This window comes from Bombyx mandarina, chromosome 08, assembly GCF_030267445.1.
Source record: "Bombyx mandarina strain Sakado chromosome 08, ASM3026744v2".
In the NCBI taxonomy this organism is placed as follows: Eukaryota; Metazoa; Arthropoda; class Insecta; order Lepidoptera; family Bombycidae; genus Bombyx; species Bombyx mandarina.
The window spans coordinates 5,401,726-5,473,814 of NC_143215.1; the positions used below are offsets into that span (position 1 = coordinate 5,401,726).

General features: G+C 38.7%; 1 protein-coding gene across 4 annotated transcripts; it reads left to right on the top strand.

The window, feature by feature from the left end:
* The first annotated feature begins 35,705 nt into the window (after positions 1–35,705).
* Positions 35,706–59,238, top strand: gprs (speckle type BTB/POZ protein). Of its 4 annotated transcripts, none has more exons than XM_089729040.1 (9): positions 35,706–35,980; positions 44,329–44,522; positions 47,665–47,800; positions 48,552–48,590; positions 49,400–49,517; positions 53,033–53,190; positions 55,398–55,533; positions 56,049–56,227; positions 56,392–59,238. In XM_089729040.1, the coding sequence occupies exons 2-9, from the start codon at positions 44,335–44,337 to the stop codon at positions 56,554–56,556; spliced, it is 1,119 nt and encodes a 372-aa protein (XP_089585166.1). In that variant the 5' UTR covers positions 35,706–35,980; positions 44,329–44,334; the 3' UTR covers positions 56,557–59,238. The 4 variants fall into 4 exon arrangements, with proteins under 4 accessions (XP_089585166.1, XP_089585167.1, XP_089585164.1 ...); XM_089729041.1 differs by lacking the exon at positions 35,706–35,980 and adding an exon at positions 41,309–41,480 and having other exon boundaries at positions 56,396–56,547; XM_089729038.1 differs by lacking the exon at positions 35,706–35,980 and adding an exon at positions 41,325–41,480.
* Positions 59,239–72,089: the final 12,851 nt, after the last annotated feature.

Here is a 72,089-nt window from a genome sequence, read left to right on the forward strand (position 1 = left end):
CAGACCATATGGATTGCGTGTACGAGAGACGATGAAAGTTTGATAGGTCTGGAAGAGTCACTACTTCTAACTATATTACGAGTATTATCGTCGTTTCAATTTTACTGTTTTAGACGTATCTTACCAGTTTCGCGGTAAAAATGTATTTTTTATTGAAAATACACTCTCTCATCAATAATTACGCAAGATTTTATAAACCGATTTTATTCATTCATTACGAAAATCATACATTAACACGATTTTTGTACCTATTGATTGAAATATTGGGACCTATTAGTACATTTGCGTCACACTGCCCTAGTTGCCTTATATATTTGGCTATGAATACCCGTAATCTTTTCTGTTGTAAAAAAGTACTCAGTTAAAATTAAAATATAAACGTTCGTTAATTTCGTGGCATCCAATTTCTTAAAATTTCTACTCCTCGACTGATATTTTAAATGTTATTCTTTCATTCAGTGAGTGCCCTCCTTGGTAATTACGTCGTAACTGGCCATTTCAGAGGAGGGAAGAATCTCCGCAAAACAAATTACCGAGCAAGATTCTTTTCTTTTAAATAAATAAATACTGGCTAATTATCTCCGTGTAAATAAACTTTTCATTATTTTTCTTTCGGAATGATAACACACAATAAAGTCGGCACTGATCTTTTTTTTTATGATAAAAATAAATAATTGTTACAAGTGGCCATTTCATAAAAAAAAAATTGTTGGAGAAATTAACATTATGTCTTGTAAAATCTTCCAAATGTCGTAAAACCGGAAATGCTTAAAACTATAACTTATTGACAAACTAATAATAATATGTATTATCAGATTTTTTTATTGCTTAGATGGGTAAACGAGCTTACAGCCCACCCGGTGTTAAGTGGTTACTGGAGTACATAGACATCTACAACGTAAATGCGCCACATACCTTGAGATATAAGTTCTAAGGTCTCAAGTATAGTTACAACGGCTTCCCCGCCCTTCAAACCGAAACGCATTACTGCTTCACGGCACTGTTAAAGGCTGTATGTAATGCTACAAATAATTTCGGTTAGAGGGCCTTACAATAATAATATTTTATCCGCACTAGTTGACCAACTCTCCTCATCAATTACCTAATTTAAGTTTCTAATTTTACATGTAACAGGGCATATTATAAGCCCACACGGATAGTAAATCTACCCAACCAATTTTAGCCTATTTCGTGATCCTTAATTTAATTAAAGTAAATCCCGCCACCCACCTTGAGACATCAGTTCTAATTATTTTTTATAGTATAACAGCTGACCCACCTTTCGAACCAAAACGCATTAATGTTTCCTGGCAGAAATAGGCAGGGTGATAGTATCTACACGTGCGGGTTCACAGGACGCCCTACCACGCAAATTATATTTTTTGCGGGCTCGATTTATATTATACGAAGTCATTCTTTCGTGGAAGTCGTTCGTGGACGTTTGATAAGTAAGTATTTCATTACAAAAATTGGTACCTGTCTACGAGATTCGTACCGATTCGGTAGTACATTCACTGGAAAAGCAGCTGCCCTTGAGTTGTTAGATCTCTTTTGGAGGTGTTAGGGCAGCTGTGAGCAAATTCCATTCCCTCCTGGCTGAGACTTGGCTTACCCACTTTTTTCTGGTGAAATTGGAAAGGCCTCCGGGACACCAGTAATCCTTGAATCTTAAATAAAAAAGGAAGAGATGCTTGCACCGGCTCAGTCGCATCAGTTGATACGATGTTCCAGGTGTCTTAACTTTAGGCCACAATGACTTCCCTAGGCCACAAAAACTACTTAGGTACTGCAAGCTTGGGTGATCATTCATATGTAGTAGGCAAGATGATGTCGAAAATATTAGCAGAAAATACTCATTAACAAAATCCATCTTCGTAATGTTTTGAATGTAAATCAGTAGCGCTAACAACATAACTAAATTAATGTTTCAAACATTTCGCTTCAATATTGGTAAGGTACTTAAAATTCATACGCATCTCTAACCCAACGTAATCTAATAAGCAAAGTTCCAGACAGCTTTAATATAAACGGGGCACTGGCATTGCTTTTAGTGGCACATCTGTCATTTACTTCCCATTCTAACCCCATTTCTTGTACGGGAGTCCCTAAGTTTGATTAATATAAGGCTCAAAATCCCAAAACTTACGATAAACTAGTTCCAGTGAGTAAGAACAGAATATATTTTTAATTATTTTCACAAAGCATAAACACAATATACGCGAGTGATTAAAGAATTACATTGAGTGATTAAAGAAAAAAATGCTTAGTAATTTATATTATGTGCTCTTTTTAGTTCTTTATATCTTAGCACTGAAAGTAACATGTAATTTAGACCAAAAGAATTTTATAACGTATTTTGTCGAATATTCTGACAGAAAAACAAACTTATGCATATTGAAACAATACCGCGAATTCGAAACTCATTCCTAACAGAATGATTTGTTATTTTTAGAAGTTACTAACAAAACTCAGTTGTATTAAAAAAAAAAAATGTTGATTAGTTCTTACTTGTTTGTGTCAATTTTAATTTCGATTTTTTTTTTCGATTAGTTAACTAAGTCCTATTTTCCAGTTTTTTCAAACAAAATTTTTATAATGTCTCTGGGTGAGGTGAGTGCGTAACGTGTGTGTTACGTGTTTTTAATGTTCTGTCAAAGACTTAACATACGTTCCTAAGCCCCTTAATTTATTCACAATCGCGATAAAATACTCTTCAACTTCTATTGAAGTGTTAAAATACGATTAACTAATGTAATGGCTGTGTATGTTCATTTTCACAGCCAGAATTTCTAATGATTTAGTTGAATAAAACGAATCTATGGGAGTTTAGATGGCACCGTTGTTGTTCTCACATTAATGCTTTTATTTTATTTTATTTAGTAGCAGATGACGATGAATTTTAGTGTTTGAACAGATTTTAGGGTATTACAAAGCATAGTAATTTTTTGAAACGAAGTTCCTTATGGGACGATGCGTAGGGGTACCGGGAAAAAACGTCCGTAACGTAAGATTCTTATTAGTAATGCACACAGTGTACGACTTAACTTTGTAATAACGTATAAAAAATAACATTTTTTTTATCATTCGTTGACCACAATCTCAGAGCGTTCGTTTGCGCAATACACTAACTCTTATGCAAACAACCGTGAATAAAGTGTACCACAATAAGTTCGCGCGTTACCGAATGAGCGTGGGTTGATGCGAAACCTCCAGTTTTATTTTATTTATACCTCGAATAGAACTTAAAATTAATATTTTTATTTTAAGGAACTTCGTTCCTATCCGGTGTCACACGACACCACACATTCCTTTTTTTTATTCTAAATACATAGCGAACAAGAGTGTTCCAATCGTCGGTCATTCGTCAACGTGGCACATCGTTTTTCACTCGTATCGAAGCTAGGGACCGATCAGTTTACTGACACGATTAATTTATCATGTAACAACTGCTGCCCGGGTTTCCCAAATATCAAATTTATTACTCACTGTTTACGTGATGTTCGTGAACTTTAATTTGGAATGGCAGAATGTTTTTTTTTATTTTATTGCCTAGGTATGTGGACGACCTCACAGCCCACCTGGTGTCAAGTGGTTACTGGAACCCATCATCTACAACGTAAATGCGCCACACACCTTGAGATATATGTTCTAAGGTCTCAGTATAGTTACAACGGCTGCCCCACCCTTCAAACCGAAACGCATTACTGCTTCACGGCAGAAATAGCCGGGGCGGTGGTACCTACCCGTGCGGGTGAGCCAGAGGTCCTACCACCAGTGTATCGAAATTTTAGTTGCATAGGTATAGCAAGCATAGGATCGAATGGTCAGGCTCATAGCACGCCATGCTACCGGTTTTTCTATTTGATTTTATTTTATCCTCATTAATTTAACACAACATAACGCCGTCATTATTAGACGGTTATTAGACAAATTCAATTGATTTAATATTGTATTTTTAGTTGGACAGCAGCATTCACGCTGTGGTGGCTACAGGGTCGGGTGATCCCTTAAAATCATATAGGCCATAAATCTGCCCCTGTTAGCTAACAAAAATAACTTCCCGTTGCTATCATCCAAAAACCAGTGCGAAGCTTAGTTTCAAACTATCTCGACCGAGGTAAATCCACACGAATGCTAAGGAATCAGTGTAATTCAAAATAACATTTATAACAATACCAGTTTATCCGGCACCTAGGCCGCCGTTGTTACGATTTATTGTAACAAATGATAAGGGTTTCCTCTGCTACTGGATCAACTAGATACCGTATATCATGTGCTTTTGGAGTAACAAACAAACATATAAATTTGAGTGCTCAACACTTAATTTTGTTTATGTTTGGAAATTCACAAGGCCTGAATTTTGATGGAAGGGTATTATAATTTTTATGCATTCTGTATAAATGTGATGTTTTAGATTGAACTACTAAGTTAGATCAACTGGTGAACGATGTTAGTGAAACTATCTAGTTGTTTTATTTTTAATCTATATATATAAAAATGAATTGCTGTTCGTTAGTCTTGCTAAAATTCGAGAACGGCTGGACCGATTTGGCTAATTTTGATCTTGAATTATTTGTGGAAGTCCAGAGAAGGTTTAAAAGGTTATAAATATGTAAATTCTCGGAATGAAATAAAAATAACAATGTTGTTTTTCCTTTGATGTGTCCCCCGTCGGACGGATTCCTTTTGTCTGTTGTAAGTTTATTTTATACAAAAGTTTAGGTCTTTTATTTATCGATTGAGGCACTACGAAGTCTGCCGGGTCAGCTAGTATTTTATAAATTTCCGTGTTGTCACGTACAGCGATGAACAAAAAAAGCCTGCTGAATTTTAGTCTAATCGTGATTCCGATCCGGTTATAGATTCACTCGCAGACCAACTAAATTTCAGCTGTTAGGCCTTTAGAGGCACTGGGGCAGTTGTAAGAAAATCTCACCCTTCCTGACGGAGATCTTGCTCGTACACCCCGTCCCAAAAACTACTAATTATTATACCTAAAATATAATGAGTGTCCTTTACACTCGAGACTTGCTATTCGTTTTATTTCCTCCCGATCCACTAACAATGCTTTTAGGTCCCTCAAGCACCGATCACCGTTCTCGTCGAACCCGTCGCTTGCGACGAAGGGCTCGACGAGTAAATTAACCTTCAGACACAGCCCACTGAGTTTCTCGCCGGATCTTCTCAGTGGGTCGCGTTTCCGATCCGGTGGTCGATTCTGCGAAGCACGGCTCCTGCTCGGGTTCGTGTTAGCAACGTCGTCAGGCTTCAGCCCCGTGAGCTCACCTACTAGTTAAGGTTCCGCTGATATAGCCTTTCAAGGCAATCAGCTTAGGTAGGAAAAAAAAAACGTTTTATCTGCCATAAAACTATCAGAGATAAGTTGATGTTTCTTCACTTAATAATGCAAAAAAATGTAATGTTCTGTCCACATCTTTATTTGTTCTGATTTTTATTTACATACAAAAGCAGAAATCCGATTTGCTAGCATACCTCCAACCTATATTATGTCGTTTCTTTGTAATAAATAAAAGAAAAACGTATCCTCACTGCAGTGGGTTTTTAGTAGAACATTACGAACTATTATACTTAAATAAGCTAAAGATTAGTAATCTGAAGTAGCAATGGGACGGACATACGTGTCGCAGAACCGATGGCCGATGAAGCAGACGTGTTCTGGACTGGAGACCGCGTACCGGCAAACGCAGCGTTGGGCGTCCCCCTGCCCGTTGGACCGATGACTTGCGGCGATATGCTGGGAGAGATTGGATGCGGAAGGCGGAGGATCGTTCATTGTGGCGGACTATGGGAGAGGCCTACATCCAGCAGTGGAGAGATACAGGCTGATGATGATGATACTTAAATAAGGGCATACATATGTACCTTCCAAAATTTTGGAGAGCACCATTAAATAGCTTTTAGTTTTATCGGGCATTCCCTTGGCCAAAAAGTTAAGGATTATTTAACTTTAGCTTTGGTGAGCGGAATCGTAATTGCAGGTACAAAGGAATATTTTGCAACTCTTGGGGAAATCAGCAATTGCAAAAATAATTGTGTGTGCTATTTTTGCACTTGTACCGGCTACTATATGTTAAATTTGCACTAAAGTTGTTGACTGCATTTAAGTCTTGGCGACTTTTCGTTGTCACTAGTATACACAATAGAAAACGAGATAATATGACGCATGGTTTTATTAAAACCACTTAAAACTATTGAATTGGGAAATCTTATTGAACTAAATCGATCGCTTTCTGAAAATTGACCTAGGAATGCTCTATCAAAATTACAGAACATCTTGGTCTGAGCGTAGACGAATCTATCAATAAGCCAAGGCGTGTTATTTTGCGTGACATATTATCCATTCATTAAAAGTACTCAATGTTGAAACAAATTATCTAAGCTAAACGTAGATAGAGATTTTACTACCATATTGTCTCATTAATTTAAATAATAATAGAAAATAAAATAAAATAGCCCCTTAATAAACCTGACCAATCTAAGTTTGTCACGCTTACTAAGTTTCACCGTTATCTCGGAATTTTATACGCCTAACCGTGGTAAGTAGATGTAATCAGAATGACACGGCCAAAGTTAAATGGAAAAGTTTTTGCTGGGTCTGTTTTATGCATGCCCTTTAGGCCAGTATGAAGCCTTAATAAGTGTTGACTTTTCAAGTTACTTGTCGTAAAAAAGTTGCTGAATCCTTGGGAGGGTTAACGCAAGTCAACTTTGTTTTAAAGCAACCCAAATTAATAGGGTACTCTTGGGATGTTGCAGTCTTTACCGTATATAATAATTTTGGCATATTAGCCACAGATAATTCTATATATCCGTGATCTATATATTAATACGTGAAGCAGAAACTTTGTATCCCTTTTTACGAAAATTGCGCGGTCGGAGGAGTATGAAATTTCCCACACTTATAGAGAATATAGTGAAGAAGTGCACAATGCTAATATTTTTTTTTAAATTAGGTATTAAAAATACATTAATTCAATAAAGAAAACATTACACACACTACCGTGTATTTGACACAGCACATACGTATAAATATACTCTTTTTAAGTTGTCAATTGTGAAACTTTGGTTAGGTATTCTTCAAAGTCTTTGGTCAAATTGAGAATAGATTAATATTGTTTATCTTTAATACTATTTGTCTATAGTGTAGTTTCTCAAATATTAAGTGTATAATCTATGGTGCAGTCTTGGCGAAATCTGTGAATAAAGAAGTATAAGTAGTGTTTGACAATAGAAACAATAAGAATGTTCAAACTAATAATTTAATTAATTATAGTCGAATTTTTACTACTGCGGGGACCACTAGTAAAGATAATTTTATATTGGCTTCATGTGTGTCTGAGTTTGTTCAGAAACTTATCTATATAATTTTAGTTGTTTTTATTTGTTTAATTGTTACGAAAATGTACAAATAATATATTTTTTAATACGTTTGTACTGAAACATTTTTAACTTTTATGCAAGGCGGTGGTTTGTCTCTGCGTTTAGCATTGCTGAAGTCCATGGGCAACGGTAACCACTCACCATCAGGTGGGTCGTATGCGCGTCTGTCTACAAGGGCAATAAATAAAAATAATATCAACTCAACCTAGGTACTTTAAAATTTAATATTTAATACGTTACCCGATTTATCATTTAAAATATAATTGCAATTATACTTTATACCTTATCCAATAACCTTCCTTACTGATATGTTTGTTGTAATAATATGAAAATATTTCAATAACTACCATTCAAAAATATATCCTATCAAGTAAAATATTATCCGCCCAGAACCCAATTTCGGTTCCCTTATGACGTCCAGATTAATACGTACGGTCAGAATTGATTACTTGAATCACATTTGATCGGAAACTACTAAAGGGTGGTGGGAAAAGTGAAACAAGTTACATTCACGTGCTTTGATTGATTGAGAACCCGGTCACCTTTAGCTGTCGAATTGATTTGTGACGGTACTTTCATTTCGTTGGCATCAGGCTTCTGAGTTCTATTAAGTATTTTGAAAAATGAAGAAAAAATCGAGTAATATACGGTGTCCACGTGTACGTGTACTCTAACCTTAAATAGGCGTCGTTAATTCGTTAACCAAGCTAATGGTATCAACATTTACCCAAATGAAACTAAGTTTGAACTACATTTAGCAAAAATTTGCATTGCTTTTATAGCGGGATTTGAGCGCGGCGACCGAATCAAGAAATTATGTAACGAAAATAAAACCTAACACCCCCACTCCGCCTACCATGTAGCTCGCGTTCAATACATTCACACGATGCGCTTGTGTGGTATTTGTGAATAAACGTGCGGATGACGTCGCAATGCATGCGCATCATGAAAAGTTTTCCCATCTCTCTCTCGCGCGGTCTAGCTTATAAGTGTGAAGTTAATGTTTTGCTTTTGTTATTTTTTATAAATATAGCGTGGTCTTATTTTTTATGGTTTTAATATTAAATTATTATTGTATAATTATAATTGCATAAGTTGATAAAAAATGCTGTGCAATAGCTTTACCGCGGCAGTCCCCGAGTGCCACACGTGTCTTTTTTTATTGATTTGTGAATTCAATTACACCTTTAGTTCATTATGAATTTAATTTTGAATTTTCGGAATTCATTTATTTCGAATTTTATTCAAATGTAACAAACAGCGTCACATAATGTCTCAGGAATGGAAAAGAATGAGCAATTTGTTAAACGTTACAGAGGTTACACTACAATATCATTCACTGTCACCGAACCATTTCGGTCAGTCGGAGACCCTTACGTGAGTGAAATTACATATTCTCTCTTAGATTACGTGCGTGGGCCGAGCCCACGAAAACTTTGAGAGCTCGAAACTTTCAGGATGTCGTATCGAAACTTTGATTATTTGATTAATTATTAGGAAGTAATGTAGAAATATTTCAGGAACTCCTCTGTCATAAGTTTCTTGCGATCCACTTTGAGTTTCCTGAAGAATAGTAACTGTGTTTTGTTTGGAGATGAACTATTGTATAGAGACAGATAGATCACGATTTGATTATCGTACCTTAATCTTATCAAGATAACTATAAAGGCCCATTGATACAAAGAAACATAATTCAAAAATGCCTGTGGTGAAAGATTAAAGATTTACAGTTAAAATTCAATGTTTCAATAAATTCAAAATAGTTGTTTAACTTTAGGAAGCGTGTGACAGATAATTCACCATATTACAAAATTGGCACAATATAGTGTTGATTTACATCTAAATGTTGAGTGATATTATAGCGATATAGTGATAATATTATCGATTCTCGAGAGATCGTATTATATTATAAGAACGGATTTTCAAATTTTGTTAATTCCATAAGCAAACTAAGAGTCGCATATTTAATTAAAGTGAGATTTAGGTAGTATAATCGCATGGTTATGCTCGAATATATAGTTTTCTTGAAAGACTATGATTGATATTCGAAAACCAATGGGTAAATAGAACAAGCAAGATGGATAGAGAATTTTTTTTCTTTCAGTAATATATAGGAACAAGTCTACAGTTTAAGTTGTTGTTTTTGACTTACTTTTCTCACAGCGGGATCTCAGTTAATAAGTTTGGATGGATTCTTTCTGGAAACGAATAAAGTCAATTTTGTTTTTATAATATACCGTTCTATTTATAGTTCACAGACGACAGGTGAATTTAAAATACACACAGCCATTTTTAGTTTCCTATAAGCAAAATTTATTGTTCTTAAATAATTTTATTGAGTTTCTAAGCTTTAACGTTTGATTATTAGAATTGTTCACGTGTATTTTTTTTCTAATATGTTAAGTTTAACTTATTTTCGTTTTTGAGGAGGCAGGAAATACTATTGACCTGGAGGTCTTTCCACTTTCACCAGGATAAATGAGCGAGTACGGGCTTAGCCAGAGCGAATAGAATTTGCTGACAGTTGCGAAACGCCTCCGATTGAGACCTAATATCCCTATTACTCAACTTATTCACTTCAAGGGCAGCTGCTTCGCGAATGCAATTACTACCAAATCGGAGTCGCGAGTCTCTTGGAAGATCCGGCGAGAAACTTAGTGGGATGACGTATGGGTTAGGTTGCATGTCGAATTCTTCGACGAGTTGGACGAGTACGATTACCAGTGTCCATAAGTCTGCTTCTGGTACCAGATATGCAAGCGTCGAATAACAATGTTAGTAGATCGGATAGATCCATAAAGACAAGGACGTGTCTATAGCATGGACGGTGAAGTATTTAACACTTGATGTGACGAGGGCGTATATAAGTAGAGCATAATGTGAAAGACGCCAACACATAGAGATAAAATGTGAACAGGTCATTATGTGCAAACTGCTTTAGCGATAGTTACAGCGGAGCGTGGCCTGCATTTACTAGTGAGAATATAACAATGAACCCATTATACACATACCAAAATAGTTGAGAATTTTTTTTAAATGCACTCTCATAATTTACTTCCCAATGATGGCCAAAAAGAGTAAAACATGTTGATATATCTGTTGTAAATATAGCATCAGATTTTGTTTGTTTTATAAGCTATATAAGTCGTGATACTGTAATTTCGATTAGCTCCACTAATGGCCTGGTCTCACCGTTTGGTAGACTTGATCACCGATCTACGGAAATGTTCTGGATGTCAGAGTGCACCATGACCTAGAGTGTCTCATCTTCCAGTTGAGGGAGACAATGGCTGATTAGGTTATTTATTACCTGCGCCGTATCGCCGGAAGGTACAGAATCTGTCCCCGTTGTCCAAATAGGACCAGGTTCATCCCACTGGATAATCTTGGCTACGATGCTGCCAGCGATGAGTCCCGTGAAGCGATACATGACTTCTGCCAGTCCAAACATTTCACAGACCGAAGTAGCCGAGTGATGGGGAGGGTTTACACTTAGTTCCAGTTCATATAAGAGGCAGATTTCTTCTGCGATAAAGTTTGGAGCGATGGAGAAATTAAGGCCACCAAAACTGATGAGTAAGAGGAATACTTTGTTCCTATTTAAGGGCTCTTCATAGCTCCATAGCTCATCCTTGATCGTGATCTTAGCAATGAAGAAAAAGAATGGCCCTTTAAGCTATAAACGATTAGTTAGGGAAAATAAAATAGGCAGTTCGAGAAGTCTAGGCTCCTACATTTCTTTTTACTTTACATTTAATTTAGGAACATACGTAATTCAAAAAACACTTCAAGACAAAAAAATCGTATGTAATATGTCTCGCGGAACGTGTAGTATTTCTCCCGCAAAATTACTTTCCAACGCAATCGAGTTTACGAAACCAATTTACATCTGAAACACTTTGATCAGCATTTACAAGAAACAAGAAGGGATATTCTCTTTTTTTATTTTCATTTATTCGCCTCAAATTTCGTAACCTCTAAGCTGTAAGCAGAAAATTGAAGTTTCGATCTTCAAAGTGTTTTTTTGTAAATGAATTTTTCTCGACGCTGATTTCAATATTCCAGCGAAGCAATCATGTCAATCGGAAAATTCAATGAATATTACAATGTCTGAAATTACATGAGCTGTTTTTCTAATTAAATTCTAAATAATTTTTAATTTATTTATGTTAAGTAAAGAGAGAAGTAAGTAACATTAGATCATTTTTGAAATCAAATTAGATTAAATTAGATTTGCTGAGTAAAATTGCAAAGCAATAAATAACCAAAGTGATGGGGGGCAGATAATCAAAGACCAGAATATTTTCACCGGACATATTTTCTAATTACATAAATATATCCTAATAAAATATTTACTAAGATTAAAATACTCTGTAGTCAGGGTATTCGGTATAACGAATTAATTTATTCAGATTTAGACATCTTAAGATATTACACCAAAATCTCAGTGATATTATAGATATTACAAGTATCCCACTCTTCATACTGGCTAATCTAATGCATGACGGCTTCGCTTTTTTTTTTTTTTTTTTTTTTTTTCCCTACCTATGCTGATAGCCTTGAGAGGCTATTTCAGCTTCGCCCTAATGTTAGTAGGTGAGCTCGCGGGGCTCAACCGGAGAGTTGCTAACACTGACCCTAGCAAGAGCAGTGCTTCGCAGAATCTACCACCGGATCGGAAACGCGACCCACTGAGAAGATCCGGCGAGAAACTCAGTGGGCTGTGTCTATGGGTTAGTTCGCTCGTCGAACCCTTCGTCGCAAGCGACGGGTTCGACGAGGACGGTGACCGGTGCTTGTGGTGCCTAAAAGCACCGTTAATGGATCAGGAGGATCCGTAATGACGTGCTTTGGGCGACGTCGACGGTTTACCATTCGGTCTACTGGGTCGGGTATGTAATTTCCAGCGGCTACGATGAGAGGGTTCTCATGTCGTGCCGCCTTCTCAAAATGGCGCAGCGATGCCGACTGTAGATACTTACTAAGGGAGTCGAGCTCCAGGTCGTCGTGGAGATCCACATTCCTAAGGAACCAAGGCGCTCCGACGGCTATCCTGCAGAATCGTGATTGAATAACCTGAAGGGATTTCAAGTTGGTGCGGGCTGCGTGAGCGAACACTACGCTTGCATACGTCATGACGGGGCGTATAAAAGTTTTGTAGAGAGTTACCTTATTACGGAGGGACAGTTTGCTTCGACTACAAAGCATTGGATAGCGTCGTCCTAGAATAAACGCGGCGCGGTCGCGTACCGTTTTTATATGGGGACGGAATGTCATCCCTCTGTCGAGGGTGACGCCTAGATATTTGACCTTCGAGACCCACGGAATGGGCTGGCCAAAGAGAGTGATGGGACTAACGGCGGAGGTGTTTGCGCGCCTACTACGGAGTGGGATGCTCGAAGTGATGTTCGGAGGGCGACCCCTTTTGAAGAGCACCGCTGCGCTTTTCGTGGGGTTGATGTCTATTCGCCACTTCCGGAACCACTGTCCCAGGGTGGCTACTGCGATCTGGAGTCGCCGATGAAGCAGCGACATCTTCCTACACGAGTAGTAGATAGCCGTGTCATCGGCGAAGAGCGCTAGATGGGTCTCCGGAGACCGGGGTATATCATTGATATACAAACTAAATAATAACGGGGAGAGCGCGGAGCCTTGCGGGACTCCGGCGGTCAGTTGACGGGGACGAGAACGAGTTCCCTCTACTCGATATCGAAACGAACGGTTCGACAAGAAGTCTCGTATGATGAGCACGAGTCTGTCTGGCACTCCCATGTTGTACAGTTTATAAATTAAACCGTTGTGCCAGACTTTGTCGAACGCCTTCGCGATGTCGAAGAAGAGGGCGCCGGTCGGGATTTGTTTACGCCTATTTAGTCCTATCAGAATGTGCTCCGTGAGGCGGTGCACTTGTTGTACGCACGAGTGTTTTGAGCGGAATCCGAACTGTTCGTCAATGAGAATTTTGTTCGCGGTAACAAAATCCCAGAGGCGTTTCCTAAGGAGCCGTTCGTAAATTTTTCCTATCGTCGAGAGGAGACTAATCGGACGGTAACTAGAAGTTTCGTTTGTCGGTTTGCCCGGCTTATGTATACCGATAACGTCCGCTTCTTTCCACACCGCGGGAAAGATGCAGTGCGTCATAGCGGCATTTAAAATTGTAGCCAACATTGCTATCAGTTGGACTGGCAAAAATTTTAGCGCGCGGTTGTGGATGCCGTCGGAGCCGGGTGCCTTCCTAGGTTGGAGGTTGTGGATCGCGTCTCTAACTTCGTCAGTGGTAATGGGGGGTAACGCGTCCGAGGGCGGCAGGGAAGCTCTGCGCTCGACCTCCCTGTCGACTAACTCGGTGTGTTCGGGGTCCGCGTGTTGAGTGCTGGTGGTGCACTGCTCTTGCAGTGCATCGGCCAGCAGCTCAGCCTTGTCATCGTCATCGAATGCCGGTGGTTGGCCTGAAGGGCGTACGAGGGGAGGCATAGTAGCGGTAGTTTCGGATTTGAGAGTCCTAGCTAGTCGCCAGTATGCTTGGTGGGAGGGCGCGAGTTGTTCTAAATAACTATGCCAATTATCGTTACGCGCGTCGCTTAAGCGGGAGTGGACTTCGCGTTGTAGACGACGCATCCGAATCCGGTTTGAATGCGTGGGAAGACGATCGTAGGCCCGGATTGCCGCATTCCTAACTCTTAAGAGATTCCTAAGATCGGGGGACAGTCTGATGCGGTGGAAGCTGTCCTCCACATCGACTTCTTTAGAAGATCTAATGATCGCGGAAGATAAGTGATCGGTAATGATGTTTATGGATTCGACGGTGTTCTCGGGGGATAGATTCGAATCCGGGCCGTAAGGGAGGATTGACGGAGCGGTGTCGGCTAGGCACGTGCCCAGCTTATTCCAATCCACCATGGTCCTCGTAACAGTGACTGGGTTGTGGGGGCGACCGAGCTGCATAACGACAGGTCGGTGGTCTGAGTCGAGCTCTGACATTGCTTCGATGGAACGCAAGCGCAGAGTTACGTTCCTAAGCAATGCCAGGTCTATAGTGCTCGGACGGAGCGCGATGTTATACGGATAACATGTTGGAGTTGGGGGACCGACTATTTCAAAGGTGAGGTCGTCTATAAACGCGTCGAGACGCCTACCGTTAACGTTAGTACGATGGCAGTTCCACCTAGTGTGGTGGCAATTTAAATCGCCTGCCAGGATGACGGAGTCTCCCATGCCGAACAGTGACTCGATGTCACTGCTCAGAAGGGGCTTGTCCGGGGGAGATAAACGGATGCGATGACGATCGGCTGGTGTCCCGTCAGCGAGATACGGCACACTGACGCCTCGATATGTGAGAGCGAGGGAGTATCGAGAGGGACAACGTGCAGGGCCCGCCTATAGTAAATGGCAGTCCCGCCTTTGGAGGCGGTGAGTCTGTCATTCCTAACCATGACGTAATTCGCGACTTTCGGGTCGCGACGCGAGGGCTTCAGACAGGTTTCCTGCACTAATAGAATATCTACAAGATTATCGCGGAGGAATTCGAAAATTTGATCGCGTTGCCGCGCGAGTCCGTTAGCATTGTAGAATGCTAACGTAAGGGAATACGGTTTTTCTCTACCTTTTTGCGCCATTGGTTACCGGTAAAGATTTTATAACGTACGCGACACGGACTCGTAAACGTCCATGTGATCGAAAGCGGCCGCGAGCCGCTGTTCGGGGGTTACCGACCTACGGATAGCGTCAGCGAACGATCGCAGACGGTCGAAGTTGACCGCGGTGACGAAGTCACGCACGAGCGCGAAGTCGTTGGCGGCAGAGGGTTGCGGGGGACGGAACGCGGGCGCGGGGCGAGGTGCGAGCAGGGGCTGGGGCGCGGGGCGTGTCACGAGCGGGGGCGGGGGTGCGGTTTCCGTTCCCGCCTTCGTATACGGCAGCGGTTTTTTCCACGCCGACACCGTGGGAACTGCAGCCGGCACGAAGGCGGGTTTCGGCACTGAAGGCGCCGAAGTCTTTGGGCCGACGGTTCGGGGGGCTGGGTGGGTCGGACGTTTTCGCGGAGCCCTAGGACATCCACGGTAGTTCGCGGGGTGCCCTTGCTTAAGGCATAGGACACAGCTTGGAGGTTCGGTCGCGGTTTCCCTAACACGCGAGCAATCTAGTGTGGCGTGGTCGCCGAGGCACTTTACGCAGCGGGGGCGCGCGTGGCAATTACGAGCCGAGTGGCCGTAAAGCTGACATCGGTAGCACTGCCCGGGAGTGCCACGCTTATGGGGGGCTTCGATCGAGATCCCGGATAGGCCGCAAATTGTCGTGAGACATGCGATCTTCTTTTTGGCCTCCGGGGTGGGTTCTAACGCCACGAGTATCATATTATAGGGCTGTTTGCCCCGCCCGCTGTGCATCCGGTGCACACTAACTATCGGGAGGGCCTGAGCGGTCAGATCCTCCTTAACATAGTCTATGTCCAACTCCTTGGGGACTCCGCGTACTACTACGCGGAGCTCGCGGTCCTCCTGAAGAGCATAGGTGTGGAAACCTATGTTCTCCTTTCGGAGGTATGCTGAGAAGGCCCTATGGTCGCCCGGCGTTGCGACCTTAATCTGAATCCCATGCGCGACGTTACGCGCATGGGTGTAGTTAATTTTATTTGCCTGAAGGGCCTGGGACACGCGATTCCACGCTGTCTTCTCTTGAAGTATCAGCGGGGGCGGGGCAGCTACTTTGGGAGCGGGCGCGGGCTTGGGACGCGGCGGCGGGGTTACGCGGCGAGCGGAGTCCGACTCCGGTGTCACGACTACCTGCGGGCGGGAGGCGGTCGCGGATTTAGTTTGCTTCGTCGTGGAGCTCCGGGACTCCACGGCGCGAGTACGCTTTTTTCCGCGCGTTACGGTTTGGAACCCATCCGAAGTTCCAGGCTGAGGGCTTGACGCGGATTCGAAATCCATCTCCGATTCGGTATCGGAGCCTGAACTCGAAACGATCGAGGTCGCGACGGATGAAGCGCGCGATGACGTAAACGACGCGGGCGCGGGGGTGGGGGTAGCGTTAGGCGCTACGTGAGCCGCATCGTGGGAACGTGCGCTCGAACTTGACGCGGCGGCGGGGGGCGCGCGGCGTGCCTCCGAGGCACGTTTGAGATATGCGGCGACGGACGCGGGGGGGGAGGGATTGCCACGGGCGGCCCTAAACTCTAGGTACTCGGCCCTAATTGACGGGTACCTATCCCGGAGGAACCCGACAATATCACTAACGTCTTCTTTCTCCATTCTTCGGTCTTCTTGCCCGGGGGGGGGCGGCCCCGGGACTTTTGTTGAACTCGCCGAAAGGCGAGGCCCCGGATAGGATTTGTAACCCCCCTGTGCTGCAGGACAGCAAGGAGCAGGGGGGGGGGGAATGCCTATGCCGTGAAAACGGCAATCGGCGGGGAAAAGGAAAGGAACCCGCTCGGGCTGTATAGTGCTACAGCAGGCAGAATCGCGAGCGGGGGTCTAGTCTTGAAAAAGACTGTTGTTTTTGGGAAGGGTTAGGAAATCGCTAGCCTGTGAGTGCCACAGGAAGCTGAACGTAGCGATTGGTTTTGCCTTGAAAAAGGCAGTTGGTAAGGGTGGGTTCGCGGTTACAAAACTTTAGCGCACAAAAATGGACCTCGATACGCAGATCGCAAGCGACCAATGGATCGGCACGTCCGCACTACTGAATTGTACGCACGATGTATTCACGGTCACTACACTGTCGAGCACAACTGTGAGTTCAGAGACGCAGCTCGCAAGCGGGCCACGGATCGGAAAGCACGTCCGCGCACGACCGAGTCGTGAGCGAGAATGTACGGCTTCGCTGCAGAAATAGGCAACTTTATGCTATCCAACGGCCGTCTGGTGTAGTGGTAAGTGACATGGTCACTACACAAGGGGTCGCGGGTTCGAATCCCGCCAAGGGGAGATATTTGTATGATAAATATAAATGTCTTTTCCAGGGTTATGGATGTATATTAAATATATGTATGTGTATAATAAAAATCTTACATTTATTTCCGTTATCTGGTACCTGTAACACAAGCTCTTTACGAACTTATCACGGGACCAGTTAACGTGGCGTGATTGTTAGTAAATATTTATTTATTTATTTATTCATGCTGTGCAATTATTCGTGCTGTGCAATGCTGTGCAATTATTCATGCTGTGCAATCAAATTATTCATGCTGTGCAACCGGGCTACCTCAAAATACACCGAGAAAAAAACACTTCTTTATTTATTAATAATATTGTAGTTCTTTTCCTTCTGATTCCACCCGCGCAATTATCTGTTATACATGCTGGAATAATCGTCGATCTAACGACCAGCGTAGAATTTTGTCCACACACTATTTCGTAATAGCACAGTTCGTATTTTATAACGAGAATTTGTAAATCCGAAATGAGGCAGAATGGATCGTCTGTCGTGCTCATTTGACGTATTCACAAACGCATTGCCGAACGCAAATTGGTGCGGTGTGGTCGAACGCGCTCCCATTCACTGTAATCAACTGGTTATCTCGTTAGTTATGCCGTCCACGGGTAACCGATGAATTTATTTTACGAGTTAAAACATTTTCATTTGGAATTCGGATTAAATCGCTATCATTAATTACTAATATTTATAGCTATGTTAAAAGCACACAGATTAATATACACATATTATTTTAAATGAAACATCTATAATTTCACGGATTATTTTTTTATGTATGTAATTGAAAAATTTGAAAGTTTTAAATGTACAAATCAAACCATAAAAATGTTGTCAATTAAGAATTCCGTTTTGCACGAAATACAAAAAAAAATACTGCAATATTGAACAACAAAATTGAAAGATCGCTAGAACATCAAACTGAAGTGGAAACTTTGAGGTTGTTCGAAGTCCAACGTAACTTTTGGGATCTTTGATTCGCCGAAAAGGCAATTGGGTTCTTGTTTGACAGATTTATCTTTTATTATTCGATGTTTTTACAGTTGAATGTAATTTGTTCCGGATGAGGCCAATCGAAAATATCCTTTAGAAAGTTTGATTTGTCCAAAGTTATTGTTATTGGTTTATAATCTGGTATAGGGTTGTCAATAATGTGTATCATATGTTTTATGAGCTGCAGATTTGATTAAAATACTAAAAAGTTAAACAGATGTTGTCATGGAAGAGAGCTTGGTCTGTGGACCATTAGATCTTTAGTAGGCATAGCCTATTACAGCGGTAAATTTAAGCTGTTTTAGACCTTAGAGGATATAGGACCTCTAGAATGAGGACTACAATTATACCCTAAATGGCATATTACTGAACAAAAACAATTAACTATAGCGACCACAAAGCCAACGATGAACGAAAATGATGATTCTGGTTAAAAAACATTAAACCTTTTCCTTTTATATACATATGAATGATCCATCAAAGTTTAATAATATAAAATAGATTCTTCTTTCATAGATAAAATTTGATTACAGCTCAGTAACTCCCCACTTGAGAAATGATAACTTTTATACGGCCCCATATAAATGTAACGACAAATGAACTTACATATTTTTATTGCACGCTCATAAATTCCACGGATGATCCGCACGAAATTTTACTGTACAATTCAGCTCCGAAGCCATATTTAAACGCCCGTCTAACGCGTTACACGGATAATGTATTTTGTTCATTTCGAACAAGTACGTATAAGGAATATTACATCGTTTTTCTACAGTCGGAGTTGTCATATATCGATGGTAATAACGTAGATAACTTACCAATAATGTATAATATCCTCCTTCTTAATTCGCGTTCCTCATAACTGAGGGTCGTGACCATATCCTCCCATTATCCTTGCCTAGATGATGTTTCGCCATCTTCCTCTGTTCTAGGCGGTGTGTGTGGCCTCGTAGACAGTGGTATCCAGAGTGGTGCGGATTAGGTCGGACCATTAATATATGAACTTATTTATTTACAACAATAGTTTTAGGGGTGCTAACATGATTACTACCAGCTTTAATATATATTGGTAAATCCTATTGCTTGTTTAGTATAACATTATATATTATATCGACGCTTGAAAGGAAAACGTGACTAAGCGACAATGCGTAAACTTTACAGTAGACTAATTTAAAGTTGAAATACCTGAAAACAAAATTTATTTTAACGAATCTAGCTGTAGTAGAATCTAGCTAGCAGCTGTAGGATTGAAATGATTTTAATAGACCTAGAAATATATATTTTTTTGCGCATCGAATATGATTATTGCCTATCATTTATATACAAAGCAGTTATTGTCGCTTAGTCATGTTTGCCTTTCAAGCGTCGATATTATAAATCTATGTACAGCACTATACGGCAATGCGAGCCCGGTCATCTTTCGCACCAAATTCCATTTAGCCTGTTGATGGTAAGGTGTTCTCTCTACAATGGGCTACTCCTTTGAAAATTCTTCCCATCTCCTGCCTATATGTACCCTGCTTTCCATTCTTACTAATAGGCTATAGTAGTTTTACAATATTATTGGGATTTGAGAATTTACTTCACACAATTCCAATTTTAAGGTAAGTTTCAGCATTTAACTTTGCGTTATTTAAAACCAGATAATTAAATTTCGCAGATGCAAAAACTACGTGAAAAAAGTTCCCGAGAAAATGTTAATTGCGTAGCAATACGTAGGTATAATATGCGTAGTTATATATATTAAATGTTAAATTGCTACTAGTTCCATTAATTTGCGAGAGGATGGCAACACTGCCTGACACATTTGTCACGTAAACGTTATCCGTCTGTCTGTCACGTGGGTGATAGGGTAATAGCGTATGCTCTGTGGAATTTTAAGTGACCCATATCTATATTTTCACGTGAAAATGAGACAAGATACCGCAAATTCCTTAAGGCGAAATGCGTATTTAAAGCGTATTGAAATTAGTTTTAATTTAAAAGTTTTATTTTTCGGTACAATTTTTCCCGAGGCTTAATACGTATATATCTAAATCCAAGCAGGAGGCTAAAAATGTTTATGTCGAATCAAAATGTTTCTAAGGTTTTTTTTTTTTATTTTTTTTTATTGCGTAGATGGGTGGACGAGCTCACAGCCCACCTGATGTTAAGTGGTTACTGGAGCCCATAGACATCTACAACGTAGACGCGCCACCCACCTTGAGATACAAGTTCTAAAATCTCAGTATAGTTACAACGGCTACCCCACCCTTCAAACCGAAACGCATTACTGCTTCACGGCAGAAATAAGCAGGGCGGTGGTACCTATCCGCGCGGACTCACAAGAGGTCCTACCACCAGTAATAGGTAGGTAGGTGTTCAGGTACTGAAGATTGTATCAAATGTTGCTACAACATTGGGAACGTAATCCTATATAGCAAGTAACTATAGTGCAAATAAGAAGCTATAGGTATTATAATAATACAAACTTGTAGAATATACCAAAGAAAAACTATTCATTGGTTGTATTACGCAGGTATCTCCGACGTACCTGTTTCTTCTGTAAAGCATTGATAACAAGTGGGAGTGTCATTATACAAACTAAAGAAACCTCGGTTTTATTTCCCAGAGTGGGTGGCAGCAGTTGTGTTTGGTACTTTCCTTGGACCATGATATTTTTAGATACATTCTTTCACTTCAACACTTATATTTTCCAATGGCGCACTTTTACAAACTGTTCAACTGAAGCCGTAATCTAATAATGATATTATAACTCGAACAACACCTGAGAATGTTGGTCATTACGGGACGTCGTCGTCGCCACTGAAATTGTTAATTCTATGTTTAATTAAAAATAATTTCTCTTCGCCACCGAACACGTGGAATAATGAAATGATGGATCTGGCTTTTCTTGCAAAATAAAATAACGAATCTCAATTAATTTAAGAGGTTACCAATCTCGATCTTGAGGCATAAGTTTAAAATAATTGGTACAAAAGTCTGTTCTTTCTTTTAACTTTTCATATCAGAACGCATGCTCAATACTTATAAATTAGGAGGAGTTTGTACGAGTAAGTGGACCATATCCATTCACAATAAAGGTATTGACAGCTTTTACATTCTAAAAAAAATGAACTGTTTAGACAATTTTGAGGTAGTGATAGATTTCGTTTTTTTTTTTTGTTGTTATTTGCTTAAATAAATGGATCTTATATTTTTTCTATGTATAAATTTTATTTCATATCTAACAAAACCATTTCTAAAATTATGCCCATAAAATGATAATGTGCATACATTTATTTTAGTTTGAATGTATATTTTGTGACTTCCATTTTTGGATCCTTGGTGGCTACAATCTTCACAATCAATTGTTGTGGTTTGAAGGTGAGGCAGCCTTAAGCAATTTAGATTTTGACTCATATATTTAGCATTATCTGCTGAAGGTTTGGGACTCATTGGACAGAACACAAAATCAACGAATCCATTCTTCCCGAGCTCAAGATACCGCTGCGCCTCAGCACTATATACGCGCGGAGTAGTTTTGAGTTCTTTAGACGCATTGCCAGAATTACTGGTGGTAGGACCTCTTGTGAGTCTGCACGGGTAGGTACCACCACCCTGTCTATTTCTGCGGTGAAGCAGTAATGCGTTTCGGTTCGAAGGGTGGGGCAGCCGTTGTAACTATACTGAGACCTTAGAACTTATATCTCAAGGTTGTCTCAAGGTTTTACGTTGTAAATATCTATGGACTCCAGTAACCACTTAACACCAGGTGGGCCGTGAGCTCGTCCACCGATCTAAGCAATAAAAAAAAGGTGACAATTTAGGAAAGCCTCCGGTAACAGGCAATGTATGCGGAAGAAGGCTTAGAAGCAGAAGCCCTTATGGTCTTATATAGCAGTCTTAGAAGTCTTATAGTCCGTATAACTTTGCATAAGCTCGTTCACACTTCGTTTAACGTTACATAATACGAATTTCATGCTTTTCATGCATCTGAAACGTAAGTAATTAATGTAACGTGGTAACAAAGTAACCGTTTAAATGTAACCGGTGGTTTTAATTTCGCTTGAAATATCTCTGTGTCTTCGTTTTAAGGATAATTCTCTTTCCACTAATAAACGAGGGTGTTTCGGTATTTTATGTTGCTTTAATCCGACGAAATTATGATTTTATATGAAATGAAATATTTTTATAGACATCACAATATAAACACCGCCGAAGCATCTGCTGTTTTGTAAATCGAAGTCCGAGTTTTGACCCAAAATGTATTATTGCTTCACAGTAGACACAGTGTTTATTACAGTTACTAGCCATACTTGCCGCTTCGCTGGGCATTTAAAATTAACACTATTTATTGTCATTATTATTAGGGAGTCCAAAACTCATACAAATATTAGCCTATCCATTACATACATGTATTTTCTACACGGATACCAAGTTTCAAGTCAATCGGTTGCATGGTTCAATAGTTATAACGGAACATCCATAAAAACCACTGCAGATTTATATATTAGTATAGTTCAGTATAGATAGTAGGATAGTAATATCGTGCGCGCCCACACAACATTCCGTCACTAATAATTCCGCATTTTAAAATTAATAATTTACTAATTACCTATATTCCATATTCTGACACAATGTTATTCTTTTGTCGTGAAAGTTGTCCGTGAATACGATATCCACTTAAACGTATTCTTCACATCACAATCTCTAGATTGTCTATTACGATATCACCACATAAAATAAAAACAACTTGACAAAAAATCGAATTCATAAGATTCAAGATATGAAAATTAATTAACTCCACAATTGCTTATAGTAGTATTCTTTTAGTAAATCTAACAATTCAGAATTCACAGTTAAGGCGCTTGAAACTATAAATAACTCGACCGGACGAAAACCATCTCGAAATTAAATTAAAAGTCGTTTATTTCCGTGGAAATTTCATAAAGCACCCTTCTCGTGGCGCTCGGCGTGCTATCTCATTAAAGCTTTAGTGTCATAATCTATTACTTGATTCACAACCTGGATCGCTGAACTCGGTCTCAGTAAATTTGATGTTATTTACTGACACCAGACAGATTTGTTTTCTCGCTCCGATTCGTATGACCGTCTTACTTATTACTGCTAAGCAATCATGGCGTCTGTTTAGGAAAATAGGATCCGCTATACATAAAATTGACGCTTCCATTCTTGACTTGAAGTAAGTTGCGGTATTCGCGTTTTGATGTCTGTAGAGTCTAAGTTTTGACCTAATTGGAAAACAATATTCATATACTAATTTAATGTACTAATATAAACGTTAATAATAATAAAATACAGATCATAAAACGAGAAACAATAGAAGAAACAGCAACAGCATCTCCTATGGCACGTTACAATGGCTATAAGAAAATTAAAGCCAAAGAATATTGATGTCAAGAAGGTCGTAAAACTCATGCTAAATTCCTATGCAGCATGATAAAAGAACATATAGCATCGAGGAAAAAGAAGATGAATAACAATACAAAAATAAGTAAAGACAAAGCAATTCAGTGATTTTTCCTCCTTTGCTTGTCAACCGATTTTCTTAGCATTTGTTTTTTATTTAGTAGTTTTTTTGTTTAGTCCAATATTCCCAATTATTACCGCTATGAAAAAAAAATATAAACAGATTTTTCGTCAACTTTACAAGGAAAATGTTAATAATAAAAGAAAAGAGAAAATGTAATATATAAAATGAATTGAAACCTTGAGCTGTGATTGGGGTAAATTTTTGACCGGTGAGCGAACATTGTGTTAAGCTTAAAAATAATTCGTTTTAGTAACATGATATATCATCAACTCTTAATTTAAACTGAAGGAACTGACATACGCCAACGCGTTCATTGGATACTGTAAACCCAACGCTACAGTTGATTTTTATTACATTATTCGAAATACATTACTAAAAGTTCATTGTAGTGTTCTTAATTTATATTGTGTTATATAACACTGGTTTTAGTAACCGCCTTCATTTTAGGGACGCTTACAACAGATTGTATTGTATATATTACGTATATTGAACGCTTAATATACTCGTACAGCTAGTTGCAAAATTGCTTGGGCAGACAGAAAATGTTAGGAATCAACAGACAACGTTATATCCATCTGTTAGAAATAGGGTATTACTAATTAGTTGCAATATTAATTTAGTGGAGAGGTTCTGCTATTGTATTGTTATATTAGTTGTTATTTGTGTTGATTACTCTGATGTGCTGGCTAATGATATTTATAGATGCACGTCGTTGTGGGCTAAAGGATAAGACGTCCTGTGCATTCGTATCTAGCGATGCACCGGTGTTCGAATCCCGCAGGCGGGTACTAATTTTTCTAATTAAATACGTACTTAACCAATGTTCACGATTGACTTCCACGGTGAAGGAATCGTGTAATAAAAATCAAAACAGCAAAATTATAATTTGCGTAATTACTGGTAGTCGGACCTCTTGTGAGTCCGCACGGGTATGTACCTCACCCTGCCTATTTCTGCCGTGAAGCAGTAATGCGTTTCGGTTTGAAGGGTGGGGCAGCCGTTGTAACTATACTTTACTATGCTAAGGTGGGTGGCAGCATTTACGTTGTAAATTTCTATGGGCTCCAGTAACCACTTTACATCCGGTGGGTTATGAGCTCGTCCACCCATCTAAGCAATAAAAAAAAAGGTATTGTTCTAGAATATCACTATCTAATTACTTCCTGAGGATGTCGTAAAAGACGAACGTAAGGGAAATTTATAGGAAAACGGGCAGCTGTATTATTTGGGTACCTATTGTATGTACCAGCGATTAGCATCTACTGGCCTTAAGATTAGATCGATAGGTACCACCGTCCTTCATGTCTTCGCCACGAAGTAATCAAGAGTTCTGAATTGAAGCCTCGGAGAGTTTAACACCAAGTGGGCAGTGAGCTCGTCCACACATACAAGCAATAAAAAAAACGATTGAGTTAAGTCGACATTAGCCTGCCCCGCAGGGGGGGGGTGGCACCGTGTCCTCGTCGCAAAAATAGGAAACGACTTGTCGTTGCCGAGTGTTGTGGCATCGATGCTCGGTGACGACGAGTCGTGGAAGGCGATGCTCGACTTCTGCGAGTGCACCATCTCGCAGAAGGAGGCGGCGGGGCGCGTGAGAGACGCACAGGCCCGCCGCCGTCGAGCGGGAGCCAGGGAGGCGGACCTCGCCCAAGCCCTGGCCCTCTAAGTGTTTCGGGTCTCCCTCACATGTCGGCCTGGGGACCGGCGAAGGGGGCCCAAGAAGATGACGTGCAAGCTGCTCTGCACGCGTTTTATGCATGAGCATCCGGGTGATGGAAGGCCAGCTATCCTCAACCCACGCTAGTTCTGACCCAGTGGGGTATTCCGTAGGATAGGGGTAGGATAGGGTATTCCGCAGGTTGAGAGACAGGAGGTTTTAGTCGATTCGACTCCGACATGCCCCACCCTCCATCCCCAGTGAAGGGCGGAAGTCCGGCGATTTCCTCCTGACAAAAAAAAAAAAAAGTCGACATTAAGTTAAGACGTCGTGACGTCAATGAAGTCTTATTACCGCTTCACACCGAGTAGTTCATGAGCTCATTCACACATGTACGCAATAAACAAATTAAATATTTTTTTTATCTTTCGTTTCAATGGGCTTATATAGCTCGAGAAAAGATAATTTATTAATCAACGCCATCATTTTTATTAATATAAATTCAAAATTCTCTAATATTAAGTATGTGTTAGTGATTAGTTGCTAACGTAATAATATCAGTTCAGAATTTGAGTTTAATTCTGTAAACTTTACAACTCAGTGAATTGGAAAATTTTGTTTCGTTTTATTTGATCTCAAGTAGAGCATCTGTTTCTGTTTACTTGAATGAAAATAATTTGTAAATAAGAAAATGCTCACTCAATATTTCGATTGGATGGCTACATGGTCAGAGCAAAATTATGATTAGGTATTTCAATTGAGGCTTGAAAATACTTATTGAGAGTACTTGACGTCAGGCAGCAGCTTGATTTTGCCCCTGGTATTGCTGACGCCCATAAGCGACGGTAACCACTCATCATCAGGTGGACCATATGAGTCGACTATTATCAAAGGCGGCAATCTGACTTTTGGACAATGATTGGTAAATCAGAAAAACGAATTATTGACTTTGTTTTCCATTGGCAGTCACAAAACTCTTCGGAACGACATCTTAGATAAATAACAGGTTAACTATTAACCTTTATTTAATGCAGGTTTTGAACCGTATTCTTTGAAGGAGACGATTATATTCAAATAAATCTGTATTGACATATCAATAAATTTTTTTTGTCGAAATGCACAGATTGCCACCTTTGATAATAGACGACTCATATGCTCGTCTTGTAGGCCAAGGTAAATAAAAAAATAAAAACCCATAAGCGATTAGAACCGTCGCTGCCGTGACTGTACCAATTATGAAAAACTAGAACATCTTGTTAAACCTACATATTAAGTAGACTCGAATTATTTCTCTATCCCTACTTATATCCCCACACGTGCCACTTATTGTAGGTTTTTTTTATTAAATTTGAAAACAGAACAGTATTTTGAATTTTGAATGTTTGTAGAATCTACCTTTCAAATTTCAAATAAGCATCAAAAGTCTCCGACTAAAACGACTGTTATGGAACGGACAGGAGGAAATTACGTGGATTCCGTTTCTTCTTTCCATTTTGATACGGAACTCTAAAAAATGAGTTTCTTTGATATTGATTTAACATTGAAAAGCTTCAATAGTATTATATAATATTCAAAATCATACGTTTAAAAGACGATCCTAAGGGTTTCTATTGCTGCATTTGATTTAATGCCGCGAAGTTAGTCAATTTGTTCAATGATCATCATTCGTTCAGATGACATGCTGAATATTTCATTTCCTTGAACCCTCATTGAATTTGATTTTATGCCATATTCATTATTTAAAGTTATTTTTGGTTTTGTTTTTTAAGTTTCACCATATCCATAAGAAAGTTGTATAAAAATGTTTTTCAGGCTAACTTTATTGCTGATCAAGTTAAAAAGGAACAGAAGAAATCTAATTTAATTTTAAATAATAACAAAGACCAATAATTATAACACTACATTACAAAGTTAAAGCAACAATGTATGTTACATTGCAAACACCCGACCGTATATTGAAGTCATACACCGTACAATCTAGACTCCTAGAGACCGAACAAAGCATGTTTTGAATGCGCCTGCACCAACCATATTATTTACGGAGACGTCCCAGTGAAATATAGAGTTTATGAATTTTGGGAATCCATTTAAACACTACTTACGTCTTATTCCTGGATGGATATACGTAGATATTGCTTGAATTGTTTCTTACTAATAATTATCAGAAAACAATTCCAATTTGTGCCTCAATAAAAATTTGAAACTTTGGAAAAGTTGGTATTGAGATATTGTTTACTTTATAATTTCTATATTTTGGCTAAGATTCAATTACTTTTCTACATCGAAATAAATCTCCAACATAAATTTAATCGTAGGTCTCGCATGATTTCCAGTCTCTACTTGGAAGTCTGTCACTTCACTACTAAGATTTTTTATTCGTATTTAAGGATAAGAATTTGAATTATTCCACTTAATTTAAAGAATTAATAATGTTCCCTACAATTCTCCCATATTAGTAGTTATTATTAACTATTATTTCTACATTCTTTTCAAAATAGTTCTCAAAATGGTTGCTTTAGCCTATTACTCTTTCTTAATTATGTTCTATTCATTAAAAGAGCTGACGTGGGAAATCACAAGAAATTTTTGATTTGTACTTAATGATTCAATAATGAAAACTTTTGGGGTGATCGTCATTTTTTACTTTATCCAAACATTTACTAGCGTTAAGAAACAATCTTGTACAAAAGGCTCCTAAACACTAATACACCAACGAGATTATCCGTTGAAACGTCTAGAACAATAGGTGTCGCTGCGAGCCTAATGTATGGCATTATCTAGGAAATAATTTCCGTGGCGGTCTCACCGCAGCCGTGGTTTGTTCGCGTGGAGTAATTCGGAACGTTATGCTGGGCTGAATGCAATCTGATTTGAATAATTTCGCGGTATTCATGCACTTCCTGGGGTTATTGTTTAGTGAGTTTCTGGTTTTGGTGATGGAGTTATTATTCGGTTGATTCGGTTGTCTGTTGATTTCACATTAAGTCGTAACTAACTATAAATAATTATATCAAAATAGGTAACGTAAAAGTTTCATTAATTTGAGAAAGGTAAATATTAAATGTTTTTTTTTAATTCTATCGTGGTTCTTTTTTTAATGAGAGTAGACATAAAACCAACAAACAAACAAAACAAACAAAAAAAAGAAAAAAGAAAAAGGACAAAAAAAAAAAAAAAAAAGGAAGACTATCGCCGACCGAATCGCATAGCACGCATTGTACCTACACGCCGCTTGTTTTTTCACCTCAATATTTTTATGGAGTTTTACTTACTACTTTTCTATTAAATTACGAACTCTTACTGACGATCATACTCGTCGTTGCGCGAGTGGTATACCAGTTTTGTGAATAAGCACTTTAGAAGAGTGCCGTCAAGACGTCACGCCGGCCGCCACCATTACGCGTCATCCAGCAGTCGCGTTCCTAGGATTCTGCAGCCTGTAAGACGCCAGCGACTGTACTTCTCATTACCTAGCCTCGGCCTGCTCCTCTTTTTTGTTCACTTTTTGGTAATACTCGCACCCGCAGAAACTTCCAAAATATAGAACCAGCGCTCCGCCGTGGTAAAATTTGTAAAGAGTTTTTCTCACTAAATCGATTATCTAGTCTGTTATAAATTATATTTTAGAATACGAATAAAATCTAAATCAGTTCTCAAACAAGACACAATTTACATTATTGGCAGTATTGTACTAATTGCACAAAAGTATTCGGATCACGTTCATTTTGGTAACAATTACATTTTTCTTTTAGCTCTTTAGCTACTCTACAGCACTTAATACGAGTGACAAAAACTTCGCTTAAAAAGGGTCGACGGAAATTAAAAAAGGTGCACCTTTTTCTACTTTTTTTAGGCCAACGAAGCTATTTGAACGCAATGCCAAAGCAACACGGAGAAATAAGGGACCTGACGTAATTAATCTCAGTTTGGCTCGTAATCCGTATTTTAGTGGGATCGAATGGCGGAACGGCTCCATTCATCCGGCACGACCCTGAATTAATCTTGACGTCACGTGACATGAAATTAGTGATGCCTCATTATCGGAACGAATGTGGTCTATATATAATATATTGTGATAAGGAAAATCGTATACCACTACTTACTATTAGCGTACAGCAAGCTATGGACTTTCGTTCACTCATACCCTTTTTTCCCCCCTATTTATTCGTTAATAGCCAAAGAGGCTATTTCAGCTATGTATGGATGGGTAGGTGAGCTCACAGGCTGATACTGAAAGAATTTGCCAACACTAGCCCTAGCAAGACCAGTGTTTCGCAGATTAACGCCGGATTGGAATCGCAACCCACTGAAAAGATCCGGCGAAAAACTCAGTGGGCTATGTGAATGGGTTAGTTCGCCCGTCAAGCTCTCAGTCGTAATTGACAACATCGACGAGGGTGGTGCTTGAGTGGCCTAAAAGCATCGGGAGTGAATCCAGGGGATCCGACAAGACATGTCTTGGGCAGCGGCGGCTTTCCGTTGCTCCGTTGCGGTCGAATCAGAGAGAAAAAAAGCTCATCCACAGTTAACAAAGTATTGCACTAAGCTTATTTGTTATGGAATTTCAATATTGATTCAAATCACCATTATTTGTATTGAACTACTTGTTCTCTTACCAGGAATCGGGTTAAGGAGACGATGACTTGCTGATGATTTAGTGTAAAAGCTCTAGTTATTCGCTCGCAGGCTTACAGGGAGGGACAATGAAAAAGAGAAGATATTCCAACGCGCTGGAGCTTATATTCGTTAGACTGACGATACGGAGGTCCGTTCATAGCTATGTATTTAATGCATATATTTTGCAAACTTATCTTAGAAATATTTATCAAAAATGGTACGTACCTTAATTTTAAAGTGAAACTTTTATTACATCGTCTCAAACTTTTCCGTCTGTGTGTTGCATGTCGCGTGACGGTCGGCCGCGGAGTAGGGATAAAGTGAAAGGCGCTCGTCAGAGCATCCAAGGCCAATATGGCGGCGCCTATAGTTTGCAGCAGCTGACCGTGTAGCGTATTATATTATATTATATGTAGACTATTACTCATTTGTGCCAATGCTCCACGCTATTTTGTCAGAGTTAAATGTCTATAATGTGAAAAAAAAGGTTTCGCTTTTACCGTGGTTTCATAAAACCACACAATCCTTTTTTTTTTTTTTAAAGAGAAGCAATAAATTTTATCCTTGAAGTTTTAGTGTAGTGAGTTCCTGAAATACACAACTCGTTTACAAAGCAAACAGTTCGTCAACAAACCAAACAGTGTGTGTTCCTATCGTCTTTTTTCCTGTACCCAAGTAGAGACATCCTGAACGAATACGCTTCTGTTTTCAAATAGATTTGTCTTGCATTCAATTTGGGTATTTTATTTATAAGGAATGGTACTAAGTGACTAATTGTGACCGTAGAAATCTATACGCAAATGCTGCACGCATTTTGAGACCTTTATTTGAAGTCTCAATACTTATTGGTATAGGTATAGATATGTTTAGATTGTCCAAACTTTGAAACGTAACGCTGTTGCATAGCAAGAAAAGCAGAATGTGGTGGTATAGCCAGTACGGGCTTGAAAAATGCTATAAATAGTCAGACTATAGTCGCAATAGCTTACTTCGAGCATCCCACTCCGTAGTAGGCGCGCAAACACCTCCGCCGTTAGTCCCATCACTCTCTTTGGCCAGCCCATACCGTGGGTCTCGAAGGTCAAATATCTAGGCGTCACCCTCGACAGAGGGATGACATTCCGTCCACATATAAAAACGGTACGCGACCGCGCCGCGTTTATTCTAGGACGACTCTATCCAATGCTTTGTAGTCGAAGCAAACTGTCCCTCCGTAATAAGGTAACTCTCTACAAAACTTGTATACGCCCCGTCATGACGTATGCAAGCGTAGTGTTCGCTCACGCAGCCCGCTCCCACTTGAAATCCCTTCAGGTTATTCAATCACGATTCTGCAGGATAGCCGTCGGAGCGCCTTGGTTCCTTAGGAATGTGGATCTCCACGACGACCTGGAGCTCGACTCTTTTAGTAAGTATCTACAGTCGGCATCGCTGCGCCATTTTGAGAAGGCGGCACGACATGAGAACCCTCTCATCGTAGCCGCTGGAAATTACATACCCGACCCAGTAGACCGAATGGTAAACCGTCGACGTCGCCCAAAGCACGTCATTACGGATCCTCCCGATCCATTAACGGTGCTTTTAGGCACCTCAAGCACCGGTCACCGTCCTCGTCGAACCCGTCGCTTGCGACGAAGGGCTCAACGAGCGAACTAACCCATAGACACAGCCCACTGAGTTTCTCGCCAGATCTTCTCAGTGGGTCGCGTTTCCGATCCGGTGGTAGATTCTGCGAAGCACTGCTCTTGCTAGGGTCAGTGTTAGCAACTCTCCGGTTGAGCCCCGCGAGCTCACCTACAAACGTTAGGGCGAAGCTGAAATAGCCTCTCAAGGCTATCAGCATAGGTAGGAAAAAAAAAAAAAAAAAAAGAAAAAAAAAGAAAAAAAAAAAAAAGCTTACATAGCTAAAATAGCGATGTAATACATAATTACAATAAAACTTTATTTATTATTATGAACTCGGCCTTTAAAAATATATTCATGTTTTTATTATTATTATAAACCTTCGATAAACAAAAATAGAATTAAATCGACTTAATTGTTTTTGCGCGAATAAACGAATTCAATTCTCGGTCGAAATCAATATTAATAATCTGAGAATCTTGAGTATTCTTCATACATCGTGCACGAATGCGGAGTTAATGGCACATGGCTTTTGTTATTGTCTGAAAGTACAAAGGAGAATTGATACACGAAATTAACAGTAAATTAGTGTCTGGTCTTAAAACGTTGAGAATGCGGACAGAGAATGAAGAGGCTGCTAGATTATGCACTAAGCTATCTCGTAACGATAAACCAATTAGATTTATTGATACAAGTGACTAAAGCTATTTGTATTTTGCACTTTTTTTTTTCCTACCTATGCTGATAGCCTTGAGAGGCTATTTCAGCTTCGCCCTAACGTGTGTAGGTGAGCTCACGGGGCTCAAACCGGAGTGTTGCTAACACTGACCCTAGCAAGAGCAGTGCTTTGCAAAATCTACCACCGGATCGGAAACGCGACCTACTGAGAAGATCCGGCGAGAAACTCAGTGGGCTGTGTCTATGGGTTAATTCGCTTGTCGAGTCCTTTGTCGCTAGCGACGGGTTCGACGAGGACGGTGACCGGTGCTTGTGATGCTTAAAAGCACCGTTAATTGATCGGGAGGATCCGTAATGACGTGCTTTGGGCAACGTCAACTGTTTACCATTCGGTCTACAGGATCGGGTATGTAGTTTCCAGCGGCCACAACAAGAGGGTTCTCATGTCGTGCCGCCTTCTCAAAGTGGCGCAATGATGCCGACTGTAGATACTTACTGACAGAGTCGAGCTCCAGGTCATCGTGGAGATCAACGTTCCTCAGGAACCATGGTGCTCTCTGCTCATCTTGTTGCAGCAGCGTATTGCAATTCTTTTATAAGTCTAAAGAATAATTTCCCGTGTCAAAATTTAATTAATGAGTCATAGTTGATTTATCGTGTCCAGTTTCACCAAAAAGTAGCAGTTCTGGTGTTAAAGAGTTGAATTCATGTATGTAACGTGTCATCAAGACAGTAGCGCGGGTGACCCTCAGACACATCCCACTGAGTTTCTCGCCGATCTTTTCAGTGGGTCGCGTTTCCGATCCGGTATTAGATTCTGCGAAGCACGGCTCTTTCTAGGTTCGTGTTAGCAACGTCGTCAGGTTTGAGCCCCGTGAGCTCACCTACTAGTTAAGGTTACGCTGATATAGCCTCTCAAGACACTCAGCTTAGGTAAGAAAAAAAAAAGCGCGGGTGAGATTTAGGTAACAAAGTAATTTGCGCTCCTACTATTGGAGGAAAATAAATGACCACATTGAGGGACCCCACAGAGAATTCTGTTCTGTGTTAATAAAGATACTGCGTAACGAACAATGAGAAATGACAATATCAATTTGAATTACAGTGTGAGGCTTACGTCGCTCAAATATCCAATTGTTTTGTTTTTAATGTTCCAAATCTGAGTATCGCTTTAATGTAGTCTGTGTGGTTTACTGGTGGTAGGACCTCTTGAATCCGCACGGGTAGGTACCTCCACCCTGCCTATTTCTGTCGTGAAGCAGTAATGCGTTTCGGTTTGAAGGGTGGAGCAGCCGTTGTAACTATACTGAGACCTTAGAACTTATATCTCAAGGTGGGTGGCGCATTTACATTGTAGATGTCCATGGGCTTCAGTAACCATTTAACACCAGGCGGGCTGTGAGCTCGTCCATCCATCTAAGCAATAAATAAATAAAGTTAAAAAAAATTTGAAGCTTCATATAAGTACAGATATTGTTCTATCTTTTGTACATACATCAACGTCTCACCCATTTCCTTGCTCCATTACACTACTAATCGTATGAGATTCCAGGCTGATGGAGCTAATTAATAGCTTACACAGCGTCCCTTCAAGATTGTCCCAAATGTTTCGGAGAATTAATTTAAAGGATGATCCACACAAGCATTTGACATAATATCAAAACACATTAATTAATTTACAAGCTAAGTTACGGCATTCAGATTATAGTTTCCAGTTTTGATTGATAAATGGTCATTGTTCGTGAGTTTTGTCTAACACGTTACGTATTTTAAATGCGAAAAAATGTATAATGAAGTAAATTTAAATAGTTTTTCTTCACCATAAACCGCACTGTCTGTCCATGAAATAGATACACTTTTATGACCTCACGATAAACTTATTGTAAATTAATAATGCAAATACATTATAAGTTGTAAATTATAACCTTTTCAATGTGAAACTTTAAAATAAATATTTGGTAGGTACATAACATCAAAAATGTAAAATTTTTATCTATCCAGGAACTGGAAAATAGCTGTTTCATTTTAACTTTATCCCCAACTACATAGTCTTAATATTTTTCTTCTATCTTAATTCTATGAAAATAAATAATTCTGTTCTAAATTGTATTAGAGGACAAGCACTTACTTCCCAAACATATTTTTATTCAAGCGCCATCTATGGAATTAGGTCGGTACTTATTTATCTGGTTTAAAACATGGTTTTCAGTAGGTATCATTATTATGGTAAAACTGAAAATTTTCAAGAAACCATTTAATCCATACTATAGAACTAATGTACAATGAAACGTAGTGGGCGATGAAGTTTCATCTAAATCTGCCAGATGTCACTTTTAATAACTTTTGGAATAACAAAAGTCAACTTTTATCTTCAGATATACACAGTGAAATAGATTTTCAGGTATAATAAAAAGTCAAAAAAATAATAGAAAATTACTACTTCAGTTCCTTGTTTCTGAGGTTCTGCTTTGGCAATTTTTGAGGTACATACGTATGGCGAGATGATGTTAAAGTTAAATAACTTTAAAGTTCCGTTTTGTCGCTAGATATGATAAAGCCACGTGCTTGGGTACCACTTATCTGCTGATCATTTTTACAGTGAAGTAGCATACGTTCTGGTCTGAAGAGAAGCTGAGTCTACTGATATTATTATGACCAAGTCTCTAATGTTCATGTTGTCTTAACTAAGGACTCTAGAAATAGTTAAGAGAGCTTGTCATCTCAACTATGCACACCTCATTCAAGCTTATCAACAATAAAAGTAGTTTTCGTTAAAGGAAGGCTAAGCGACTTTCAGACATCTATTTTTTTCTTCCTACCTAATCGCTAGTAGCCTAAGGGGCTATTCTAGCAACACACGGTTTGACAAGTGAGCTCACGGAGTTCTACTCAAGAGGACTTCCTAGCACTAGCCCTAGCAAGAGCAGTGCTTCGCTGAAACTACCACCGGATCGTAATCGCTACCCCCTAAGATGAACGCGCGAGAAGCTCTGCAAATGATCGAAATGCTCAAATAAATTTATTTAATTTAATTGGTCTTTTAGCTGCGATCACAAGACCGATAAAGTTGCTAAAATGCTTCGAAATCGAAATGATAATGACCTTGCAGTCTGAAACTTAAGTCGAATAATCGCAAAGACGAATACACAGTATCGCTATGGGCTCAAATTCATTCATATGGAATTCACCTTCATCCATTGAGCGCCGACCTTCTGCCTGCTCGGCGTCATATTGATATCGGCAACGAGCATGCGCCCGGCAAATTAGAAATTACGCTTGCGCACTATCGCACTCCCGTTGTTGTGTACATAGTGGTTTTCTGTATTTCTAAATCTATCAAGTATTCCAAATATATCTTACATTTCTCTTAGTCTCACGTAATTTTAACTAAAAACACCGATCGCCTTCGTTCCATCAATATTGTTTTATTGCTCTTGTATACGATGATTCATTAATTCGTGAAGTTCGTATACTTTCATAGCGCCGAATTTGCAATTGTTTCGACTAGCATTGAGAAGATAATTTGTTTAGAAGAGCCACATCAATAGGTGAGCAAAAAGAAACTATTTATTATGGTTATATGATAGCAGTTGTATCTGTAGACATGCAATCGAGACGTAGGCGTTTACTCCAGACAGATACGTGGGCGTATCATCTGGCTTGTCGTAGTCTGGCCGTTTGTAAAATTATGTGTTCGATAGTGTCGATTTAAGAAGTCGTAATTACAAAACAAAATTCAGGTTTCTGTTTGTATTATTGTAAGTTTATTTCTGAGTAGCTTCAGACGTAGTGAGAGTTTTGCGCGTTCATACTCTCGTGCCCTTGAAAAACATTGGGTCTTATTTAAGAGCTGTGTAGGGTTAGTTACACCGAAGTATTCATCACGGGGAAGGTTCATGGGGAAAAAAGACTAAAGACCAATTTATCAATCGTCAAGAAAATTTTATTCATAAAATAAATTATAACCTAAAATAACTTATAAGTGAAACATTTGATTTAAATATTAGTTATTAGTAAAATTATCTTTTATACATATTTACGACAGACATTAGATACTTTTATATTTTCATATAAGACATTTATTTTATACAGGATATATTTTATGTGTAATTGAAAGCTAAAAATCAGTCTACAATGATAAAAAGCAATTATTTACAATCCAAACAATAAGAAAGTTTCATAACTATGTTTTTTTTTAGAAAATCCGCTATCGAAAATGAATTCATTTAAGCCAATATTTAATTGATTATAAAAGACGCTCTGTTCTATAAAGCTTTTCAACTGAAATAAATTACATATCTAAATAACATACTATTCCAAAAATCGGAAACACAAAATTAAGTAATATAATCGAATATAATAGTGTTCGTAATTTTGTAAAGTGCAGCTCTGTAATTTTTGGGAGCTATCTCTAGTTCTTTGTCGTTCGCATAAAATCAATATTGACCATCGAATGTGTTGCCAAGTGACGTGTCAGTAGCCACGCCACGTCCTACATTCGCAACCGAATTCGCACGTGCTAGTGGAAATTGACTCTTTATAAGTAATGTTTGAAGATTGGAAATTGCATTTGCAAATTTATATTTTAAATTATATTTTTAAGAGATATGTCCTGCAAGTAATGTTGATAATACTTTATTGTTCTGATAGAGAAACGGTCTAAGGTGTATATGGTTCGACTTCTGCGAATGCACCATATCGCAGAAGGAGGCGGCGGGGGCGCGTGAGAGACGCACAGGCCCGCCGCCGTCGAGCGGGTGCCAGGGAGGCGGATCTCGCCCAAGCTCTGGCGGTCTAAGTGTTTCGGGTCCCCCTCACATGTCGGTCTGGGAACCGGCGAGGGGGGACTAAAAAGACGACGTGCAAGCTGTTCTGCTCGCGTTTTACGTAAGAGCATCTGGGTGATGGAAGGTCGGCTATCCTCGATCCACGCTAGTTCTGACCCAGCAGGATATTCCGTAGGATAACCCATTCTAATCGGCGTTATCTAGGCGGGTTTCGGATAGCCTGCCCACCGAGAAGGGCAATGGGAGAGATGTGCTCCGCACTAAGCACTTCTTTCCCCCCTTTGCCTTTTCATGAGCTCTGTCTCATGCGAGATTCGGATGTGGGTTGTTGAGCGACAGGAGGTTTTAGTCAGCTTGACTACGACATGCCACCGGACTCCACTGGGGATGGAGGACGGAAGTCCGGTGATTTCCACCTGACAAAAAAAAAATGTATATAGTGGATACCCCACATCGTTTTACCTTGAGACATGACTTATAAGTCTCAATTGAATAATGAAACAGCTCAATCATCAAATCAAATATCCCTAGTTCAAGGAAATACGTAAAGGTTTTTCTAATTCTACTAATTCTACACCGCAACATACCTGCTATATTTTTATATTTTACAGAATTTCTGTAAATTAAACGGTTGTCTGGAAGAGATCGCTTTTAGCGATAAGACCGCCTATTGTACATATGTGCTTTTTGACTGTTTTTTTGAATGTAAATTGTGTTGGTGTGCAATAAAGTGTATTCTCTCTCTATCTCTCTCTAATTGCAAAGATTGGTGACGAGCTCACTTAGTAAATAATGATCACCGCAGCTTACAGAAATCACAACGTTCTATCGAAACAGGTGATTGAAGTCTCAATTATATTGTATAACGGTTGCCCCACCATTTAAATCGGAACGCATAAGTATTTTACGGCAGAAACGGTCAGGGTAGTAGTGCCTATCAGAGCGGACCACATTACGCCCAATCAAAAGTTCTTACGCAAACTTTAAAAAAAATCTGTTTCATTTTGTTACAAAATATTCCTTCATCAATTTTTATTTCGCCAAAGGTATTTCGCGTACCTACTGTCTCCGTTCAGGTTTTCTTCAGTAAAAAACATTTCAAAACAAAACAAAAGCCTCGATACAATGGCATCGCGGACAAAGTCCGCTCTAAGGATTGATCTTGTGATAACACGATCGCGGGCCTCGTGCTGTTCCCTTCTCAAATCAACAGATTCCGAATCACTTTTATTTGTAGCGACGTGGTTATCAAGGTTCAGTTAGTTCGTTAAAGTGTGGCCATGAGCAGATCTTAAATATGTTATAAGTATATAATATGTTAATGTTAATTAAATATCGTTGAAGTTGTTCTGGCCTAAAGGACAAGACGACCGGTGCATTCATGTTGGGCGATGCACCGGCGTTCGAATCCCAGGTGGGTACCAATTATTGTAATGAAATACGTGCTCAACAAATGTTCACGATTGACTTCCACGGTGAAGGAATAACATCGTGTAATAAAAAACAAACCCGCAAAATTATAATTTGCGTCATTACATTTTTTTTTTTTTTTTTTTTTTTTTTTTTTTTTTTTTTTTTTTTTTTTTTTTTTTTTTTTTTTTTTTTTTTTTTTTTTTTTTTTTTTTTTTTTATGATATCTGCATAATATTATATGATATTTACTAACAATCACGCCACGTTAACTGGTCCCGTGATAAGTTCGTAAAGAACTTGTGTTACAGGTACCAGATAATGGATATAAATGTAAGATTTTTATTATACACATACATATATTTAATATACATCCATAACCCTGGAAAAGACATTGATATTTATCATACAAATATCTTCCCTTGGCGGGATTCGAACCCGCGACCCCCTTGTGTAGTGACCATGTCACACCAGACGGCCGTTGACGGACATTACTTATTGTAAATGCTGATTTTTAACGAATGTGAAAATGTTTTAATCGGACAATCATATTTAAAATCATAATAGCCAGCCAAACACTATTTATTATACCTGATCAATATAGTACAGTAGCAAACCGTATCTACGTAAAAAATGGCCGGATATTTCCCGGTCATCGTTCTCGTCGAACCCGTCACTTGCGACGAAGGGCTCGGCGAGTAAATTAACCCACAGACACAGCCCACTGAGTTTCTCGCCGGATCTTCTCAGTGGGTCGCGTTTCTGATCCAGTGGTAGGTTCTGCGAAGCACGGTTCTTTCTAGGGTTCGCGTTAGTAACATCGTCAGGTTTGAGGCCCGTGAACTCACCTACCAGCCCAGCGGCGCTGACGTGGTCTTTCTAGACCATCAGCTTAGATAGGAAAAAAAACTGTTTTAAAACAGTAAAAGGATCTTTACCAGTGGTAGGACCTCTTGTGAGTCCGCACGGGTAGGTACCACCACCCTGCCTATTTCTGCCGTGAAGCAGTAAGGCCTTTCGGTTTGAATGGTAGGGCAGTCGTTGTAACTATACTTGAGACCTTAGAACTTATATCTCAAGGTGGGTGGCGCATTTACGTCGTAGATATCTATGGGCTCGAGTAACCACTTAACACCAGGTGGGCTGTAAGCTCGTCCACCCATATAAGCAATAAAAATAAAATATGTTATATTATATGTTAATTAAATTTGTTATAATATATAATGTTATTATACACGCGTATAATTCTGTTATGGGCATTAAGTAACCACCAATAATCCATAAAGATTCATTCGCGAAGGAGTTGCCCTTGAGTTGTTACGTCTCCTTCGGAGGCGCACGGGCAACTGTTAGCATAAATCCAAGAAGGGATGCCTCATAGCTGAGCCTGTGCTGGCCCGTCTGTCCTGGTGAAACTGGAAAGCCCTTCGGGACTTCGTTGGGAATAATAATAAAATAATAATCGCGAAATTAAATCGTAAAAGTAATTGAGATAAAAGTTATTTGAATAGCTGTCTTAAAAGAAGACTTGAGACGTTTAGTTCTTTGAAACGAAATACTATATATATATATTTAATTGAACAGTTTTGTTTTTTAAAAAAGTATAGAGAAATAGTAACGCCTAAATATCTAAACATAATAGTTATTGTTATTACGTAGACGTTTATAATAATTGTGTCTAAAGTAGCATAAACAAACTTATCGAAAATCGATTGCCAGGCAAGCTGTCTTTCGTTTGGCATGGGCGATTTCTTTCTCTTCACCTCCGACAGAGAGAAGCTGAAAAGAAAATGTTTGATTCGCGCCAAGGAATTTGGTACAATTCAAAAGAGATTTTACCAATTCAAAATATTGAGAATCATTCTCATTTACTGACGTTACATATTTATTTTTCATCTAGAATATTGGATTGCTGTACATGTTTTTTTTTCTTTTTTATATTGTAATATAAAGATTTTCTACAAAACGGTCGAAGCTGAGATATTTACCTATGTTGTACCCATAATAGACAGGAATGAGTAAAACCCAGGATCAATTATGTAGGTACCAAATACTCCAGTCCACGGTACAGTAGCTTTTCGAGAAAAAAAACTATAAATTTGAGATCAGTAGTATTTTTATTTTGGAGCTCGCATATCTTGATTTCTATCTATGCGTCGATTACACCAAAGTCAAACAAGACATATTACAATTACGTTGTTGAGTCTCCCACCTTATACAGCCACGAGGAAAAGTATTAGGCACCCGAGCAAAATTATCTTAAGTCGGACGACGGCGTGCACATAGCAACACGTGCTACGTGATCGACGCTTCGTCAATGCTCTCGTTAGCAGTGAGACACTTTGACTATTGACTTACGCATATCTCAGCCACTATCACTAAAAACGTATTATGAAATATCTCATCATTTTACCTGCTGGCTCTTATTTGTTTACTCTAACTACTTGCATGGATTACACGTCGATATATAGATGAAAGTATATAGTTTTAAAATATTATCTAGGCCTTAGTTAAAACGTTTAGAAAAACAGTGAAATTTCGATTTGACTACTGAATACTAAGCCCAGATATAATATATATACATATAATATAGCATTTAAATTTCATATTCATTACCGCGCGTACTCTCTCTAGACTTGTACCACATCCCATTTTCAGCGAGGACTTTCGGAACGACGGCACTTTCATTTCCTATTTCGTGACAGTCGTCGTTCGGGAGTCGGTAGGGTCGGACGTGGCTTTGGAGCTAAATTAACTTTTTTTTCTCTATTTAACATTTTTAATAACATAACAAAAAGATAATAAATACATCATGGACATCACTATTACGAGACATTTTAGTTTGGACGAAGTGAGTATCTTTATTTTAGTCGTAGTAATATACATACAGGTTAGTTTTTATTCATCACGTTCTTAATTACAGTAGCAGGATAACAATAATGCGTTTGAGAAATGTAGGTTTTTTTTTTATGGCTACGTTGTGTGGACGAGCTCACAGCCCACCTGGTGTTAAGTGGTTACTGGAGCCCATAGACATCTACAACGTAAATGCGCCACACACTTTGAGATATAAGTTCTAAGGTATCAATATAGTTACAGCGGCTGCCCCACCCTTCAAACCGAAACGCATTATGTACTGCTTCAAGGCACAAATAGGCGGGGCGGTGGTACCTACCCGTTTGGGCTCACAAGACGTCCTACCACCAGTAATGTAAATTCTTCTATGTATTTCCCCGTATTTCAACCTCGGTCTATGCGCATCCAATTCTAGCACACAGCTCTGAGTAAATCATCATTTCATCTCACATTCAAAACTTAAGATAACTTAATTTATATCGTAGGCCACTAAACATGCTATGGTCCTTAAATCAATTTCACGTCACAGCGATTCCGGTCTAACCAATTGAATCTTCGAAGCCATCGTCAAGGAATCCGAATGTTTGAAAGATCAGTGATCCGCACATATTGGATATTGCAAGACGGTTTACTTAGATAATTCAGACAATGTTTAGAAGTCACATCTTCTCTTTGATCCGTGTGATTTAATTAGAAACTTTGTCCGACTTTATTAAATTTATGTGGAACCGATAGTTTCAAAACATTTGTATTGCACGTCTAAAGGAATACAGTTAATGGCATTTATACTGTGCTATTTCTCGTCAGTAAAATAGGACATAAATCGGCGTTTGGTCTGTCTAGATTACAGGTAGTTTTAATAAAATATTTACGTGATTAAGAAATTTAAATCTAGGTATTTCTTTTACTCGTAATATTTATAAATTATTATTTACTGGTGATAGGACCGCTTGTGAGTCCGCGCGGGTAGGTACCACCACCCTGCCTATTTCGGCCGTGAAGCAGTAATGCGTTTCGGTTTGAAGGTTGGGGCAGCCGTTGTAACTATACTTGTGACGTTAGAACTTATATCTCAAGGTGGGTGGCGCATTTACGTTGTGGATGTCTATGGGCTCCAGTAACCACTTAACACCAGGTGGGCTGTGAGCTCGTCCACCCATCTAAGCAATAAAAAAAAAATGTAACAGTTAGCTGCACTGGTAGAGTTCATAGTATTAGTAATCTCAATATGGTATATGAATGTCTCATTATGGTAATAGCTTCAAATTAATCTTTGTCGCAAGCGAACGCTTAATAACATTCCATTACTGAATTTACCACCGTACATAAAATTCACGAGTGAAGCAATAAAAATATTACGCACATAATATCCTTGAGCTTTCAATTTGAGGACCAATAAAATTCCGAGAGCGGAGCTTCGAACCCCGGCTTTTCCGTGTCATTCGCATAATGATAGGAAAAATCTAGTATTATATAGCACATTTGTCATCTTCGAAAAAATAAAATAAAATAACCTTTTAAGAGATCATATTGAGATGTCGTATTAAACATTTTTTAGGATACTAATAATTCGATTGTAAGTTGTAAAAGGGTTATGATATTATGTATAAATAAATAATAGTTTAAAAAACTAACAAAATACGCTTTTATAGAAAATCCAACTAAAAAATAGAAAATAAATTTTAATAAATTTGAATTAAAGATAGTGTAAGATAAAATGATTTTATTGTAAAAAAGCGTGGGGTGCTTTTCAGGATATTATCAAAATAACCCTTCTACTCATATCTGTTCATAAAATATTTATAACTACTGATACCATGCATCCCACGCTTTTTTTATGTTCAAAGATTCCGTTACAAACATACATACGTCTGAAGCTAATAAAAGTGTATTAAAAACTAAATTTTGAGTACTTACTTAACTACTGAATTTCTTTGTATATCATACTTATTCGAAGTTAATACCAGACTGCAATACTAGCCATTACTAGTACTACCAATGATAATATCCGTAGTGAATTTGTGGTCTGCTTATAATTGAAACTTGTGATTAAAACTTGTTATGTGTACATAGAGAATTGTATGTATAGAGCAAGATACCAATCCTGAAAATCAATTATTGGTATTGAAATGAACAGAAAGGTTACACTTTGCACATTTTTTTAAGTAAATTGAAATGCAATGTATTTTTTTTTGTACACGCATTATTGGGATTGTACAAACTTAATTATCATTTTTTTTTTAATACAGAACAACAGGCCACCTGTGTCCGTTCAACTCGGAATAGTTAACAATAAAAGCATTTCCGTTTATGAACGCGTTCACGATCGGCCTTTTATATGAAATTGATGGAAAATAATTGATGGAGTATTAATAAACTGTAGTAAATGTATTCTGGACAATTATTCGAAAAACTTTTATTGTGACAAGAACTTCTAAGTTAAAAATATTAGACGTATTTTGATTCCAAATAAATATTGTTACACGCTGGGGCTCGTGATAAATAAATGTTCCACCGAAGTACAACTTAGAACTGTATTTATCTGTATCTTAGAAAACAGACACATCACTTTAAAATTCTCAATTCACAATCTCATAAATTCAGACGGGTAACCCACAATCTAGAATGCCGCTTTCCTGATTGAAATATGTGGTTGAAGTCAGAGGGAAGTCAATAATGAATGATTTTCTGAGCTGTGACTGTTTCACGATAGATTTTTATAAGTTTGTAATTGTAAATCCAAAAATTGGATATATCAATGGATATATTCAAATTTAAATAAGCTAAGGGCTAGATCGCACTAATACAATAATAATTTATAATTTATTTTTCTATATATTCAGTCGTCAATGAGAAGTGGGGCGTTAGCGGCTATGGAGGCTCAGCCTGACCTCAGCACCTTCGAGAACAAGAGCGGGCTGGCGGAGGACATGAAGTTCCTGGCGTCGATGCCTGAACTCTGTGACGTCACCTTCCTGGTGGGAGACACCAGGGAGCCCGTTTGTGCTGTGAAAGCGGTCCTGGCGGCAAGGAGCAGGTAATCTACAAAATATCATATCTTATTTTCAAATATATCCTTTTTTTTATTGCTTAGATGAGTGGACGAGCTCACAGTCCACCTGGTACATAAATGCGCCACGCACCTTGAGATATAAGTTCTAAGGTCTCAGTATAGTTACAACGGCTGCCCCACCCTTCAAACCGAAACGCATTATTACTGCTTCACGGCTGAAATAGGCAGGGAGGCGGTACCTACCCGTGCGGACTCACAAGAGGTCCTACCACTAGTAAAGGTGTTCCACAAGGGTCGGTACTCGGCTCTCTTTTGTGGAATATCGGGTATTACTGGGTGCTGAGGGGTGCCCTCCTCCCGGGCCTGAGTGTAATCTGTTACGCAGACGACACGTTGGTCGTGGCCCGGGGGTGGAGTTTTGCTGAGTCTGCCCGTCTTGCTACGGCTGGGGTGGCGCATGTCGTCGGCAAAATCAGGAGATTGGGCCTCGACGTGGCGCTCAGTAAATCCGAGGCCATGTGGTTCCACAGGCCCCGGAGAGTGCCACCTGTCGATGCCCATATCGTGGTTGGAGGCGTCCGTATCGGGGTCGGGGTGCAGTTGAAGTACCTCGGCCTCATTCTGGACCGTCGTTGGACCTTCCGTGCTCACTTTCAGAATCTGGTCCCTCGTTTGTTGGGGGTGGCCGGCGCGTTAAGCCGGCTCCTTCCCAATGTCGGGGGGCCTGACCAGGTGACGCGCCGTCTCTATACAGGGGTGGTGCGATCAATGGCCCTATACGGGGCGCCCGTGTGGGGCCAGTCCCTGGCCGTGGGGGTAGCGAAGCTGCTGCAACGGCCGCAACGCACCATCGCGGTCAGGGTCATCCGTGGTTATCGCACCATCTCTTTCGAGGCGGCGTGTGTACTGGCTGGGACGCCGCCTTGGGTCCTGGAGGCGGAGGCGCTCGCTGCTGACTATCAGTGGCGGGCTGACCTTCGTGTTCGGGGCGTGGCACGTCCCAGCCCCAGTGTGGTCAGAGCGCGGAGGGTCCAATCTCGGCGGTCCGTGCTGGAGTCATGGTCCAGACGGCTGGCCGATCCTTCGGCTGGTCGTAGGACCGTCGAGGCGATTCGCCCTGTTCTTCTGAATTGGGTGAATCGTGATAGAGGACGCCTCACTTTCCGGCTCACGCAGGTGCTCACTGGGCATGGTTGCTTCGGTGAGTTCCTGCACCGGATCGGAGCCGAGCCGACGGCAGAGTGCCACCATTGTGGTTGCGACTTGGACACGGCGGAGCACACGCTCGTCGCCTGCCCCGCATGGGAGGGGTGGCGCCGTGTCCTCGTCGCAAAAATAGGAAACGACTTGTCGTTGCCGAGTGTTGTGACATCGATGCTCGGCGACAACGAGTCCTGGAAGGCGATGCTCGACTTCTGCGAGTGCACCATCTCGCAGAAGGAGGCGGCGGGGCGCGTGAGAGACGCGCAAGCCCGCCGCCGTCGAGCGGGGGCCAGGGAGGCGGATTTCGCCCAAGCCCTGGCCCTCTAAGTGTCCCGGGTCCCCTTCATATGTCGGTCTGGGGACCGGCGAAGGGGGCCTAAGAAGACGACGTGCAAGCTGCTCTGCACGCGTTTTACGCAAGAGCATCCGGGTGATGGAAGGCCGGCTATCCTCGACCCACGCTGGTTCTGACCCAGCGGGGTATTCCGTAGGATAGCCCATTCTAACCGGCGCCATATAGGCGGGCTCCGGATAGCCTGCCGACCGAGAGGGCTGGTGGTCGTGGCGCCGACGACCGCTGGTCCGGCGTCCCGAGGGGGAGGGTGATGGGAGAGATGTGCTCCGCACTAAACGCTTCACTTTCCCCCCTTTGCCTTTTCATGGGTTCTGTCTCATGCGAGGTTCGGACGCGGGTTGTTGAGCGACAGGAGGTTTTAGTCAGTTCGACTCCGACATGCCCCGCCTTCCATCCCCAGGGGAGGGCGGAAGTCCGGCGATTTCCTCCTGACAAAAAAAAAAAAACCACTAGTAAAGATCCTTTTACTGTTTTAAAACAGTTTTTTTTCCTACCTAAGCTGATGGTCTAGAGAGACCATGTCAGCGTCGCCGGGCTAGTAGGTGAGCTCACGGGGCTCAAACCTGACAATGTTGCTAACACGAACCCTAGCAAGAGCCGTGCTTCGCAGAATCTACCACCGGATCAAAAATACGACCCACTGAGAAAGTCCGGTGAGAAACTCAGTAGGCTGTGTCTTTGGGTCAATTTACTCGCCGAGTCTTTCGTCGCAAGCGACGAGTTCGACGAGAACGATGACCGGGAAATAGCCGGCCAGTTTTTACGTAGACATGGTTTTCTACTGTTCCTATTGGTCAGGTATAATAAATAGTGTTTGGTTTGCTATTATGATTTTAAATATCTTTCAATTTTCACTTCAAAGACGTCCTCTTGCCGATAAAAACATTTTCACATTCGTTAAAAATCAGCATTTATATACAAGTATCACTGAAGCAAACGTTTACCTTAACAGAAAAGAATACTTTTAGCGCAAAATAGAAAATACCTTTTAGCTGAAAAAGGGTGTTGAAAATTGTTTGTAAAACAAAGAGCTGTGAAGCATTCCTTTGTAAAGACCGATGTTAGCGGGAGTCGCAAGAATTTATTTGTCTTGTAGGTTGAAGATAGAGTAAACATTGTGATTTTTATAGTACGTTTTGATAAAGGACTAATGTTATTCAATAATTGTGGGCACTGACTTACGTGAGCATTTAACGTGAACAAATAACAAATATTGTAGGTTTTCTGTTGTTGTTAAAGTATGCAGATTGTCAATCGAATAAAAAAAAAATTTTTTTTTTAATCCTACCTAAGCTGATAGCCTTGAGAAGCTATTTCAGCGTAACCTTAACTAGTAGGTGAGTTCACGGGGTTCAAACCGGAGTGATGCTAACACTGACCCTAGCAAGAGCAGTGCTTCGCAGAATCTATCATCGGATTGGAAACGCGACCCACTGCGAAGATCCGGCGAGAAACTCAGTGGGCTGAAAAAGTATTGCTCTCGCTCATCGACTTCGAAATGTTTCAGGAAACAAATTAGCCCCTTCTTATAACTGCAAGATTAATAAAATTTACTAAAAATTATTTTTAAGAATATCTAATGGATTGAACTTTAAATTTTATCTTTAGAGTCTTCCAAAAAATGCTATATCAAGCTCCAAGTCCTCAGAGAAAGAAGGAACCAGGACCAAGAGAGAACAAGCTAAGATTATTCTTGAAACGTTCCTCGGAGCCTCTCCTTAACCTACAAAATGCAGCACAGCAGGTAAGATGAAAATTTTCAAAACGAACAAACAATGTATGTTAGGAATGCCACTGTCCTTCATCTTGATAATGTGTGAATGATGAATTTGTTTATACCAATAGCCTATACCAAGCCTACCATTATCATTGAACGGATTCGATAAAATATTACCTTGCACTATCCCGTATACTTCTTCAATTAAATAACAAAAGATTCAAACCTTTAGAATCAAAACCAGCTGATTACAATCCATTAGAACCAGTTCTCGTGTTGTCAACATGTCTGGATAATATATTTCAAACTTCGAACGAATGATAGAATTTGCTTTTTTTTATGCTATTTAGAAGCTGTGGTTACCCATTATCAAAACAAAGCTAGACAGTTACAAAATTTCACTCAAACAAATGAGCTCTCATTAAAACATCAGAAACTTATTCTATTGAATAACGAAAGATTCGAACCGTTAGAACCAAACCCAGCTGATTACAATCCAATAGAACCACTGTTCGTGTTGTCAACATGTCTGGATAATATATTTCAAACTTCGAATGAATGATAGAATTTCCTGTTTTTTTTTTTTGAAGCTATGGTTACTTTTTATCAAAACAAAGCTAGACAGTTGCAAAATTTTCAAACGAATGCGCTCTCATTAAAACATCAGAAACGTTCACATTCAAAAGGAGAATAAGTTTAACAACTAAAGGGTTCGGTGTAAATGGAAAACATTTTTATTTTGGAAAATGTTAACGCGTTTTTACTATGTTTAATGCAGAGATCAAGTTTCGCGCAGCAATTGGCACCTATACAAGAGGTAAAAACTAAATTATCGACGTCTAAAGGCACTTGTCTCGTTGGTTTCAACTGTCAGCGTTCAAAGTTTTATAAATATTACACTTTTCTAATACTCATAATTAATATACTTCTGCGTGTTTGTAGATGCGTTGTTTTCCTTCATTCGAAAAAGTTGGTTCATTTTTTCTGTAACTTAATATACATATATATTGCATGTTTGTTCCTATACAGACCTGTAAATTTATTTTTCGAAAAATTCGAATTTTTACAACTATTACTTTTCTACTTCATATCTTGTATAAACTCTGTTTCATTAATGTACATATTATTTATACATAAAATTGTTATTGTAGCCTCGTTAAGCATGTATTTGTGTTCAAGCCTGTATTCGTGTTTTGTTCGCGAGCTTAGAGAATTCTTTATTACAAAGTTACCATAATTGGTTTTCAGAGTTTATTCGGCAATCTCTGAGAGTAAACGAGACTTCGATCGCTCATTGAATATATTTAAATAAATATGCGAACAGGGTCTTTTCAAATTTTCTGTCGTTGCGGATAATATTACATTACATATTTTTTGATTGAGCATTTAAGATATTTTGAAGGAAATTCTTGATCCTTTTTTAAATATATTTGTAAAGTTCATTCTAAGCATTCTAATAAGCCTTTGAGCATTTAAGATATTTTGAAGATACTTTTCCTTTTTCAATGTTTTTATCTAGTACACCCAAAAATTCTATAAGCATTTGAACATTTAAAATGTTTTCACCGAAAGTCTTGTATTTTTTTTTCTAAATATTTTATATTTAAATTTTTGTGCTTTTTCAAGCCTTCTGCTCAGCAACATCAGACTTTAATAATCGAAGAATTTGAACCGGACGTTTTTCGTCAACTAATCGAGTATATCCATACCGGGTGTGTTACTCTTCAACCAAGAACGCTTCTGGGTAAGTGATTTTCTTTGTTATATTTATAAATCAATGGATGGAATAATTTTTCAAATTAATTTCAATTAAATTTCAAGCATTTTACTACACTTTCCAAGGTTTTACCTTTATTCAAAATAAACCTGATCAGAATGGATTCTGTCAATTTATTCACTGTTGAATGACAGGAGAGAAGTTTTTTTTTTAAAACTATCAATAATATATAAAGAACTAATTGTAAGTGAATACCCTAGTTAGAGGTATATAGATTAGTAACTTTCAAATTAAATTTGTTGGGAAATTGAAAGCGTTTTATCCAAGTTTTATCGTTAATCGCCCACCATTTTATGACATAAAGTCTATGTTTCATTTGTTTAATATAATTGTAACATATAAAATATTCCAATGCTATTGGAACTTTGACCATAACATGTCAATTAGACGACGATGTTCACCGCTTGGCATCTATGGTTTTCAGCCCTTTGCCACTTAGCCTATGTATGCTATGGTAATAAAAATAATAGCTTAAAAAAACAAAAAAAATACACTTTTATAGAAAATCCAACAAAAAAATAGAAAATAATTTGAATTAAAAATATTGTAAGAAAAAATGATTTTATTGTAAAAAAAGCGTGGGGTGCTTTTCAGGATATTGTCAAAATAACTCTTCTACTCATGTCTGTTCCTAAAATATTGATAACTACTGATAGGATGTACCCCACGCTTTTTTTTAAAAATAAAATCGTTTTTTCTTACACTATTTTTAATTCAAATTTATTTTTTGTTTTCCCGTTGGATTTTCTATAAAAGCGTATTTTTTTAGTTTTTTTATTTATTTTAACTAATATTTATTATATAATTACTATTACTACTTAATACTAATAACTATTATTTATTTTTCATTTTTTAGTTGAATTTCAATTTCTTCAATTATTTTTTTTTCGTTTTTCTTTTCAATTATTTTTTAAGTATTGAATTGTCATCGGTCCTTAATACCAAATTTCGAGTTAATATGATGTTTTGAAGGGGGTCAAAATCATGTTCAAAGATTCCGTTACATACTAACATACTAACATACATACGTCTGAAGCTAATAAAAACGTATTAAAAAATCAACTTATTGAGCAGAAGCTTAAGATTATTTTTTTGTAATTACCATACACCATTCATATTGATGTTAGAAGTACAGCATCAATTATGCACACTGTAAATAACAAAACCCGAACGAAGCCAATAAAACGATCAATTTTGTTCTAAATGGGTACATTTGAAATTACATTTCCTCTGTCACCAGCAAATTCGTTTACCCATACCGACGTTTGACGTTATATCGAAAATTGAATCAGCGTTCAGTTTAGTCCGACGACCTGACGAATACTGTGGGGCGCCGGTTTTAATGAATTTTAGATCGATGAAGCAAAACGAAGGGGTTTTTTTAATTTGCAAAAAAATTGGTTAAAAGTTTTTTTATTTTATTGCTTAGATGGGTGGACGAGCTCACAGCCCACCTGATGTTAAGTGGTTGCTGGACCCCATAGACATCCACAACGTAAATGCGCACCCACCTTGAGATATAAGTTCTAAGGACTCAGTACAGTTACAACGGCTGCCCCACCCTTCAAACCGAAACGCATTACTGCTTCACGGCAGAAATAGGCAGGGCGGTGGTACCTACCCGTGCGGACTCACAAGAGGTCCTACCACCAGTAAAAAATAATATACCAGTAAAGTATAAACGCGTTGTCTTCAAATATTGACGGATTAGTAAGGTTTCGTTTCTCAAAGTGCTAGTTCATACACTATGCGTGATACACATGGGCTTTAGTGCCTATTCATTGAGGGTGACATTGGCTTTTTCTTTGGGCTGTGTCCAGAACGTCATAAAAGGTGTCCAAACAACTCCCCTTGTATTCTTTCACCAGATGTCCGATTTACGCTCGGGATTAGAATCCGGTCAGATTAGGGGGTAGCCGCGGTCAACAATACAATCAGACTCGCGGCGCTACCCGTAAGAGGCCCTGTAACCTTCACCGGGGGTAGTTTCCTACACGGTGCGAAGAGGGCTGAGCTCTCCCTCTCTCGTTCCGCCGCCTCCTTCTGCGAGTTAGTGGACTCGCAGAAGTCAAACATCGCTTTGTCAATGGCATATTTCCCTTCAAAATAAAAAAAAAATAAGAAAGGATTTTACTACAAATATAACTGGTACATTACTGGCTTTTCGTTAGTTTCAACATTATTTGCATATAAATAATGCAAATACAATTAAATGCATTACTCATGAAACAGATATCAAGAAGTTCTTGACACAGTTCTAAAGTCTCCATTTGTACAGTATACTCATGTTACTAAATCTCACGTCTAAATCATACGATGACAATAAAATATATATTTCTTCTCTAACAAAAAAATAATATCATACTCGTATATCAAGTGCTGTTTTCGATATAATATCTCTTTATTAGATTGGGAGAAATCATAAGCACTCGATTTATTAATAACGTCTGCCGTAATGAGCATTGATAAAAAAATCTTATTTCATATTTTATTATTACCGATCTGTGGATATGTTTTGTTCATATTGAATTATTTAGTTTCCATTTTTTTGGGTACCTACTGCATACTTTACATTCTTTGTATTTTTTTTACGAAAGCTAATTTGTTCGCTGTAAACAAGCAATTTAATTAATAAATCTCATTTTACGTAACTTTGATAAATTTCAGAACTTTAGCAAACAAGCGAAGGCTCAAACTTCATCTGAAATGTTGTTCAAATTATTCAAACTCATTAATTATAATCGAATATTGAAATTGCTAAATAAGTAAATTTAAAATTCATAACCGTGTACTTATTGAAAGTTAACTTTTGCGTTACACAAACTTTAATTAGAAAATCAGGTTGTGTTTATTGGCTCTGACATAGATATGTAACAACAAATAATTTCAAGACTTAAGTCTCAAATTTCAAATTACGTGACGCTATTCGCGCTGTGATTTTGATCCCGTTGATGAATCTGTGAAGTATCTATATTAGCACCAATTAAAAATGAGAATTATGATATCGTGGATATTCCACTTTTAATATTGTTACGCGCTGAGGGTTCGGGATAAATAAAATTTCACCAAAGTACAACTTAAAAACTGTATTCAACACTTAAAACACTCAAACACTTCACAAACACTTTTAAACTCTCAATTCGCTTGTTTAGCTTCGCTTCAGGTGATCCGTTCGCTGTTTCGCTTCGAGTAGTTCCGATTACTGACTGACTGCGTGCCATCCCTACAACGCTTTTATAGCAAATACCCTATCCCTAGAATTATCGAGAATATTCCACACCTCTAGTCGTAGTTTCCGCTATCTGTCAATAGATGGCGTTGTTATTCTCGAGCATTCTGGATCCTTCGATATTCGTTCGACTATTCGGCGCTAGATGGCGTTACTCTTACCGGCGTAACAATATTGTGAATCAATTAAGCAGATTAAGACACACGTCACTTGGTTTCCATCCAATCAAATTCACATTTTATTTTAATTCCAGGAGTTATGAATGCGGCTGATTACTACGGCTTGGATGAGCTGCGACGAGCTTGCGCTGGATTCGTACAATGCTGTATCACCGTGGATACTGTATGCGCATTGCTAGCTTCGGCCGAGCGTTACATACAATATAAGTGCACGAAGTCGTTGGTGCAGAAGGTAGGTTCTACTGGTGGTAGGACATTTACTGGTGGTAGGACCTCTTGTGAGTCCGCACGAGTAGATACCACCACCACCACGCCTAATTCTGCCGTGAAGCAGTAATGCGTTTCGGTTTGAAGGGTAGGGCAGCCGTTGTGACTATACTGAGATCTTAGAACTTACATCTCAAGGTGGGTGGCGCATTTACGTTGTAGATGTCTATGGGCTCCAGCAACCACTTAACACCAGGTGGCCTGTGAAATCGTCCACCCGTCTAAGCAATAAAATATAATAATAATAATAATAAATTCAGTGCTAATGCTTCTTAGTCAGATCTATATTTCCTAGTCATCGCTACCATTTGTGCAGATTTAACTGATTTCAATAATTTCGTTTATTTTATAAAATTTATGTTGTTTTCTACTATAGTTCAATATTTAGGAATCTCAGAAGTAATTACTATTTTGTATTTTTAGATTTAGTAGTAGATTTTATACAGAATCTGTTATCAAAATCGGTACTAAATTCGTGATTATTACTAAGCTATAGTTTCTGGTTTGATATCCGCTTTTATTTAATACGATTGAGACATCGATGCTAAGTTTGGTCACGAAGCTTTACAAAAGCTCTTCATTATTCATATCAAATGTATACTAATACCTAGTCAGGTCATAAATTCTGTCACATGTTTAATGTAAAATAATTGAAACAAGTTTATTCATTATGTAACCATTCATATACCAAAATGAACTTAACAAAACATAGATTCTTATGACACTAAAGTTTATTCAAAATGACCTCCGTGATTTTGAATACAGGACTTCAATCTGCGCGGCCAGTCGTCTATCGCAGCACGAACGAGGTCCATGTCAATATCGGCGGCTGCCTTAATCAAGGATGTCTTGAGTGACTCCAAATTGGGATGAGGCTTTGAGCACGCCTTTTCCTCCAAGTGTTGCCATATCTTGTAATCTAACGGATTCAAATCTGGACTGGAGGAGGGCCAGTCTTCGTGCCGGATGAAGTCCATTTCACGCGCCGCCAGCCAGTCTTGTGTGCTCTTCGCTCTATGAGCTGGCGCCGAATCTTGTTGGGATACCCAGTGCCTGTTATTGAACATGGTATGAGAAACAGGTTCCACAAGGTTCGTCAGGACTGTATTTTGATGCACAACTGCATTCGTTTTTACACCTTTCTCACAAAAATGTACCTCTGTTAAGCCCCAATAAGAAACTCCCAACCATACCATGAGCGAGGATGGAAAATGACCTCGTTGGACACGCGGAATACGGTTGCTCGCTTCTTCACTACTGTGTGCGTACACCTTATCATTTTGTTTGTTGTATCTCTCTTCTACGGTAAAAATTTTTTCATCCGAAAAAAGATTTCCCGATATTTTTTTCCCGCGTACCGCTTCAACAAAGCGCGGCATCTCTTCAGTCTCAGGTCCATTAGACGAGCATTCAAACGATGTCCTGTTTTTCTTCGATATGCCCGAAGCCCTAAGTCTTCATTTAACACCCTTTTCACCGTGGTTCTGCTTAACCCCATCTGAAGGGCCAACAGTTTCTGCTTACGTTTGGGATTTCTTTGAATTCGCGCCTTCACAGCTTTTATCACTGCTGGAGTCCTAACAGACCGAGGGCGGCCACTTCTTGACCTGTCATCTACACAAGAGTCTTCATTGTATCGTTTGATGGTACGATAAACGAATCTTTTGGTTATATTCAAATTTTTCAGTATGTCAAAAATCTGAATTGGCGCGTAACCGCAACGATGCAACGCAATAACTGCAACACGGTCTTCTTTAAGCGTCCACTCCATATTTAAAAATGAGTAAAATTCTAAAAGTATACATTTTTATTTTCATGAACAATTCGGAATTCGAATTCAATAAACTTTTTTGTGGCCAGCATTCTAAAAGAAAAGTTTTTACTGTGTGACAATACTTATGACCTGACTAGTTATATAAATCTACAGTGGTTTTTACGGATGTTCCGTTATAACTACTAAACCATGCATTCAATTGACTTGAAACTTGGTATCCGTGTAGAAAATACATGTACTTAATGGATAGGACAATATTTGTATGAGTGTTGAACTTCCTAATAATATTGACAATAAACAATAATGTAAATTTTAAATGCCAAGCGACGCGGGCGAGTACGGCTAGTATTTTATAAAAACTTTAAAGAACGCGATAAAATCGAATTTTAAATGCTTAGGTTCTAGAATTCGTCGATGAACACGGCAATGAGGTATTAAACTTGGGATCCTTCACGCTTCTTCCTCAACATGTTGTCAGATTGATCCTAGCAAGAGATGAACTCCGAGCGGATGAATTCACCAAATTTCAGGCATGTAATTTTTTATAAAGAAATTTCAATACTTATTTTCATTAACTTTTTGTATACGGGTTGCTTAGAGATGTCGGATTTAAGCTGTTACTGAAAACCTTAATAGCATAATAATGCGAATACCACTAAACTTGTTTAATGTTTTTGACTACACCCACACACACCCTCTTACACTCACTCATGCTCAGACTCATTACACACAGAGAGTACATTAATACACTCATTTCTATATTTTTTGTTAATTGTTATACTTTTAAGCTCACATTTTGTCACTTTTATGCAATCCATGAATTTCAGTTTAATTTTTATCTATTGATTTTGTATTTTTGTTTACATATTTGAAGTAAAGCTGTTGTATTCTTTGTACGAGGAGCACTACTGCTTGAGATACAGGTTTTATCACCTAGTTCAAGCACAGATGCAAATTATGATTGTTTCTACTTCTATGTAAACAATAAAAAAAAAGATCGAATTAAAAAAATCAACAATTTAAAATGGCGTTCATACATTTTCAGGCAGCTCTAATGTGGGGCAAAAAATTTTGCGACACGAACCAAAACACATCATTGAAAGATGTCATTGGGAATTTCTTGGAATACATACAGTTCCATAGAATTCCAGCGAATGTTCTGATGAGGGAAGTGCATCCGCTGGGCTTGGTACCGTATTCCATTATCATGAACGCTTTGGCGTATCAGGTACGATTTTCGATTATACTGATTTGGCTTTTAAAACCAATATAATATTCACCTGCTAGTAGTTTTGCTTCTGGCTGACTTTATGAATTGTTTTAATGATTCACAAATGAACGGCTTCGTAGAATTTCATTTTGTGAACGATTTTTAAAACACTCTTGTTGCAGGCAGACCCCGCTAGCGTAGATCCAGGGAAACTGTCTCCAGCGAGAATTCGACGAGCCGGCCGCTCGATGTCCGTGCAGTCGTCAATGGATCCCTACGGGTCCAACACCACCCTCTCCTCCACCGGCTCGAGCGATGTTCCGTCTTCAGACTCTCGGCACAACTAACGCGAGGCGAACCTCCCCCGTCCCGCGCCCGATCCCGTCCCTGGACCTTCCACTGCTCCTCACATTCCTCCACCCACTCCTTTACCGGCGCCGGAAAAAATGCCGGAGAAATTTGGACTATTCTCCTCTATAAAGCGCGCAGCTAGTAAAAAGTTCGGTGATCGTCGTTCACCAACGCCGAAAACCCGAGAGCCACGTTCTAAGTCGGACTCTATTAAGCATGCCGCGTTAACGAGGCAAGTGTCGGAAACTGTAGGTGCATCCGGCGATGCGACTTTCGAACGATGCCGGCCAAAAAAGCGTGATAGTGATACAGAATTTCCTGTACGTAAGTCTACGTCTGAACTATCGGAAAGTTTTCCGTTCGTGCGACGTGCTTTAGCTGAAATCGAAAACGGACTAAATTACTTCAGGAGATCAATTACATCCGATAGTACTGAATCTAAGCAACCATTAGCTAGGACGGAGCCAGTAGTCGTGGTTGCAGCTGCCGAAGATGACACTCCAGCTTCGCCACCTCCGCCAATGGGATTAAAAGAGCGTCGCGGTTCAAGAGGCTCTCCGTGTGCCAATCTTCCACCATTGATGTTACCTCCGAGCTCACCAGATCCTTCGCCAGGTCGTTTGTCACCGAATCGTTTGTCTCCACAGAGGCCCAAGGAGCCCTTATCGGCACCTATTGCTCGCAACCCACCGAGACGTGTGAGAACCCGTTCGGAAGTTCCTCCTGAACCACCACCGCGATCTCCACCGACACCCAGACCGGCATCGGTGTCTCCAAAACACACGTTCACTTTCAAGATAGTACTTAAAAAAGTAGAAAGTACACCGAATACTTCGTTTGATAAACCCGAACAATGAGAGTACCTCCTCTAAGCGCGGCCGTTGTAATGCGGTGGAGTACTCGAGGTAAATAACGCGCTTCCTCCATTTTATAGGAAAGCTAGTATATTATAGTTAGCACCGAATGGAGTACATATATCCTGATATATATTGAATGGATTACCGAATGTTTTTTGTCGTATTCTGATGAATACAAGGGCTGGATCCCTTTAAATAGTGTGTATATCGATATGGTTTGTCAAGTGATTGATGTTTGATTAAATAAATTACTTATTACTTAAGTGGTGTGGCGTTACACTGTTACTGGTTTTCCAAAACGTGAGATTGCTTCCCTTATATTATTCTATAAGCTTCACAACTTAAAATGAAAGTAAATATTTAGTTTGATATGTGCCTCCTACTGTATTACTGTGTACTTTATTAATCTTACTCATGTAAATTAATATCATATTCAAATCCTAATCTTAAATGTAATTTTGATACAGTAGGTGAAAAGTGAACAGTTTGTTTAAATGTATTTTGGATGTTATACAAGTTGTTCAATGTGAAAGTATTTTTGTAAAATTATATTTAACGAAGATGCTTCGTAGTTTTTCAGTAACAATGTTTTCCTCTTTGGTAATAGTTGCATAATTCATTTTCTCGCATTAAAACTGTATAATCTGAAAACTTACTAAATTTTACAGGAGAGTGTTTTAAAGGTTTAACATAATATGATATTTTTAATATTAATCATCTTTGCAATATTTCTTTTTTAGTTTTTACCAGTTACATTATCTGTATTTTAAAGTAAGATAAAGTTATGTATTAATTTTGTTAATAGTAGTCACAAAATAAGTAAACAAAAAAAATTAAAACTAAACTACGCTCTTTTGACATTGTATTTGACATTGTGTATTTCCGCATATTAACTCAATTTCGAATATTTTTGGACGTTTTACACTTTTAATGCGAAAAGACGAATTGTTAACAGCGAGAGGCTTCCAATAGGTTCCAATAAAAATCATATTGTAATTTTAGACATTTGTATTACCCATTTCATTCGGATGAGAAATCATTGTTATTGAAGGCATCTTCAAACCCCTAACCCACATTATCTGTTGTGATGTGCGTGTGTTGAAATGTGTATGGTTATATAATTAAGGTTTCTACGTGTGCAAAAGATGTTTATATTCATAAATGTATTTTAAAAGACTATTTTCATACTATGTCGAATGTTGTGTGTTGCGTTGTTGTTAATTACTCATTGATTTTGCGATTTTTATATGTCGATTATATTAATTGGTCAACACACTTCAATTATTATTACATATATTAACTTTTGAAAATTTTTTGTCATGTCAATTTTTTTTACAAATGCTGTCAGGAATATTGTTCGCAGGAAATTCCTTCATAATGCCACCATATACCTATTTATTTCAATTCATATTGAAACCCGAACGGAATTTCATTGAATTTTAAATATTTTTTTACACTTATTAGTCCTATCAAGTTAAGGTCCACTTTGAATTAAAGCCATTGAAGATTGTAAGAAAAAAATTCTTAACCTACATCGAAGTGAGTATGAGAATGGTCATAGTATTTAAATATCAATCATAATTTGTAGTATGTAACTTCTTCATGATGTTTTTTTGTATATTATAATGTTTGCTAGTATTATTATAATAATAGTCTTCGAGTTTTTTAAGTGTATCTTTTTCTCTAAGGGTCTGTTGTGATTACGGTTTTTTTTTTTTTGTAAATGTTACTATGTTTCTAATTAATTCGGTATTTCTACACGAATTGAATACAATTGCTGGCGTAACTGAAACTTCATAAGATTAAATTTCTTAATATTGTTGTATTGTTTAACTTTCTAACATTACGTTGCACCCGTATTATTTTTTTCGATAATATATTCTACTAATGTTGTGTAAATAAAAAGTGGACACAAAATATTGGAACGAAGTACCTTATGGTACGATGCGGAGGGGTACCCTAACCGGGAAAATACGTTCGTAACGTAAGATTTTTATTAGTAATGCACACAGTGTACGACTTAATTTTGTAATAACGTACAAAAATAACATATTTTTTATCATTCATTGACCACGATCTCAGAGCGTTCGTTTGCGCAATACACTAGATCTTATGCAAACAACCGTGAATGAAGTGTACCACAATAAGTTCGCACGTTACCAAATGACCGTGGGTTGTTGCGAAACCTCTTGTTTTATTTCCTTTATACACGGAATAAAACTTAAAATTAATATATTTTTTTTATAATATTGCTTGATTTCCCATACAGTAAAACTAACTCAGTTGAGTCACGTGTACTGATTTCTAGCTGGCTTAAAATAACTTTTCAATGAGCTCTCAAAGGAATAGGTACAAATTTTGAAGACCATCGTGTGATAAGACTTGAACACTTAAAATCAATAATTCTATGATAATCCACTTAAAAAAGTATCAAAATTAAATACGAATTATGAAGATAATATTAATATGTTTCATTGTTCATAAATTATTTATGATTCATTTCATAATAATGTTAATTTATTTTGAAGAGCCTATTGACAGTTGCTATAGGTAAACTCCTGGTTCCAAAAATTTCTGATTATTAAGATAGTTATGTGCATAATATTGCTTTGGTTATAGCGTTATTACGAATGTGATGATTTAGCTTATCTGCCTTAATCAAGTCCTCGGCCTGCGAGACTTTTCTAATATCGGCCCTAGCAAGAGCAGTGCTACTTTATTTTTTCCTACCTTATCTGTTTTCCTTAGAGGGCTATGATCGAATATGCAAGCTCACGGGGCTCTAACCTGGTGACGTTGCTAACACTAGCCCTAACAAGAGCAGTGCTTCGCAGAATCTACCACCGGATCGAAAACGCGATCCACTGAGAAGATCCGGCGAGAAACCTATTGGGCTGTTTCTTTGCGTCTAACACCGCATCGGAATCGCGACCGAGTATTTTTACGGCGAAGCAGTCTGGCACGACTTATTACCTGGTATTGAATAATGAAATAGTCATTACCATTGAAACTTTCTCCATTCATTTTCATCATTATCTTGCCCTTCCCCCAGTCACCTGGGGTCGGCGCAACATGTTTTTTCCTTCCATACTCTTCTATCATATATCATTTCTTCGCTCACTCCCCTCTTACCCATATCGTCTTTCACGTAATCGATCCATTTCTTCTTAGGTCTACCTTTTCCTCTATATCCTTCCACATTCATAGTTAACATTCTCTTACCAACCTCATTTTCATTTCGTCTCATCACATGAAACTTTCTCCATTGTGATTGTCATATCAATGGGCCCTACTAAACCCTTAATATCAGGTAGGCCATGAGCTTGTAGAAATGAAAGCGTGTCATGGCTTTAGATAATGCTAGAACTTATTAGATTTGATAAACGTAATTAGGGATAAAAAAAAATCATTGATGACAATTTGGACTTACGAAGAGAATGGGAAAGTAAATTTTACAGAAAAATTAATTAATTTTCAAAGGAAAATTATTTATACTTTCGCTTAAACGATTTCATTTAAATGAAAACGGAGTCTCTGTTATTTTTCTTTTTCTTCCGTACTAATTATAAGGAAACACTCTTGTAGGTTTCATTTTTTGGATATATTTTCCTAAAATAGAATTATCTTTCATATGCCATATTATATCTATTTTTGAGAACACTTTTATTAAAACTAATAAGGCGAATTATTACACTTTACAATCATTTTAGTATATACATATAACAACTTAATCAGATACATATATATATTTTATATGTAATTTAAAAAAAATACTATCATCAAACTTGTTCTTCCTTTTACTTATAAGTATATTATCTATATAAACATAAAAAGTCTGTTCTATTTGGACATAGCAATTTATTTCAGTAATGTGAAAATAATTGATTCTTTATTTCTGAGATGCTTAAATGAGTTCACGGCCCACCTAGTGTTATGTGTTCACCCGAGCATATAGATACCTCCATTTGAAAGCTTCGAGAGAATGTTTGAAACAATAAAAGCATTTCTGAAAGCGTAAGTATATTTAAATCAATGGCGTAAGTACAATAAAATCGTTTAAAAACGTAATCATAGTGTTTTCCTTATTTCCTTTGGATATATATCCAACTCGACATGAGAATAGTATGGAATAAACATATATAAAAATGAATTGCTGTTCGTTAGTCTCGCTAAAACTCAAGAACGGTTGGACCGATTTGGCTAATTTTGGTCTTGAATTATTGGTAGAAGTCCAGAAAAGGTTTAAAAGGTAGATAAATATGAAAATGCTCGGAATTAAATAAAAATAACAATTTTGTTTTTCCTTTGATATGTCCCCCGTCCGACGGATTCCTTTGGTTTGTTTTAAGTTTATTTTATACAATAAATAGTTTAGATTTTTTATTTATGAGACAATAAATACCCTATGAAATATGGTATATTTGATTCTATTATTTGCGTACGCACGAAAATCATCTGATGTAGTTAAAACTTCGCCTCCGTTTTAATTTCAAAGAAGGCTCCTAGGCATAGCGTCTATTATCAATATACAGTATCGATGAATGCGTAAACAGTAAATTATAATGCTTTCAAACAGGCTTCAGAGGTCAAGTTATTAATATAAGTTGGGGAGCGGTTGATGCAGGCACTAGTAGGTCAGCTATGAATAAAAAATGGACATTAATGATAGCGTATGTTGATTTTGTGTTTCGAAACTCCTTACATTTTGTTTGACTTTCATACAATGTTTAGAATGTTAAATATGCCATTTTTGTCGTTATTATTTATTTTTCATTCCTACTCATAAATAAATGGATTGAGGTCGGTTATGTTTGACTACCCTAGTTTTTTTTATTGCTTACATGCGTGGACGAGCTCCCAGCCCACCTGGTGTTAAGTGGTTACTGGAGCCCATAGACCTCTACAATGTAAATGCGCTACCAACCTTGAGATATAAGTTCTAGGGTCTCAGTATAGTTACAACGGCTGACCCACCCTTCAAACCGAAACGTATTACTGCTTCACGGCGGAAATAGGCAGGGTACTGGTACCTACCCGTGTGGACTCACAAGAGGTCCTACCACCAGTAAAAGTGCTTCGATCTAAGCGTCCCTTGGGGACTAAAGGATCTATGAAGACGACATGTTAGAGTTCTGCAAGTTGTCTTAACAAGAGATAGGGTGAGAGAAGCCCAAACTCCTCAAGCCAATTTGGTCCTAATCTAGAGATTTATAAATAAAGGATTTTAATTTAGAATAAAGCTCGGAAGAGGCATAGTACAATGACTTTTCTTCACTTCAAACGGTAGCATACGGCTTCGCTATCGATGTAGACAATACTTGGTATCTAGCCTTGAGAACTCACAATGCAGCTAACAATAAACAAATAAACACAGTCGTCGTGGCCTAAAGGATAAGACGTCCGGTGCATTCATATCTAGCGATGCAGCGGTGTTCGAATCCCGCAGGCGGGTACCAATTTTTCTAATGAAATACGTACTTAACAAATGTTCACGATTGACTTCCACGGTGAAGGAATAACATCGTGTAATAAAAATCAAACCTGCAAAGTTATAATTTGCGTAATTACTGGTGGTAGGACCTCTTGTGAGTCCGCATCGGTAGGTACCACAACCCCGCCTGTTTCTGCCGTGAAGCAGTAATGCGTTTTGATTTGAAGGGTGGGGCAGCCGTTTGTAAATATACTGAAACCATAGAACTCATATCTCAAGGTGGGTGGCGGCATTTACGTTGTAGATGTCTATGGGCTGCAGTAACCACCTAACATCAGGTGGGCTGTGAGCTTATCCACCCATCTAAGCAATAAATAAAACAATACCTATTATGTAATGTATGCGCTCTATAAGGAAAATATTACATAAATTATTTGCTGTGTGTACCATAACAGCATATGATATAACATGCATGTATATAGTTACTTAAATACAAAATATACTCTATTTACAAACAAACCCTTGCTTGCTTTGAAAACATAAAAGGGCAACCCTAACATCAAAGGAATATCGTAAATATTTGTAAAGGAAATGTATCGGAAAAATATACAGTGGAAATGGAGCTCTATGATTTACCGTCCTTAATGATCCTAAGGCTTTATTTATTGAAGTTAATATGTAATCTTATATTTTGAAATAGTTGAAATCTACTGAGGAGGAGAGAGGATTTGAAAATCGTGCAGTAGTCATTATCGAAGGTGTTTAACGCCGGAAGATCTTGTAAGATCGAACGAATTAGACATATGAAAGACACTTTTTTTAATAGTGGCTAGGTAAAACAATGTGACACTAGACGGTTAGGTGTTACTTGTGATGTCACGTCAGTCACGGAAGGTTGCATATGAAAGATACTTCTTTTAATGGTGGCTAGGTGAAATGTGACACGACACATGTAGGTGTTACTGGTGATGTCACGTTAGTCACGGAAGGATACATATGAAAGATACTTCTTTTAATGGTGGCTAGGTAAAAAAATGTGACACTAGACGGGTAGGTGTTACTTGTGATGTCACGTCAGTCACGGAAGGTTGCATATGAAAGATACTTCTTTTAATGGTGGCTAGGTGAAATGTGACACTACACAGGTAAGTGTTACTTGTGATGTCATGTCAGTCACGGAAGGTTACATATGAAAGATACTTCTTTTAATGGTGGCTAGGTGAAATGTGACACTACACAGGTAAGTGTTACTTGTGATGTCATGTCAGTCACGGAAGGTTACATATGAAAGATACTTCTTTTAATGGTGGCTAGGTGAAATGTGACACTACACAGATAAGTGTTACTTGTGATGTCATGTCAGTCACGGGTTACATATGAAAGATACTTCTTTTAATGGTGGCTAGGTGAAATGTGACACTACACAGGTAAGTGTTACTTGTGATGTCATGTCAGTCACGGAAGGTTACATATGAAAGATACTTCTTTTAATGGTGGCTAGGTGAAATGTGACACTACACAGGTAAGTGTTACTGGTGATGCCACGTTAGTCACGGAAGGATACATATGAAAGATACTTCTTTTAATGGTGGCTAGGTGAAATGTGACACTACACAGGTAAGTGTTACTTGTGATGTCATGTCAATCACGGAAGGTTACATATGAAAGATACTTCTTTTAATGGTGGCTAGGTGAAATGTGACACTACACAGGTAAGTGTTACTTGTGATGTCATGTCAGTCACGGAAGGTTACATATGAAAGATACTTCTTTTAATGGTGGCTAGGTGAAATGTGACACTACACAGGTAAGTGTTACTTGTGATGTCATGTCAATCACGGAAGGTTACATATGAAAGAGACTTCTTTTAATGGTGGCTAGGTGAAATGAGACACTACACAGGTAAGTGCTACTTGTGATATCACGTCAGTCACGGAAGGATACATATGAAAGATACTTCTTTTAATGGTGGCTAGGTAAAATGTGACACAACACAGGTAAGTGTTACTTGTGATGTCACGCCAGTCACGGATGGTTGTGATAATCACGAATCTACTTAACATCAATTGGGTCAAAAGCTTTATCAGCCAAGACAGAAAACACTACAAGTACAAAAGTTTAGCGAAATTGAAGCACCCCTATCGGTTTGATAATAAAAAGTAAATTTATGAGCTACAAACAAATAAATATGTTGTTTCGCTACATTAATTTGAACATGAATATTGCATGAAAACCTTTTAAATTCAATATTTAGTTTCCATTCGATATAGCTTAATTACAATTAAATTGAGCATCAGCTACCTGTGTTTGGCGTTTTAATTTCCTCATTTCCGCTTCATTTATTAACACGAAGCATGTTTTTGTATTGCCAGAAGTCAACCAGTTTTTAAAAATTTCATTTTTGATAACTTATTTTTGATGGTTATAAAGTTGAGCTCACCTAGCTGGTTTTGTGGTTGATGGCCTTACTATAGTACTAGGTTCGGATTGCATTACCGACCATATTCGATATCTATATTTTAGCTATTATTTGAGATCTGGCTTCTTATTATCTGGTATAAACATAATTGACAGACATAAGGTAGCTGAAAACTTAGCCTTTGAATCGTTGAATACAGATCCTAATATAAAAAACCCTAAGAGGTAGAGCTTTAACGATTTTAAAGAACAATCTGAATACCGACACTTTATGTCTCAAAGATGAAGGGACAATTTTATGGCAAAACGGCTGTCCGTTTCACCAAGTCGGAATGCTTTACGGCAAAAATTGTTCCGGGGTGGTGGTATACGTGTGGGTTTCCAAGACACCATTTCACCTTTTTTTTTTTTCTCCTACCTAAGCTGGTAGCCTTGAGAGGCTATTCCAGCCTAACCTTAACTAGTAGGTGAGCTCACGGGGCTCAAACTTGACGACGTTGCTAACACGAACCCTAGCAAGAGCCGTGTTTCGCAGAATCTAATAAAGATCGGAAACGCGACCCACTGAGAAGATCCGGCGAGAAACTCAGTGGGCTGTGTCTGAGGGTTAATTTACTCGTCGAGCCCTTCGTCGCAAGCGACGGGTTCGACGAGAACGGTGACCGGTGCTTGAAGTACCTAAAAGCACCGTTAGTGGATCGGGAGGATCCGAGATGACGTGTTTTGGGCGACGTCGACTGCTTTCCATTTCACCACTACGCAAGTACAGTTTATTCATACATAATTTATTAAAATGTATTTTTTTATATTATTTCTTCATCGTGGAGGTCAATTGTGAACATTTAATTTAAAAAATTGGTAAACGATTCGATTAACAATATAGCCGTATCGCTCGTTTTTTTTTTTTAGGGTGGAAGAACTACAGGTTGTCCGAAGATATTTCCGGTTTCACAAGGACAGGTGACGGAGCACGGGCTCAGTCAGGAGGGATGGGACGTGCGCAGCGCTCGATATGAGTATACCACTCGTCTTATCCTTTAGGCCATTACGACTTTAATGACCGCCCCCATTCTGCCAGTTTCTGTCACGAAATAGTCATGTATTCCGGTTCGGAGGGGCGATAGCTGTTACGATAATCCAGTTGAGAAATCGACCTCATGTGGGTGGATGGTGTCATACACGCTGTGACGTCGCTAAGGTCGCTACGGGTCACTATTTCAAATCAAAAGTGGAGTAAGCTTAGATTCTCGTCAAAATAATGTGGAATTTTTTTTTTTTTTTTATTGCTTAGATGGGTGGACGAGCTTACAGTCCACCTGGCGTTAAGTGGTTACTGGAGCCCATAGACATCTACAACGTAAATGCGCCACTCACCTTGAGATATAAGTTGTCTCAAATATAGTTACAACGGCTATCCCGCCCTTCAAACCGAAACGCATTACTGCTTCCCGGCAGAAATAGGCAGGGTGGTTGCACCTACCCGTGCGGACTCACAAGAGTTCCTGCCACCAGTAATTCTCGTTGTCACAAACAATCAGTCACCATGAAAATAAACAAACCATAAACATGACCCAATATACCAAAAGCCTGTGAAAACCTAAGAAAATAAAACACTTGGTTTGTATCAAAGAAGAAAATATATCTCCGAGATCCAAATCGTTTCTTATATTCGGTTACATTTTTAGGTCACTTTGTTTTCCCAGCAATGGCCGACGGGTGAAGCGCCCTCAACAGTGCTAACGAGGCACCCCTGAAATGAAAAACCACTCCTCTGTGTGTTCCACAAGAACTTGCTTCTGTTTTGAATAAGTTTCGAAAACAATTTCCTCGTTCGAAATGTAATATCGTCCTTAGAGATTCGGGAAGTTGTTTTCAGAGTTAGTCTCGTTGCTTTCAGGCCCTGGGACACATCTGAAAGTATTTACGTGTTCAAAGTTTTGATGCTGTCGTATTCCAGTGTTGTCTGATAAAAATGATTTCGGATTTTTTTTGTAATGTCAGTATTACATTAAGCCGAAAATTAAAAATCACTTGTTATTGTATATAAGATTAGCTTTTGCCAGCGACTTCGTCCGCGTGGAATAGTTCTCAAATAATGCTTTATTTTAGAACAAAATTGCTTAACATAAAAACGTTATAGTGAGCCAACCTTAATATAAAATATAGATATGTGCTTTCGCAGGTTTTTTTTAGATCTTTTAAATAGGAATAATATTCTCATACATTACTTTAGCCAAAACTTTAACCGTTTCCGCAGCGCACGCAGTGGAAGCTCTCAAAAGGGATTAAAACCCCGATTTTGAAACATTCTTTATTGGTGCTCCGCTTGCATTGGTCTTTGCGTGATGTTATATAATCTATAGCCTTCCTCAATAAATGGGCTATCTAGCAGTGAAAGAATTTCTCAAATCGGACAAGTAGTTCCTGAGATTAGCGCGTTAAAACAAACAAACTCTTCAGCTTTATAATATTAGTATAGATTTAAGGTTAAAGATATTACAAATTTCCAAAAAAAAAACAAATTTCTCAATTAAATTCGTACGAAATCTCGAAGATTATTCAATTGTTTTAGTTTTTATTAGGGCAGGCAATTTTATATGAACCAAGAGGCGTTTATGGAACATTATTACGCTAACCGTTCCATGTTAGCGTTAGTGCTCATTAAAGCAATAAATACTTGTTTCTCTGAAAGTATTAGAATAGATATTGTGTGTCTAGATTATTATCGTATGTTCTTTTTTTATATGATTGAAAGATTACTGGTGTTCCCGAGGCCTTTCCAGTTTCACCAGGACAGGTGGGCGAGCAAAGGCTCAGCCAGGAGGGGTGGGATTTGCTAATAATTGCCCGAGCGCCTCCGAAGGAGACCTAACAACTCAAGAGCAATTGCTTCGCGAATGAATCTACCTACCGGAACAGCGACCGCTGAGAAGATCCGGCGAGAAACTCAGCGGGCTGATGCATGGGTTAGGTTGTACGTCGACCTCTTTGTCGAGTTGAGTATGTTCTATTTGTGTAGCAGTCGCCATTGAAAATATGTAAAATAAAGATTTTTTCCTATCTATTCTAGTAACCTCAAGGAGTCATACTAGGTTCACGGAGCGAATAGGTGAGCTCACGGGGTTTTAACCTGACGAATTTGCATACAATAGCAAGAATGCTGCTTCGCAGAATTTACCACCGAATCGGAACGCGACTCACTGAGAAGATCCTGCGAGAAACTCAGTGGGCTGTGTCTATGGGTCAGGAAAATAAATACAAACTGTTGGCGATATATGTATATGAAAAAGATACAAGTTATTTTGCCGATAAACCTAAGTACGTTTTTCGTGGTGGAGGTATTCTTACGACAATCCTTTGTTGCTTCGGTACAATGAATTTTATTCAACGTTCAACTTAAGAAAAAACAAAATGTGTGCAATTTCACACGTGGTAGAAGTGAAACCTTCCAAAATTAAAATACAATTATCCTAAACGTCTTAAGTATATGTAAAACTTTGTCATTAGTAAATAATTGTAAGGTAGCGCCCTCTGTGAATTGATATTTTAATTTCACGTATAATCCTAAATTAAAATTCACTACAAGAGCTTTCATACACACGTTAGTATTAAAAAATCTCACAGATGGCGCTGTATTAAATAGTATGTATATTTCTGTCTCATTCTTTGCTGGCTTCATCCTACACATTTTTGTATTTGTGTCTCTTACCTGTCGTTTTTTCCGTTGCTTCCGGTTTGAAATCACAACGATTCTAAAGAAGTTTTCACTTAAATTACGATATTAAGTACTGAATTAATTAACCTATAAACAATAACACTTTTATTATGTGGTGTTTCGAAAGCTCAGTAAAAACGAGCGAAGTGTGTCATGAAACTAAAATCAAAAAGGAATTTCTTTAGCGAGATTTTTATTACAAACATGTATCTGAAACTTCTAAACTGTTATTCAGATGAGTCAGCTACTGATCAGTCACTCATTATCGTCGTCGTGAATCGAAAATATCATACTCGTTTGACTTATTTTTGCAGTGAAGCGAACGTGCATTTCAGTTTGATTTTTGGGAAGGTATTATTCAATTTTATATCTCAACTATGGTGGCTTTATTCTCTTTGTAATCTTTTATCATTGCTTAAATGGATGTACGAGATAAGCTGGTGTGAATTAGTTACCAAAGCGGATAGACATTAGGAACGTAAATTGAAATCGTCGTGGCCTAAAGGATAAGACGTCCGTCCGGTGCATTTGTATCTAGCGAGGCAACGGTGTTCGAATCCCGCAGGCGGGTAACAATTTTTCTGATGAAATACGTACATAAAAAATGTTCACGATTGACTTCCACTGTGAAGAAATGACATCGTGTAATAGAAATTAAACCCGCAAAATTATAATTTGCGTAATTACAGGTCGTAGGACCTCTTGTGAGTCCGCGCGAGTAGGTACCACTACCCTGCCTATTTCTGCCATGAAGCAGTAATGCGTTTCGGTTTGAAGGGTGGGGCAGCCGTTGCAATTATACTGAGAACTTATATCTCAAGGTGGGTGGCCCATTTACGTTGTAGATGTCTACGGCCTCCAGTAACCACCTAACACCAGGTGGGCTGTGAGCTCATCCACCCATCTACGCAATAAAAAAACCCACCTTAAGATATGTGTCATAAGTCTCAGTTTTGTAGTACAATGGCTATCCCACCCTTCAAACCGGCACCCAATGCTGCATCATGGCAGAAATAGGCAGGGTAGCGGTACCCACCCGTGCTGTTTTACAGCACTCAACCACTAGTAAACCACCATTGTTATGAACTTTAGTCATGACCTGACTGGTGTAACTCAGCGACCTGTTTTAAACAAAAATGTATTTTGTAATGCTCACTAATATCCTAATTTCTACGCAAAGCACTTTACATGCACTCAGATCTCAAAACCAAGTTTTACATAAAAGCTTCCACTCAACATAGACGAAAGACATACATTTACAATCTAAAATATCCACATTCGTCAAAGTTCAGAGACATTTATTTTCATAAGCTTCGGTGGTTTCCAGAAAGCACTTGATGTTATGACTTGATGTATTATGTGTAATTCTAACTGAAATACCCGAACTACTTCGTAGAAATTTACGATATTAAAGAAATAATATTCATTTTACATCTATTTTTTGCTGAATGAATTGAATACATCTTTTCACGAGATTCCAATCGAAGGTAGAAATGCTTAATGTTGTAATTTTAATCTGTACCTAAATGTAAGTTTTAATATTGTAATCGGAATTCTATTCGTTGACTGACATATAGACGGTCTCACCACACCAATATTACTTATTTAACAAACGATCCAACTCTACCTAAATAAGCTGATGGTACTGTTACATATGTCCCTCAATAATAACGCAATATAAATAATAATGCATTCTAAGGGATTTCTGAATGTATCGTCTTAAAATAAAGAGGATTTGTCTTTAAATAAAGACGATTTATTGATAAAACGCAGCAGAACAGAATTGGCTTTAGTAGTGGAAACACACGTCATTTGTACTATTTCTGTAGTGCGTGCGTCCACAGTGCGTTTCCAGAGGTCTTTTTTGTCACGTACCATCCGGCTATAGAACGAGCTCCCCTCCACGGTGCTTCCCGAGCGCTATGACATGTCCTTCTTCCATCGAGGCTTGTGGAGACTATTAAGCGATAGGCAGCGGCTTGGCTCTGCCCCTGGTATTCCTGAAGGCCATGGGCGACGGTAACCAATCACCATCAGGTGGGTCGTATGCTCGTCTATAAAAATAAATAAAATAAAAACTCAGTGTCAATCACAGTTTGCTTTTTTTAAAAGAGCTGCTGGACCCACCCCGTAACAGTACTACGAACTGGTGATAGGTGCTCTTTACAAAACATGCATTCGCCGCGTTATGATGACCTATGCGAGTGCAGTACTCGTGCTAACTAGCTCTTAGTACCGATGTAGATTCTATGGTTCGTGAGGAATTTGAATCTTTATGATGTTCTGACTGTTCACCCAACTTTCCAGTCGACCCACTGATTTTCGGCGCATACTATGCAGTACCGTAGGTTTCGTGGAGTGGTGGAGCTCGATTGGGTTTAGTCGGTAGTCGGTTTTGCAGGGCGGCTTTTCGCGTGCCTATCTCAAGACTAGAAGGAATTTGAAGCAGAGGAGGACCTCGATCTCCCTCTTCTGCTCTAGAGGTGTCGGAGACCGACATAACCCAGTCTGTTACATCCCTCCCCTCGACCGGATATCAGTAAACGGACTCCCCAGCTTTATAAAAAAGGTAGATTAGGGTTTACTGTAGCCCAATATAATGAGTAGGAAATTCGGTAATAGTGTTGTTATCAAAAGAAAAATAATACAAAACGAAATGCATATTGTATATTAATTTTGTCCTTATTTAACGCAATCACGGAGTTACAGATCGACATACTTTTTAAATAATATGTTAAAAAAGCAAGGTATTTTCTGGTATTTTCCTTTAATAATAAAATGGTACATTTTATAAAAGAGATTTTAATGCTGCAAAGTCAATATTTTTTTTTTTCTTAAAGTTATTTTGTTTTTCATGCCTGGAAGCGCCTCTTCGTATGTAGTGTATGTTTCCCGTACTCATAATGCAAGAAATTCGTAGGTTTGAGCCATTATAAATAAACATAGAGTGAACATTTTAAAAATACTGGAGAAAAAATTATAAAGTAACTAGCGACCCGCCCTCGCTTCGCTTCGGAAACATTAAAACACACATAAAACAAAAAAAAAAATAAAAAAAAAAGTAGCCTATGTTCATCAGGGACAATGTCGGCTTCTAATGGAAAAATA

What these genes read in the sequence shown, in the direction of transcription:
- gprs (XM_089729038.1), top strand. Translation starts at nt 41,442, where the DNA reads ATGGACATCACTATTACGAGACATTTTAGTTTGGACGAA. An exon ending in TACAAAATGCAGCACAGCAG is followed by an intron (nt 47,801 to 48,551) that starts GTAAGATGAAAA and finishes TGTTTAATGCAG; the next exon opens with AGATCAAGTTTCGCGCAGCA. An exon ending in AATTGGCACCTATACAAGAG is followed by an intron (nt 48,591 to 49,399) that starts GTAAAAACTAAA and finishes TGCTTTTTCAAG; the next exon opens with CCTTCTGCTCAGCAACATCA.